This window comes from Gymnogyps californianus, chromosome 2, assembly GCF_018139145.2.
Source record: "Gymnogyps californianus isolate 813 chromosome 2, ASM1813914v2, whole genome shotgun sequence".
Classification (NCBI taxonomy): Eukaryota; Metazoa; Chordata; class Aves; order Accipitriformes; family Cathartidae; genus Gymnogyps; species Gymnogyps californianus.
Window position 1 is genome coordinate 89,639,384 of NC_059472.1, and position 60,948 is coordinate 89,700,331.

At 38.9% G+C, this 60,948-nt stretch overlaps 1 protein-coding gene across 3 annotated transcripts; it reads left to right on the forward strand.

Moving 5' to 3' along the window:
- Positions 1-12,534: 12,534 nt before the first annotated feature.
- On the forward strand, positions 12,535-60,402 carry LOC127012756 (cadherin-6). 3 transcript variants are annotated; one of them, XM_050891026.1, is made up of 11 exons: positions 12,535-12,765; positions 36,113-36,407; positions 38,480-38,599; positions 40,610-40,777; positions 42,309-42,496; positions 43,967-44,220; positions 50,040-50,176; positions 54,734-54,855; positions 55,657-55,774; positions 55,862-56,113; positions 59,752-60,402. In XM_050891026.1, exons 1-11 carry the CDS (start codon positions 12,535-12,537, stop codon positions 60,240-60,242), a joined length of 2,376 nt encoding a protein of 791 aa, XP_050746983.1. In that variant the 3' UTR covers positions 60,243-60,402. The 3 variants fall into 3 exon arrangements, with proteins under 3 accessions (XP_050746983.1, XP_050746984.1, XP_050746985.1); XM_050891027.1 differs by having other exon boundaries at positions 59,758-60,402; XM_050891028.1 differs by lacking the exon at positions 38,480-38,599.
- The last annotated feature ends 546 nt before the right edge of the window (positions 60,403-60,948 follow it).

The following is a 60,948-nucleotide window of genomic DNA, read 5'->3' on the forward strand; positions in this document are numbered from 1 at the left end:
GTTTGCCTTCAGGGCAATTTGACAATTTTCAGCTTACATCTATTTGCCCATAATTAGAGGTGAGAAGGAAACAGGAAAGCAGAGAGTGGGAGGACTTCAGGATCAAAGCTAAGTGACCCTGACAGGAAGGAGGCTTTTATCTCTCTAGAAGGAAGGAGCCTAAGCTGGCAATAGTCACAATACACTAGAAGTGCATGTAATATTTAAGATACTGGGGTGGAACATATTGTAAGTGCAAAGAAGTGCAATTTTTAGGAATGCTTGAGATTCATTTAAATGCATCCTTTGTTGCAAAAGCATGGATTTCTCTAGATACAGTCAGTAAATATTTGGTCACTTCATGTGGTATTTAAGCTCCAATGTCTTCAGCTGTCGTCATTAAAATCAGGCTAACAAAAATTTTGCCAATAAAAAGAATAGCAACAATTGAAAGAAACTATAGTAGAACTAAGAAACACTAAAAAAAAAAAAGTAGGAGTGGCATGCTGGCTCTAATGACACGAAATTCTCATCAGTTTCAACAAGACTGAGGCTGGTTGTTTCTGTTTACTCCTTTCTGTAAGAGCATCAGAGAAATTTAGTTTTGGCTCAAGAAAATACTTAAGACATACAGAGTAGTCTTTCCACTAATGGAAGAATAGCAGATTTACCCCTCTCTGATGTGAAGAGTAGTGTCAGAGATTGTACTGACACCTCAGCTGGTCAAGTTTCTTTTCTTACTGGAAATACTCTTCTTAAGCATTAACTGCTCAGGGGAATACTTTTTAGATGAAAAGGATTTTCTGAAATAAGAAGGAAGTCTCTCTTGTCCAGATTAGTATCTCTTGTTTTTTTTAAATAGAGACATCTGTTTACAGGCATGAAAGCACAAATTATGCAGAAATAGTTTCTTTTCATTCTGCTCCTCCCAAACCACTTATCCAGTGTTTTTGATCTTGGCTATAAATACTGGCAACTCCATGGAATTAATTCAGAATCAAAACCAAAACTCCACTGAGCAAAGAAGGCCAATTTTGCCATCTTCAGTGGCTTGCACAGAGCAATGTTTTGCTGAATCTTGGACTGAGAACAACCACTTGCATCACATGTTTTGTATTTTTAGGATTAGCTCTTTCAGTTGTCTAAAACATAATAGCAGAGCTGTCCTAGAAGCTTTTAATCCCCAATTTGCTGCATATGATGATCACATAGTTACTTAGCATTAACAATATAGTTAAGAGTTGCAGCATGACTCCTGCTCCCTTCAATGGAAAACAATAGCAAAAAGTCTGTCTGGAACAGATTTTAAAAATAAAGCACCATATTCAAGTCTCCGTTACACAAGGGGAAGATTTCAGTAATTCCATTAGAGACCCCACTTCCAAAAAATATAAACTATGTTTGTATCCCAAAGAGATTCCACATATAATTGCAAAGAATTCAACAATACTATGAACGCCAATTGTTTTAAGTTGGATCGGAATCTTTCCCTTTTTTTTTTTTTACTCCTAAGAAGCAATATGTTTACAGGGATCTGATCACATACCACTGAAAGGAACTTTCTTACTGGTTTCAATGCCCAGAGGAGTATGCTTTAATAATACAATCAAAGGGGTTAGTCACCTGTATAGTATTTGACGTTCACAGTGTATGTATGCAGAGCTGTGTGAACCAAGAAAGCAAAAAAAAAAAAAAAAAAAAAATCGTGTGATTCAAATTTCCTCAATATTCCTAATTAAAAAACTCATTAAGGTTTTTCAAAGAACTAGTGACATAAGTGGCATTATTAAATACTTGAGAAGCTATTCAGTCACAAGTAACATTATTATTTTATACATTTTCATATTCTGAGAAACATAAAATTACTAGCAAAAACATATTAAAAGGCCCTTTTCAAAGAAGAGAGCCACCTCTCAGATTAGTGATTTGAAAAGCAAGTATGTGTTTTTCCTATTCAAGAAATTTCGAGAGTTTCAGAAACATCACTCACTGTTCACAAAACCTCAGTTAAGTAATGAGTCATCGTGACTGGAAATACACACTGAAGTGGTATAGTTTATTGCCTCACCTGAAGTCACAGGCAGAGTGTAGGTGCTTCTGGCATGCAGCTGTACAACGAATAAATATCATCCTGCCTGGACAAGAATGTCCTACTAGTCAGACTGCTAGAACATCCCCACCACCATGGCGTGGTATTTATTCACCCTGGATGAACCACAAGCATGCCTTATTCCCATTTTAATAGTCATTATCCAGTCCTAGTAACTCTGAAGTCACTCAGAAATGGTCAGTCCCTCTCACTGCTGCAGCTTTTTATAATGCTATCCATGAGGATAGCCAGGAGGACTTGCCGCAGGTATTTCCATCCTCTGCCATCCAGTCTAGCCCTGCTTGAGAAGATCTCCTACATCCTTAATAGGATCAAAAGATCTGAGAAGGGAGGCCAGCAGATCTGCATTAGCTCTCCTGTCTTTTGCTACAGCTTCCTAAGCTGTGCAGTTAATAGGGGTAGCATTAAGAGGCTTTTAAAGAAGCTATAGCGTTTTAGTATAGCCAGTTACTATCGCGATCAAAGAAATAATGGACTCTTTCATCAAAAGAGAGACATGACCTACTAATCTACAGTTCTCTTAATAGCGCATTCGTAATGAAATGAGTCTTAATGGGCATCCCTCTATTTTCCAGTTGATTGCTCCTGTTGGAGTGTATTTGCACAAATGGAGTTCACTTGCCCACAGTAAGCCGAGCATTGTAGGCATTTCTGATTTGGTAGCACTCTCCATCCACTTCACAGTGGTAAATGACCATGAAAGTCTATGAGAAATAAGAAAGCCCTTGACAGTCAAATACAAAGCCAAAGTTTAGCTATTTCTATCCTCCCCAGGTCCAGTACCTTATGTCCCGCCTAGCAATTGTTTTCACCTAACTTCAGAGTGGGAAATTAGCATATGTTTCCGTCAAGAAATAGAGAAAAATATAGCAAGCACTGAGCCTCTAGCAGAGAGAAAGAAGCAAACAGCAGCTGGTGAATGGAAAACTGCTTAAGAAAGACAACTGCTTTGCTCTACCACAGGTGAAATGGGGCACGCTGGGAATGGAGGTAGTGAGAAGAGACCCTGTAAGGGGGAACTGCAAAAGGCAGGCAGAAGAGATTAGGGGCACTAAGGAAAAAAAAAAAAAAAAAGAAAAAAAAAGAAAAAAAAAGACAGTAGCAATCAGATGTAGGATTGTGGCTATCCTAGAAATGTGAAGTTATAGACAGTTGTAAATAAAAAATAGAAAAGAACAATCTCTTTTGTACATATGAAAGGTGCATAAGCTCTAATACACCTGAATTAGAATCAGGTGAACTCTGCTCGCCTGTTTGCCCTCAGTTGTACCACTTGCTATAACAATTCTGTTATCCCAGTCTGTGGATTTCTTCTGTAGGAAATAAATCAGGATTTTAGCAATTAATATCATGTTTGACAACAATATACACTGCCCAAAGCACAACCAAAACATTCTTGTCGAAGAATTTTCTTTCACTTGTGTCTGTTATTGAACTGCCTAATTACTACTGTCAAAAATAGTCGGTCTTTGACAAGGAGATATGCTGGTGCCTGTTGAAAAAGAAACCTTACCTCCTCCTTTCTTTTATTCCTGGCTATGCATGTGGCAGTATAGCCTCTGCCTTCATTATCACACTGTAATACTTGAGGGAGAACTGCAATGCCACTAAAGCAGCTGCAAGCCCAGGTTTTTCTCTTGTGTTCGGAGAGTATCGCTGACACCTTGGCTTTGAATAGAAAGAATCTGTTGTCTGTGGTTCTGTCTCATCTATGGGAGCTTGTGGATAATTTTCCTCTGATGGCCTGGAGGTAGGTGCCTAATAAATGATAGGTTGAGTGTGCATGGAAAAAGCAAAACAGGATATCTCACCTACATTAAGAAAAACAATTTTCAAGGAGAAGCTGATCACTTTTTTTTTTTAATGTGTCTAAAGATTTGGAATAGTTCCCTTACTAGAGATTTTTGGGTGGTGGCATCTCATACCTTTCTCAGAATGGAATCTTATTTAAAATAGCTCTATTTTTGCTTTACAATGAAAAGCCTAAGAAGTCACTGATCACTTCTAAGAGTCTGCCTAGGAGACTTTCAAGTACCAGAGTCTAAAAAGAAACAGAAGAGGTATTCAAACCATGTAGCTTTTTCAGTGGAGAGACAAAATGCTTTAACTTAGGCACTTCAAGTCACCCAAGAGCCTTCCTCTTTCTATTAACTGGGTAGGGAAGCTAGGCTCCTTTTCAGACATCAAATTTCAATGCATAAGGTAGACTGAATTTCTTTTTGATGACACTCCTGCTTTGAAGAACCTGCTAGTTCCCTATCCTAAAATAAATAAATAAACAGGGTTAGGGAAAACCCCAACTTTATAAAAGCAACTGCAAGTTTGATAGTAGCTTGTTGCATGTCTGAGAACAACAGTAACTTTCACAATAGGATGACAACACTGCAGACTTCTATCAAGTACTGCAACAAGGAATAAGGTTTTCCTATAGCATTTTCATGGCTTCAAGGATACTTTTGGTACTGCTGAAAACCCTTTGGCTATGATTCCGTGCACATCTGCTACTCTCTGCCATTAAGGTATTGATCAGGAATAAAAGACTCATGTACTGGATATGCACAGCAGTAGGAATGCTACCGATTTGTTCTCTGACTAAATGTAGTTGATTGCTTAACTGTTTTAGTCCTCTCTCCATCAAGGAACAACTTAATATAATTTACAGTATTATTCTGTATTACCTGCTCATACCCGTCCCCCATTTTAGATTATAGCACAGCATTAGCAGAATGCTTCCCTCCGCAGGGGGACAATGAAATACTGTGGAGGCCTGTCCCCACATCACCTGCAAAAGGCAGAAGAGGCTAGAAGCCTTTGGCAAGACCAGTTCCTGCTTCCTGTTAATGCCATGCAGAAGTAGCTCACAAAGAGGATAGGATCAGCTAAAGCTGGGTCTGTCCTTCCTCCCCTATATAGCTGCTTGCAGAGGTGACTAGCCTGTGACACCTACGTAAGGGTGCTGCTCTTGCAGCAGCTACTGCTCTTGCCTGCACACCCAGGGAATGCCAGACCTTTTTCCAGGTGCTCCAGCTACAAGCGTCCACACACCCTCCAGCATACGCCAACATCCAGCCAGTATGTGCAGCAAAGGTGCACGTGGTGGTTAAAACACAGATATTATGCCTTGGACTGGCACACCATCAGAAAGGAAGAAGAATAACCCTGCAATTAAAATGCTGCTGTACAACTCAGGAAATCTAAGTCCAGGTTCCAGCCTTGCCGCAGATATTCTTGAATGACCACAGAAAAGTCACTTAATGCAACCATACAATGGAAACAAGATTTTCTTTTCTGTGCCATTCCTCTATCTTGTATGTTGAGACTGTGTATGCACAGCAGATAAAAGATATGCTCCCAGTGTGGCTAAATACAGACTTAGAGCGGGCATCTCTGAAACAAGATGACACTAAGGCTCTTTTCAAATGTCAGGTGAAAAAAAATCAAAATATCTGAGGGCAGACAAACATCGTTGTCAATTCACTCACCAGCTACTGTATAAAGTCATACAGTCATCTTTTGCCACCGCCATTCATGAACTGAAGAAGGAGATATACTTCTCACTTTAGTTCTTTTGTCAGTGTGTGCTTTTGTAAAGGCTGGTGTTCGTGTGCATTCAGGTGCACTAGGGTTAAAGCAGTTGCATTGTTCAAAAGGGCCATGTTAATTGATCCCAATGCAGGATGGAGGTAGTAGTCATCTTAACATTTCTGCTGCATTTAGTTATTTTTATAGTTCTGGATCTTTTTTCCTGCTGAGAGAACTGAATAAAAAAAAAAAAGACTTTGAAAGACACTATAATCAGCCACTGCTGGCTGCAATTACATTGTGTACTTCATGTCTTCAGAAAGTACCTCTAGTTTAAAACCACAAATCTTTCGGTTTGAATTCTTTCTTGGCTCTGTTCTGTTTTGTTATTTTAGAGATGTATTTACAGGAATGATCGCTAGAGTATATGGGTTTATATAACAAAGATATCAAAAAAAGTGAACATCAGAAGATTAAAATTTCATCAGCTATCTTTACACTGAAAAATTGACTTTTTTTTTTTCTGTTTGTGACTGATATTTACAAAAGAATGCCTCATGGACAATGAAGGAAAAAAAAGCATTTGGATTTCAGAGCTATAAAAGCTAATTCACACTTGAGAAAATTAGATGGAGACTTCCAGATCTGACTGGTCATAAGACAGACATAATTGTAAAGTAAGCTCAAACTCAACAACTACTTTTTAAGTCCAAGTCAATTATGGACAAGACTGCAGTGTTACAGCTTCTGAGCACATGAAACTTAGCTATTACTGAAAATATCTCACAAGGAATTCTTTGCTATATATGAAAATGTATTAATATGATATATTAAAATATATGAATATGACACTGAAAAGAAGTGAATATGATAAATTTGGAAGCCTCTATTTTTTGAAGATAGCTGGAGTACTTTCTTTTCTTTATGCAAATGTTGCTACTTTAACCTTTCCCCCCCCATGATGAGAAAGTAATTTTTCTGCAGATTTTCCTTACAGCCTTAATCCCTTCCTTGCAGTCTTGCCTGCACAGTAGCAGAACCACATACTTCACATTTGTGAGGACAGCCCCAAGGACAGCCTAAGGTTCTGGCTCCTCTGGGTCATTCAAGTTCTCTTAGGGACTTGGACATTGCTTCTTTGGCATGGCTTTGCAACAAGGTAAAATCCAAGCAAATGATCACCAGATCCTTACCTAATATGCCTCATTCCATACCACAGACTGTCACAGCAAACACAGGACTCGCTATTTGGCCATTATCCTCCTCCCCCATTAATGCTTTCCTCACGTTTTGTTCCTCAGGCTTTGACAATGAAGCGTTGATGTCTTCCTCTCTCTCGGGTTTGATGGGTTAAACACTTGCACCTGATGTTTGAGCCAGGGGAAGGTCCTTCCAGCAGGACCGTGTGAGTACGGAGAATATCTCTCACTGCTTGGTCTCACCAAGGGACTAGCAACTGACTCTCCTGCACAGGGAAACTGTGAAGCTGAAGCCTGCGGTCCAGTTGGCTGTGGCCGGCAGTTTGCTCTGTAGAATTGTTTGGGATCTAAGCAGGGTCAGTTTGCTTGGCAAACTCAATTGGTGCTGGCTGGGTAAGCATCTAGAAGATAAGATATCAGAATATTTTTAGTGCATCCCGACATCTTCTACAAAATTAAATATAAATTAAAGCTTGCAGGGCAGAACCCTCCTTTTCTTCCAAAGGTAGTGGCAGACACTTCATATAATATGGCTGTTGATGAAGCCAGGGACTAGTCTGCATCTTTCCACCACCTGATTTTGGGGCAGTAAAGGCACATACACTGGTGCATTCATAGTGTAATCTGCTAGAATGAAACAGCAGGGTTTGTTCTCTGGTTTTGTGCATTTTTTCCCAAGAACCTAAGCAATCTGCATGAGGATGGATGCAGTTTATTGTGTCACAGAAATGAAAAAAAAAAAAAAACAAAACCAAAACCTAAACCTAACTATTCCTGTTAGCTGAATTTTCAGATCCATATTACACTCACTCAGGCTATATCAGTATCTTTTCCCATGCTCACTTTCCTAAATTACAATGCCACGTCATCTATTAACTTTCACCTCATCATTCAGTCTCAGTGTGAGAATAACAGTACCTTATCAATTCTTGAAAATACAATTAATATTCCTTCCAGTATACTAATGGACCTAAATCCTAATGTGTGAAGCTTTGCACCCAGCCCTCAAACAATGAAACTGTACCTAGATGACTAGAGAATAAAAGATCTGTTATACTGGCTCTTCTGTTTGAATAAAGGTTATGTCAGAAACTTTAGAGACACTGATGGTTGTTGGCATATTTAGAGGCTATTTAAAATCTAATAATCAGCAACCCATAACATCCAAGATGTATAAATACATACAGAAACGTAATTGAATGCATGGGATCTGAAAAGAAATTATGCTCAAGTCCAGAGTCTAGGACACTTCATAAAGCATATTCCTTTGAGAGTCTATTGAGGGGGGAGTACTATGGGGCTGAACAGAAAGGAATGAAGGAAAAATGTTTTCCCTGTCCTTGCTGATGCCTCTCATGGGAAGGGTCTGGTTTATTTAACCACCAACTGGGAAGAGCAGCATAGCCCACAGTACTGAGTGGGAGTGGAAGTGGAAACTTTTTGGGGTTCCTCATGTCAAGAACCCGCACCTGACGCCTGTCACTGTGCCAGAAAGGCATCTCCAGGGCAGAGTTCCCTGATTCATAGGAGTAACTCCAAAGGATGCATTTCCTCTTTGATTTATAGTTGAAATAATTAAGTATTTATCTGGAAAGGTGTAAATTTGCACTGAATTCTCACATTGGTGGCATTAAGACATTACCTACATTAACAAGATACTGGGGGAGAGGGTGAATAGAAAGGTTGACTATGAATATCATCGCCTAGGGGAAATAATTTTGAAGTAAGTTGATATTTATAGTGATTAAACAATTGTCTGAGGTTTTGATCCTTCAAAGAGGCATGAACATAAACTTTAAATCTGTGACTTGTCACACCAAAGACAGTTCTATGACTGCAAGTGACATTGCTTTTATGTTAACAATCATCAGACCTAAAGTTAGACTGGGAGTTTTTTGAAGCTTGGGTATGTAGATTCCTCCTTCTCCCGTAAAAAGCCCAGATTTACTATATATTTGAGCTGACAGAGCTAAGCCAGTTGTCTGAGGCTGTTGTACAGTAAAATTGTTTTTCACCCTTGACAGCTGATTAACACAGCGAGTTCCCCAACCAGCTGACCAGCTGATGGTTGAGAGAAATGCAATGTTTAAAGCACCCTTTTTGTCTTATTGCCTGTCTTTGTGTGATATGAAGAAAACAAAGGCATTTTAGCCCCCATTCCAAGGTCCTATCAGTTATATTTGCACATCTACTTTTAAAGAAAATAAAATATCCCTGGTGAATGACTTGTTTTCAGCATAAATAAAGGCGATTGCATGAGAAAAGCTGTTACATTGCAGAGACCTCTCTGGAGCATGAGACATTGGGACTGGAGCACAAAATGGCATTTAAGAGCCACAGGAGCTCACTCTTTACTAAAGGCTCAGCTCAGAGTGTAGTGCTCCTGTCCTTTTTATTCACTCAACTGAATTTATCACTATGACCCATAAAACAGTTATCAGCACCTATAGGGCAAAGACACCCTGGACTTCAGTGGGTACTTACCCCAATTGCATGCTTAAGCCGAGGTCTGTAAAAGTGTGTCTCCTCTCTTGCCACTCACAGGGAAGCTGCCAGGGCTTAGCTGCTCTGCTGCTTCATGAAGACTACCCAGTCAAGAAGGACATTACAGGATCATGTCCTTATTTTAGCATTTTGGACACATCTCTGCAGAGAAGAGTAAAAGGCTGTATTTCACAGCTATGATATCATTCTCATGAGTTATATTTCAGCATGAGCCACTATAAAACCTCTCCCATGACATCAGAGCTGTGAAATATAGCTGACTTCAAGTGCAGAAAATTCCCCTGCAGGAATAATTGTTTCCTGGCAATTGGCATTTGAAGGACTGATCCTTTAAGAGGCTGGCACAAATCCTACCTAGGTAATGCTGCTCCAGCAGCACTGCTCAGGAAACGTTATGTGCAGGAGCAGAGGTATGGAGCCCCACTGTGGGATTTGGCCATAGGGGTAATGAGATGAGCGCTGGGGGAGCCTGTCAAGTGATGATTTTCACTCCCTCGTGCCTCAGCAATCCATGCAGACTTCACTAATAGCAAAATAATAGGTTTGCTCATATGCTGCGTTCTCTAGCTCAGAGCCTGCCTCCCCTATAAGGCAAGCCACGTGCGCACAGCCAGAGCTACCGTCTCATCCATCTTTTCACATCTGCACTCCAAGCACAGATCACGACGGGCATGCTGTTACATGGCAGCTCGCCAGGGCTGCCGCTGCCTGGGGCACTAATTAACTCACCTGGGCAGGCCCCAACCTCCTCGCAAAGCAACGTGGCAAGAAAATGGAAGTCAAAAATATTGCATGAGACATAATCTCCTCTTTCATATCACATCAGGGAATATGCCCACCAGAACAGACTCCACTCAGAGCTGGGGGTTAGAGGAGTGGATGTTGGCAGAACCACAAAGGACAAGACCCTACGCAGGTCGGAAGGGTACAGGAGGAGGAGAAGAGAGACCATAAACTGGGAGAGAGTTAAAGCCACCTCAGCTCTCCCTAGCCCGGTGCCTGAATCTGCCCGTGTCCTCCTTTAGCAACCTGCACACTTATTTGCCGGTGCTCCGTGAATCGCACTGAAGGCCGTTGTTGAACACATTGTAAAGTTTAGTCACACTGGCTTTTTCTGTTCTGCCTCTGTGAAGGTCTTCTTGTGGTAGGCAGCGGATCTGTTCTTGCTGTTATATCTTTGTATGTGTGTGCGCGTGTTTACGTGTATGTGTGTATAGGCCTATGTGTCTGTGTCTATCACAACACTCAAAGCCTTACTGGACACAGCTCCCATGACCTACTGGACAGAGTTGTTTTTACCTACAGAAAGTTCATTGACATTAATGAGAGCTAACTAGAAACCTTCCCTCTTCTCCGGAGGAAACTACACTGCTTCAGAATTAATTGTACCTTTTCCATTCTTCCTCTTAATGCTAAAAGACTCATTCCTTCTCACCCAAAAGTTACCTTTTTACAGTATTTTACCTTGTGAAGCAGTAAAACAATATTGTCTGAACACCCCTGTTCCATTACCTACTATCCATCTAAAAGCTAAGTGGTATTTCTTTATAGAAAATTATTTACTAAGAGGAACTGTAAGAGACTTGAGGTTATTTTATACAATTTATTACTAAGAATGACAACAAGAAGAGTGGCTAACTCGAGGCATTGTAAATGCTTTAACTTCATCAGTGTAGCTCAAAGGCTAAATTCTGCCTAATTTACAACTTTAAAAAAACAAACACACATAATATAGGGAAAAAATTGTCCTTTGATACAGAATATGATCCAAGAAGTGTTGTGTGAAATGCTTACAAAATAAAACAAAAAAAAAATTTCTCTTTTCAATTTGGTATAGTCAGACTGTCATTCCACAATCTTTATTTACAAATATTGAGAGCTGCTGTTTTGAATTTTGAGCTGGTTCAGAATGATTTATTGGTTTTTGATCAGAATATTGAAAAAAATAACTTTTCCAAAGAGCATCTGTGTGAAACCAAATGAAAATTAATCAAATGATCCTTCTCTAAGAGTATGGACCTGTTTGGACTAAAAATTTAACAAAGTGTTTATGAAAAATATACGTTGTGGAATGTTTCTGTCAACTAATTCTGATTTCTTCACATTATATAAAGTTCCAAAACTGTTCAGTAGGCATTTTGCATGACTGGTTACCTGAGACACATAGTATCATTTCTTCTTCCTGAATAGAAACTTTCAACTTTTTTGAAAACAGAAGAACTGTCCGCACTACACTGTAGTACTGTATGTATAGCTTTTTTCATGATGAAAATCATACAATCTTTAGAGATAGGGATCATTTTCATAATCATTTTGTAGGTGCACAGATATTTAGTATTAATAATAGTAGGAAGCAGTAGCTAGTAAGAACACACAGGTAGCGATGAACTAGCTGAATTTTTTTATTTTTAGAAGTTATTAATGAAAGCATTTACATATAGAACTATGTATTTAAAGAACCAAAACTCCGTGCAAAACTCTGGCAGTAGGTAACTGAGAAAACCAAAATGTCTACTTAACTTCCTACACAGTATCAAACAGGTCTAGTATGTGGGAGATACTGACAAATATGCACATTTATTTCACTAACCTGTTTACCTGACCCTTCCTAAAGGAAGTCAAAGGCAAAACTCCTTAAATGTGAGGGAAAAATCCTGGAGTTATCCGAGTCCAGGCTCTTCAGCCCATAACTATAGCAACTGAATGCCTCCTGGGAAGACTGTGCACTCTTGCTAGCCCTTCTTCGATGTAATAAGGTAACCTCATCAAGATACCCAGTCAGAAACTAATCAGTTATATCCCAAAGTTCAGGCAATAAAAAGAGAAATGCCTGGTTTGCCTTAGTCGATGAATGGAAGTAAATGGAGTTAAAGGGGAGAAAAAACCCCATAAACCCAAACATCAGAACTCTTTCCTCCTACTCAATATAGATTCACTCAGATTATTTGGAGGACCACTTGCAACGTTTTCAACCAGAAACAGCCCAGCTTTTCAACAATCACTATTACTCTTCTACTTTTTGGACTTATTTGCTGTAGTGATGAATGTTAAGTACCTTTGAAAATGCTCAAAAAGTTGTTGTTTTTCTTTTCAGATATCCTCTGAGACTGCAAAGACTATTTAAAGAAGGAAGACGGCATGAGATTGGATTCAGTGCAGTAAAGTAGGTTAGTTTGAGGACAAGACAAAAAGTCATTATTTAGACTTTCTTGTGTTGCCATGATGAGAACTTACCATTGCTTCTGGCTGCTGTTTTGGGCTGGTCAGCCCCACCAAAGTTTCTTAACTCCATTACCCAAAAGGACTAGTGGCTTTCCAGAAAAGGAAAAGATTTTGGTATTGTCTGGAAACAGCAGGCGAGACGTCCATCGTTCCAAAAGGAGCTGGATGTGGAACCAGTTCTTTTTATTGGAGGAATACACAGGAACTGACTACCAATATGTTGGCAAGGTAAGATTCTTTCATATGCATCTATGTTTTGATTTCAGAAGCACTGGAAAGCCAGCAATAGCAAGTAGGTAAGAACAAAGCCTGCCACAACTTTTAGTTCTCCTTCCTGTCTGCCCAGCTTCTGCTGAGGAGTATTCGGCAGAAAGGTTAGCACACTTCACCTTCAAATTGTAACCAACAACAGGAAGTTCTTCAATTAACCAGTAAGTCCCATGGCCAATCGTGCACAATTATGTTAAAGATTTTCCTTTTTATTTTTGTCTGGAAATAATGCAGCTTAATTATAGGGTTGTCTAGGCCAGATTTTTAGCTTTAAAATGTAATATGCATTTTCCCTCATGCTCATTAATTTTTCTAGAGTCAAACTATATAAAGCAGAACAGGTTTTGGTCCAAGATATTTAAGATTCACAGTACCCATGTTTTGGTGAGATTTCTCTCTACCCAGCAAAAGGCAACTATTTCCCTTTTTATTCCCCACTGCACACAACAATGCTGCAGCCATTTTCTGATGAGGTTTTGTGGTGCCACTGAGGACTCTGTGACATGACCTTAATACCACAAGCCATGCTATTACAAAGAGTTGAAGCGCACTGTGCTTATACACTAAGAAGCCACAGGCAGCTGAAAATTTCTAAGCTCAAAGCACGCTGACAGTTAGGAAAAGGTCTGTAAAAAATAATAATTAAAAAAAAAAAAAATCACAACTTAACTCTGAGAATATCCATCTCCCTGAGCAGCAGACCCCCATGTAGGTAAGAACCTTTATGTGTGAACTGTAGAGCTAATGCACCTGTAGTAAGTCTAGAGAGAGTCTATACTGCCCAAGGTCCCATAGTCTATAGGAGTCTCTCTTGCAGAATGCAGAAATTGTGCTATTGATGATGACATTCAAAGCAGAAACAATACAGCTTAGTTTTCCAAACTAAAATGGGATTGTGTCTGATCTAGTTTGATATCTCAGGCCTCTTAGCAAAGGCTGCAGATCACAGTGGTTTGACATTTTATCTCCCTCTGCAAGCTTCTGAGCATTCCCATGAGAGATGGTGGCTGCTTTTCTTGCCTGCCAATCAGTTGTCAGTCAAAGTTGGATGTGACACTCCTTTCCTGCTAAATGGCTGCAAGGCATGATTCAAATGAAGAGCTACTCAGCTGGTGTAATACTCATAGAGCTCCAACCAGGATAATCAGCATTCATGAAGGGTACCATTGAGCCCAATCTACAGGAAAAGGCCAAAGGCAGAGAGTCCTCAGAGAGGAAATGTAGAGAAGGAAGATAAGAGGGTAAGAAAAAAAGCCAGAAGAGAGTAAGAGAGAAGAACTAGAAAAACAGAGGTGGAAGGAGAGGAAACTTTACAAAGAGGAATCAAGATAGAGGAGGGGAAAGGGACATCAAATGTGGGCAGAGGAAAGGAGTTGGGAGAAAAAGCTTACCTGAAGAGAGCACAAATAAAAAACAGAAGATGAGGCAGTGAAGGAAAAAAAACCCAACAGGTAAGCAATATGGAGTCAAGGAAAAAAAAAAGAAAACAAATTGAAAGACAGCAGTCCTCCACACACTCTCCTGTTTCACAGTCTACTGGGGGAGGGGGGGAGGGCAGTCAGGGTAACGGGGATCTCTTTCTCCAAAGATAAAGTATGTGGTCATGAGGCGAGTCCTACAGCCTGTCATTTTCACAGTGAATTTTGACATTAAACCTGCTCAGCCCCAAGACCCCCATTCTCTCCACTGTAGAATTAGAGTAGAAGCTCCTGGTTTCAGAGGGAGTGTTGGGGGAGAGAATATTCCTGCAGTATGAATTTGCTGACAGACAGTTAAAAAATGGTCTAGTTGGACCAGAAAACCAAGAAAGTTTGAACTGGAGTCATTGAGAGAGAAAAAATTGTGAATGTTATTTTTAAAAGTTGTTCTTCTACCTATTGGTACTTTAATACACTTACTATTACAAAGTATAGAAACACCACGTAATGTATAAATGTCACTGATTCTGTGTTCCTGGGCTGTTCACAAGTGGCCTTTCACACGTCTTTCAAATGCCAGAACTGCTCACACCCTTGTAATTGAACAATTAGCCAAGAGGCATAGAAGAGCAGCCATTTATTATTAGAGAAAGTTGAGTATTGGTGTGAGGATAAAAGATAGAAACAGCTGAATGTCTCCAAATTGAGGTAACCAGGCAATTTAACTGAGCAATTAAACTTGATTGGTGTGGGCAAATAAGGATAATGAACATGTTTATGAAGCATATTTTTTCTTAGAGGACTAAATGTTAACCTTAAATATGAACCAAAAATGGTAAGAATATTTGGTTATAGTCTTTTTATTCCCTTACATCATAAAGAAATGTGAACAAGAAAACCTTTTAAAACAATAGTAATATATGTATGTAAAGGGGAATTGTGCTTATATCTTACTGTATAAGCAGTGAGACCTGGATCTTGCGGGTTTTTTGTGTTTAGTGGTTACAGCTGGTGGTCATTAGCATCATAACTATAAAAAAAATGATTTCATATAAGCTACAAGAAAAAAAATCTTTTCCTTAAGCTGATTTTACTTTTGTCTTTTCATTTGTTAACTTCTGTTTAATTCAAACATTACCTCAAAATTTGAGACATAAGAAGTCTGTTGTGAAAGATTCTAACAACATTATTTCTACAAACTGCCCAAATTACGGTTGTAAAATCCTGTAACTGTTTATACTACAAAAACTACATTTATATCATAATAGTTTTAGAGGGAAGGGGAAGAAAAGTGAAGGGGAATGCATTCAGGTTTGAGATAATAAAAAAGAAAAGTAATCTCTCTGAAGACAGAGCTCAAGGCAGTACTGAAGACAATGCTGAAACGTCATCCAAGTCGTGGACCAGAGCACTACTGTGCTCCATACCCCATATACTCTATATCTAACGAACGCAAATGCTTTCCATCCTTTAGGAGATAATTGCCTAAGCACATACAAAGCAAAGTAGCCCTTTTTTAGTACCCATGGGTACTGTCAGCTATTAAAAGTGCTCCCCAGTTTTGTATGCTACACGCTTCACTGTCAGCCCAAATATGCTGCTGTATCACACTGGACAAGAATATGCGGCTGCCAACAAGAAGCTCCCAGTGTTATCAATACAAGTTGATTGTGTGCTGTGGCTCTGACACCAGATCCATCATTTTATTATCCAGTTCTTGTATTCCTGAATTTCATTCCTGTATATTCATGAAATAAAGCCTCTTAAAAAAAGTAGAAATTCACACCTCCAGTCTTGGTTAGTCTCAGACATAATAATATAAGGAACTTGCAGAAAAGTTCTAGGCTGGAATTATTCATTGCACTGCTGAATAACTTGTGAACTACAGCTATTCATTGAAGTGTGATTGATGGGCACAGTGACATTTTAACCTGAAGATATCTTTTCTTCTGGTTCAGAAATTATTGCACTTGGCAGGGACTCAATCTCAAAATAAAATAAAAGGATTACATGAGCATCAAAGTAGACAAGTGCCCACTACTACCTAGCCAAATCTGCAACATTTGAGTTGGGTTTTAAAAGAGATCTTGTTGTAGCTGTGGCTGCTTAGTACAATTTTAAAGGGCTGGGGTGAATGCATCTCTAAATCACAGGTAAACAATGAAGTGGTAGTGCAGCTGTATATAGAAATATATGCTACATTCCCTAGAGGTCTTCGGATATTCCTGGACAAAAGAGTGAAAAAAATCTGCTCTGTTCCAAGATTATACTCAAAGGTATAGTTACCATTTGTATGTACTTCATGTCTTTGGACGGCTGTCCCGTTGGCTACATAAAATCCAGGTACTGGCATCCATCACTGAGTGGTCTTGTTAGAGTACAAACCTACAAATCATTGTTACATAAAGGGATAGGATGCCACTTTCTTTTAGACTAAACAAAGATCTGAACAAGTCTTAAATCTTACTCATTAACCCAGAAACAGCTTCTGGCAGCCTGCAGTTGAAAGGAGCAACCTGCTTTTCTGATAACAACAGGCGCAACTGTGGAACAGTTTTGTCACACTCTGTCTGTCCGGCACTAATAGGAAACTTCCAGACATACTCTTCATTTTTGCTGTGTCTTATTGATGTTCATACAGTTCAAGCATTATACTCAACTGGAAGCTGTCTGATGTTACTACCTGTACAACCCGTCATAAACAATCATCCTCTGCTGACAACTCCATTTTTCAAGGAAGGTGAAGTCAAAGTCCTGCTGCTGTGTGGCTTGGCAAAGCAGAAAGGATACTGCATTACTGTAGGCACAACCAGAATCCTTTTGTTTGGTGTTGAAATAACCACTGGGAAAGACAAATTCCCCTCTGTCAGGAATGGTTTAAGGTACTGTTGATCCTGCTTTGGAGGAGGAGGGGATGAATTAAATGGTATCACAATATAGTTTCAGAACTGTTTTTCTCTCTTTTGCCTGATTTTACTTCCGGCTACAACTATTCTGAAGGCAAGCAGAACCGTTCCTTGCAGTGTATTTCACCAGAAGCAAATGAAACAAAAGGTAGAATCTCTCCAAACCATTGCAAGTCGTGGGACTAAGTCACAAACTGAGACAAAAATACCTGGCTGTGAGCACACACAAGGGGTTATTTAAACAAGGAAAAATATTGTCATGTAATACAGTCCATGAATTTTCAGCATTTGAGGTAGTAATGGGTCACATCATTACTCCAATGGTTAAAAGGTATCATATCTTAATTGGATGATGTGATAACTAGCAAGAGAAACTTTCACTTTCTCTCAGATCTTTAGTACACTAGCATTCTGTACTTATCATCAAAACTTTTGTTCCCCAAAGAAAGCAAGATGTCAAAATTCAAACTAAAATGACTCTTCCCATCTGCACTTTTAACATCCTTTATGCAGTTTTATTGGCAAACACTTGCTCAGTATTTTTCTTTACCTTGTAACTTGCACTATGATATACACCTAATGCCTTCAGTTTCCTATTCCAAACACAGTGACTATTTGTTATCTTTACGAGGCCTAAAATTAAAAGTTCCACTTGTGACTTCTATTTATTCAGGGAGTCTATTCAAAACAGTTTTCAATTTTTTTTCACACTCAGAATATCCTTTTTCTGGGTCTAGATTCTGCACTCTGCTTCCAGGAGAACTGGCAGCCCAAGAGCCAGGCTTTAAGTCCCTGAATGCCCTCTCAGTCCTGAGCAATTCCTGGGCTTGAAGTGGCTCATGGCAAAACTGAAGACAGCTATCAGTCATCCCTAGGTTGCATCAGTCAATCTGAGGTGCTCTGTGGGTTGCAGCACTGCTCACAGTGTACACAAGGCTCTGGGCTGGACCCCTGTCCCTGGCAAGTCCTCAACGGTCTTCTTCCATAGCTAAATGTGCACATGAAATTTGACTTTACGCTGTGCCTCTCAGATGACCTCCACACCCTTTACCATGCAGAAGGAGGAGGACTGAAGTTTTGCACCTTTCCAGATTTAGGCTCCCTCCAGCACACCATGTGTGTGAGGGTGCTGTGGTCCTCGGGGAGCACTAATGGTTGTCTGCACCACTCTGCAGAGGAACTTCTCTCTTAGCAGGGCATAGGGCTTTTGTGGGCCATTTATGGCACTCCTGCCCTTGCTCCTGACAAGAAAGTCACAGGGTCCTTTACATGTTCCAATATTAGTTAATTGCAATATGTTTAACTCTGTGGTGAAAGAAGCATTAAAACCAGTCTTTTACACATGAGGAAACTGATGTACAGGGAGGTTAAATGACCTTATGCACAGCTAAAAGTCAGAAATTTCTAAACAGAGATTTAAAAAAAAATAAAAATTAGAGTTCTTAGCCCCTTTCCCCCCCTGTTTAAATTATTATGTCACCTGCCTCCCACTTCAATAGACTGAATACTTGTCATTCTCTTAAAAGGTAGAACAAATGCCGTGGTGCATCTGCACTTCCTTTATTCCTCATCCATCATTCATATTTTATGTTACACCACTTGACTTTCCCAAGTGCCCTTCGTTCCTATATTGAATTGCACACACATACACACACTTATCTTATATTCCTCTTTGAAAGATTTACTGGCACTGATAGAAGTTCTCTGTACTGTCGGTCTCTGTGGAATAGAGATAACTCTGAAATGAGGGACAGTTGAGAGGTTAGAGGTCCAGGATGACAATCCAGAAACAGCTTGCAGATTTTAAACCGTCATATGGGGGCTAAGAAAGGAGATAATGAGAAATGGGTGGGATGGGCAAGAATGTTATTCAGAAAATGAAAAGGCAGGAAATACAACATGGTTAATGTTTACGATCATCATAATTGTGAATCTACTTGGCATCATCCTTGTATCCAAATATATTACACAATATAAGAGCCTTACAACCATCTGTTTCAAACATACCACATTTCCTACAGTATGGCACATGATGGTACTTACAGTGTAACGGGACATAACCTCCTCCCCTTCTTCCCATTCCACTTAGAGAAGCAAGCAAATCCTGGGACCCTCAAGCCAATATTTCTGTTAATTCTTATTTTTCATTTTTTGTGCCCTGAACTAAACAATTTCGTTTTCCATATGCTAATGACCTGCTCATACCAGTGCTTACATTTTGGGCCACATCTTTTCACAGATCATCCTGTCCTACTCTTGTTAGCAAGCTGCATGTCTTCCTGAATTGTGTGCCCCTAAACTTCTAGCTATAGAAAAACAGCTGAACACACTAATCTTCCTCCCCAAGGACAGACTGCAGGTGAAGTTCATGCTTTATTTTGGGTTACTTAGATCACTGGTCTTTGGAGTTGTGATTACCATTTTCTTATTTGCATAGCACAGTAAAGTCCTCACTGTAAAGCTGCAATGTCATGAATATAGAACTTGCAGGCTAGCGATGGCTAAAAAAAAGCCCTCTTTTAGGCTCAAGACAAAGAACCATTGTTACTCCACCATTTGTTGTTTACAGTTGGCTCACCAAAAATATTAAACCATAAAGCTTAGAGAAATCTCTTTATTAAATGAAACTCATGTTGCCTGTGACTCCCTTTTCTTTTGCTGCTGTTTCCCCCACTGGTGAACACAGGTTCACAGTGGGGCAGCAGCAGATCGAGAGCTGTGGCCAGTCAGTGTAACATTTCAAAACACAAACTGAAAATGTGTTGTGATGTGAATAGCTACTGTTGATCCTTTATGCACTAATGCAGACTGTGGCTTGCTTTCACCATTAATGGGGTGAAACAAACCTCAGCATGCACTTGCAAGTACTTCAGGATTCAGTGAAGCTTGTAGTTATCATGAAAGTCTGAGGTGGCAGATGAAGGAAAGGGAAGAATCGCCCTCTGGAAGGAAAGGAGAAAGGAAAAATATCAATCCTTTCTCTCTTCTCATTTCACAAAAAAACCCAGAACAACAAAGGTTGTAAAGAAATAAAACACTGAGTGAGCTGGGAGTTAAAAATGTACATTAAAGGAGAAGGGGAAAAACAGATCAGCAAATGTTTATGCTAGAACTATCATTCCCACTGTTTTCTTTTCATAGTTGTTTATTTTGGAGTCACATCATTCAATGAAGACTGCAGTCCTTCTATCCCCAACTTGCATATGCCATGTTGTACAGAGCAGGGCTCCAGAAGAGCTCAGCTGGAATGGTCTCTCTGTATAGGAATATCATCTGTCTGGCACTATTTCTTACTTTGTCTCTTGTGAAACATCAAGCAATATTTCACCATTAGATGTCTATTGGAAAAAAGAAGGCTTTACTGTCCCGCACAGGCTCACATAATGATCATTCAGTCATCTTTAGCATGTTCGTCAGCTTTGCCCGTACTATATCTTCATGTTGGAAGGCAACATTAAGTCAAGTCACTTGTATAACTTCTGTGTTTAGCATCATGTTATCATTAATGGAAGGTTAAGTTCTCCCTAAAAGACAGAACCAAACAGTATAACTGTACCTTTGGCTCTATGACATGCTTCCTCCTACCTAGCAGCCCTTGCAATCAAGCTGATCAGGGCACCGGCAGAGGATTTAAAGGGCATGCAAACAGACGTGTCAGAGCATTCATAGTTTCTTTCCACTCCATGCTCTTTCCGTGGTTTTACACATTTCAGGTCAGTTGCTTAAAGCAGAGTTAATGCTGCTTACAACTGCTAAAATTCCTCACAGAATGTCCTGTACACATAGGGAATAACAACTGCCAAGGGGGTTGCGGGCAAAGAGTTAATACCCTGTGGATGAAAACTCTTGCATGTATATTCATGGTAATTGTACACTGGTGTGAACTTGAGCCTCATGCTGCTTACAAGTAACAAAATCTGTCAAGACCTACACCATTCACCTGATAAACCCACCTCATGCAAATATCTATTATTACACCTACAGAAATTATTTTATGAGAAGTTCCTTTTAGATTATTTAGACTGATAGGATCACACCAATTATATGTGCTTCAGAGAGAATTCTTTTCTTTCATGAATACTAGATATGATATAATTGGGAGAGCATAGACACAAGTAGTCGCACCAAAAGAATTCCAGGCTCTCCAGTCAAAATGAACCCGCATTCCTAGACAGGCAATGTTGGATCTTGAACTATTACCTGAAGCCTGGGACTGAATATCACTCCTGCCAGATAGAATCACAGAATAATTAAGGCTGGAAGAAACCCCTAGAGGCCAGCTGGTCTAACCCCCTCCTCAAAGCAGGTCCAATTAAAGCAGGTTGCTCAGGGCAGTGTTTGGTCAAGTTTTGTGTATTTCCAAGGACAGAGATTCCACAACTTCTCTGGGCACTTCTCTTAGTGCTTAACCATCTCTCCTTTCTTTTTTTTTCCCTCCTAATATCTAATCAGAATTTCCATCATTGTAACTTGTGTCTATTGCCTCTCATCCTGCCACTGCCTTCTCTAGCTCTGCCTTCTCTACACCCTCCCGTTAGGTAACTGTAATAAACAATAAGCCTTCTCTTCTTAATTCTAAACAAAACCATTTCTCTCTCCTCTCCTCATACATCATATACTCCAGCCCCCCTAACCTTCTTGGTGACCCTTCTGTAAATTCACTGCAATATGTCAATGTCTTTCTTGTACAGAGGAGGGGCACAACTACATGCAGTACTCCAGTTGTATTCTCACAAACTCTGAATGGAGGAGAATGAACGATGCCCTCAATCAACAGGCTATACTTTTGCTAAAACAAACCAGTTGGCTTTCTTCTCAGCAAGGACACACTGCTGATTCATGTTCAATTTCTTGTCTACCGGAATGCCCAGATACTTCACTGCAAAACTGTTTTCTATCCAGCCTGTACTGCTGCAAGGGATTATTCCAGCATAGATGCAGGACTTTGCATTTGCCTGTGCTGAACTTCATGAGGTTTCCATCAGTCCATTTCTCCAGGCTGTTGAGGTCCCTCCAGATAGCAGCTCTATCTTCTCCATATTGAGAGCACTTCACCCAACCAACCTCAATTTTTTTATGATTTGCAAAACTGCTGAGGATGCATTCCATCATTTGAGTCATTAATAAAGACATTAAGCAGCATTGACACCCAGTATCAACCCCTGAGGAACATCACTAGAGATCAGCCACCAGTCAGACTTCATACCACAGATCACAACCCTTTGAACTTGGCTATCCAGCCAATTTTCCACCCACCTTATTGGACATTTTTCCAGTCCATATCTCACTGATTTGTCTGTCAGGGTACTATGGGAGACTCTGTCAAAGGCCTTGCAAAAGTCATGCAATATCCACTGCTCTCTACTTGTCCACAGTGCCATCCATGCCATCATGGAATGCGATCAGGTTAGTTAAGCATGATTTTCCACTACTAAATCTATGTTGGTTGTTCCAAATCACCTTCTTTTTCTTCATGTACCTGGATTTAGCTTCCAAGTGGATTTGCTTTATAACCTTCCTTGGAACTAAGGTATAGCTGGCCAGTCTCTAGTTCTTCTAGATCCTTCTTCTTGCCCTTCTTTAGAATGGATGTGACTTTCCCTGTTTTCAGAATTTAAGAACCTTCCCCAATGACTATGACTTTTCAGACATTATAGAAAGAAAACATTTCATAATCATCCTTAGAGGCATCCAATGTTGTCCTATGGAACTGAATTTGTCCAATTTAGTTAAAAGGCTCCTAATTTATTGCTTTTTGTCTGCTGTGGATAATACTTCACTCCACCAGAATTTTCTGCTAGGCCTAAGGATCTTTGGGGCCTGTGGGCAAATTGCACTTTCACATCTCTGAGCAGTTCTTCTTTATTCATGAGTAACGGGTCCAACATAATGCATCCTCTGGTCAACTCATCAATCACCTGTGTCAAGAAATTGTCTTATGACATTCTGAAGAAACCTGGGTTGCTTGCACACAGACATATTGCCCTTCCAGCAAACATCAGAATGATTAAAGCCCCCCATGGGTACTATGGCCTGCAATCATAGGGTTTCCTCCATCTGTCTAAAGAAGGCTTCATCTACTTCATCTCTTTGAGCAGGCAGTCTGTAGCAGATGCCTACCATGATGTCTTGTGTTGGTCTGTCCTCTTATCCACAAGCTCTTGACTGATTTGTCACCTGTTCCAAAGCAAAGCTCCATCTACCTGAGCTGATCTTTTGCTAATCCACTTCTTTGCCTTCCTGGCCTGGCCTTTCTATAGGGCCTACGTCCTTCTGTTGCAGCATTCAAGTCACGTGAGCTATCCCTTCACATCCTGACTAATGCACTTTGAGGAATACTCATTTGAAAGAAGAATCTACTCAATGGCAGCCTTGGCTAAGGTTTCCCATAAACATATTCCTAGTTGAGCAGCCTTCCTCAAGAGGGTCCTGTTGAGATTTAAATGTGTAGCCTTTTAGATTGTACCTGCTGTCTCATACACATCCTTAATAATCTGTTTACACCACACAACATTTTGTTTAGAAACAAAGCTGGGGAACAGGACAGCATGGAGATATATTTCCTTTCCCCAGCTTCTGTACTATAGAACTAGATGATCCAGGCATGCAAATAGATTAAAGACTCAACAAAACCTGTGGATATGAATTAATTTCCTTCTTGTTAAGTCTTCATTTAAATCTGAATATGGGTTCTCATTTGTTTTAGTGTTTGTCTATGTCCTCCCTTCTCTATCCCCCTACTTTCCTCCCTGCCACACACAGTTTTATATAGCATATAAAATTCATACACATATTTCAGGATTTGATTGTCAGCATCAAGTGCTCAGAATATCAAAGGGTCACCTTTGTCAGTAAGCAAAGGATGAGCATTTGCTTTCAAGCGCATCCATCAGGGAGTAGTCAGAAGCTGTTACTTGCTGAAGAAGCCTGATGTTTTATTCAACTATATCCCAGTAAAAACATTTCTGTATATTAGGCCAAGGGGTTTTTTTGTTTTGTTTTATTTTTTTTCTAGTTCATCTTTAAGATATATTCTTCCCTACCCCCACAGGAGAATAGAGGTTTTCACTGACTTAGAAATGTACTTGTTCATATACCTTAATTAAGGTGCTGTATTTGCCTACCATATAATTTTGAGGCATTTTTGAAAGTTCATGAGTCCAAAGAAAACATTTTCTCAGTGATGAAATGGATAATTCTGACCACTGATAAAGAGTAAGCAAATGTCCCTCGGTAAATTCCCTGAGAAATCAAAGGCAATCAAAGTTGGGCATATAATACAGACTGATTTCACTAATTATACACATCACATAATTTAGAGATTAAGGGAAATATGCTAAAACAAAATATTAATTATAGAAGTGCATGTTTGTTGAATGTACTCTTTTCTGAAAAAAATATTTTCTCTTAATCTCAGTAGAATACCTGCTGTCATCTACTACTATGTGAGTTCCTTTTTTGACTAATGCAGTACAGGACAGAAATCCCATTATAGTCAGTTGAAGACCTTCAGATTAACTGAAAAATATTTAGATCAAACCCATGAAAGTATTCTGCCATAAAATGGCTGGGTACACAAAAAAACTCATATGATTTTTTTTTTTCCCCCTGTGTAATTTTCAAAAGATGAAATATATATCTGGGCCTTTCGGCTCAGTGAGTATCTTTTCTTGCAAAAAAGGAAAATGGGACATAGTTCATATATTAATTAGTAAGCTTAAACAGTGGAGGTACATTAACTATGCTGTAGGTACCTTTTTCCGGTGCACATACTTGTCTTTTAGATATACAAGGATATCAGGATATTTGAACTATTTTGCTCTGACTTGGAAAAAAGCTATAACAAAAGTTGGTGCTCTTGAATTGTATGCACAATTCTTATTGAAAAATGGGGGTTTAGGGGAGAGATTTCCCAGGGAGGCATGCATCCCTTTAGGGACTCGTTGTATTCCCATTGAAAGTCATTACAAGTTAGGCACTAAATTTTCCTTAACCCCACAACTCACCTGGTAGAAATGAAAGCACATATATTCCTTTTCACTTTACCACAAAGTCTTAAGATACCTCGAAACGTTATTTGAGCTAATATAGCCAGCCCCAGAGCGTGGAAACTCCCCTATCTACCCCCATCCCTTAGCTAACCTGTGGTGACAGCAACCTTCAGCTGGAGGATAATAACAAATACCAGAGAGCAAACAGATTTTCTAGCATTGCAGCTGGATTAGGAATAGGCCATCCCCCCACCCTCTAAATGCAGCACGCTGTGGCAAAGCCACAGTATTGCTAATCTTTACTCCAGTTAAACAATCCTCAGTCTTTCCACAAACTAACACAGAAAAAATTACACCCAAGGCCTTCAAATCATGTTATAATCATTACATACAGAACTGGACATTGTTAACAACTGACATTTTACTGCAGGGAGAATGTAGAAGCATCAAATAGCGATCTGTCTAAGTTCAGACAGGAAGACTGTGACAGAGACCATACATTTTTTTTTAAACTGCCTTGGCCTTCCTTAAGAGAACAACGAGATCTCCATGCTTTTGTGAGGGTAATTGCTGAAGTCTGTACAATGCTCTTTTGTTACCATCACTACTGTTCAGCTGGGGAGGGCTTTTTAATCTTTCAGACAAAGGCATAATGAAACCCAACTGCTGTAAGTAAAGCTGGGAAAATTCAGTTTACAACCAAGGATTTTTATTTTTTTTTAAGTGAGAGCAGAGTTATTACTCAGAGGCAGAATTGTTTTGAGTTCCTGAGAGTCTAAAAGGAAGACTGGCTATCTTTCTTACTGTTATACAGTAGTTCAAAGAAAAGCAAGAAGTTTGATAAAAGAACTTGAAATTCAAGGGTCCGTATGTATAGAGATCAGACTTGACACCACAGTCTCTTGTGCCTTATAAATTAAAGACCTGTTCGTCTTTGTAAAGGCAAACTTTGTAAATTCCTGCTATAATTGTGCTTAGAGATAATAAGAAGAGGAACAAATAAAACTGCATTACCACAGAAGAGCTGAGCAGCACTCAGCTCAGGAGAACATGGAGACACCTTTACCTAGTTTGCAGCTTTGCTAACTATTCATTAAGATCTGATAACGAGTTTCCCCTAGAGAGAAGGGACAACAGAATAAGGGACCTTTCTAGTTTGAGGTACTGCAGCGCAGGACAAAAGCTCTTGTGCCATTGTCCCTGTTTAATCACAATGAAGAGCAGCAGCAGATGGGGAACCCAAGAGGGAAAAGAGTTGATAGGCCCTAGGCAATGCTGAAAGGATTGACACTTCCCAATTGATTTTTTGCAAAGCTGATTAGCTGTGGCTGCATGTTTGCACTTCAGGTTAGAAAACACATTTGTGATTTTTGAAGGGTGTGTAATAAAGGTGTGAGTCACTAGAGTATGGATGTTTATTCTTAGCTTCATATGTTTAAAATAGAACAATAGGTTCCCGACTACTTCTTGGGCAGCCTATTCCATAAATCAAGGATCACAACATCAGCCAAACTGTTGTCCCTATCTATCTCAGGCCGTGCAGCCTCACATATAGCCCTCACAAAAAGACAATGAAAGGAGCCTTCCAGCCTGCCTGGAGGGTCCAAAGTGAGAGCGCTTTGCCTCTTGTCTCTGGTCAAATGACAAATTCCTATTCCAGGGCTCTTTATTTCTTACTCCTTTTTTTTCACTCCAGCACCCTTTACTTTTATTATAGTGCCTTTTCTATGTTTTGTTTGTTTGTTTGTTTTGAAATCAGATGCCACCATCTTTTATTCTCAGTTTGCCTTTGGAGTACCTGGTTGCTTCTGAATTTTGAAATGGTCTTAGTGCTTTTTGGTCCATTCATTTCCTGAAGTTGTTCAGCAGCACAAAACTGGTTTTTAGCTTCTCTTAGTGTCATTTGTTTACAGGGAATAGATTGGCACTCCTACTTTTGAGAGTGAAGGAGAAAGATCACCGACATTTTGATACTCTCAAGAAACAGAAAGATAGCATCACCCTGGTGGGTTTTTTCCTAGGTGTTTTTTTATTCCTCCTATAGTTCTTGATATCAGGACAATCTTTTTTGCAGATGATACTGCTGTTACTGAACACTTCTATCTGACATCTAGCTTTTTTCCCCATTTGCAGTGGGTGCAATTTTAGCATTTTTTTCATTTTTTTTGAATCTCATGGAATTTTTTTGGCAAAATCCTCAGGGTTAGAGCTAAGAACCAGTATTTAGGTTAAAGGGGGCCCTTAGGGGGCATTATTTTTATTTTACCCTTTCCCTGGTATACTCTGAGGTGGTTCTCTTAATAAAATTTAATTTGCATTTTAATAGTCAAAGTATTGGATCCCTGTATCCTTTACAATTTTTTTAAAATTTTTTTTACTGAGTTTTTCTTCTAATATACCTGATTCCATACAATGAGGGCTGATATGGTTTCCTTAAAAAAAGTAGCTTGCCAACATGAACTTTATATAAAAAAATAGTCTGTTATGTATTATTACATTAATAGGATCCCACAGCTGAATGAGCCAGGGTTTAAAGTATTTCTGGTTCTGCTATACAACCTCTTATAAACAAAATCCAAAAAAGTAAGCACAATGCAAATAGAACGTAGTATATTTTCCGATAGCTTCAAAGAAACCAACACCCCAAAATGCAGAAATCTTGTATAACCTCAGTAATTCTTCAGTGCTCTATTTCATTAATTTACTACAGATTTAATGTTTGCATGCCTGATTGCAGTACTGAATCTTATTCTTTATTGCAGTACTGAATCTTATTCTTTATCGCTGACCAGAATATCATACAGGAAGAAAAGGATGCTCTTCAAAATGGAAGGAATAGAAACAGGACAAAAACACAATGTTCTTGAAATAGGAGTAATTAAGAAAAAATCCAATACACAATGAATGGTCATAAATTAGAAACAGCAAAAGAAGGAGAAAAACTTGAGTGTTTTAGTCAGTCATGGGATGACAGGAAGAATCTAGTTTGATATGGCAATGAAAATGGCAAATGTTTGTACTCATTTCTAATAGAGATAGGAAAATATTAACATCAGTGTTCAAAGACCTGTGTCCATTCATACAGAAGGAAGGCCAATTAAATGCAGCAATTACAGAAAAATGACTAGGATCATCAGCCCTTCATATCTGGCCTTTTCTTCACTGGCTCTTTTTGGAATCCACTTGACTTGAAAACGAGAGACTGGGGTTGTAAACAGGATTCCAGCTGAGGACTCAGAAGTGCCTATTTTGCAAGCAAAGACTGTATATAGGCTGGTAGCCTAGCAAAGAAAAATAATGAGAGCATATGGGATTATTATCTATAAATGATGGATGAGGAAGAGTGTATGTATATGGGAGGAGGTTCTTAGAAAAACAATGCTGGCACAAGAACAGCACATCTAATCTGGAAAACAAGATTCTTTCTAATCACCAGAGTGGCAATTTCTTCAAACAGGAACTATGCACCTGTTGCACCTTTTTCTTCACTAGGCATAGTGGGAAGCAAGCAAGATTAAAACTGCATTAACAAACTGAAACACTCAGGAATCAGTCACACTGAGCCATATTCAGGTTTACTCTATTAACTATAGTATAGTAACTATACTTACTATAGTAAACTAGTCACTTTCTATAGTTAACTAATTTAAGTATTCTATAAACTGTATCTATCTACAAAAAAATGACATCTGGAAGTTCAAGAAAGTGATGAACAATGAAGACTGCTGATTGCTCAGGACAGCAGATCTTGAGTTAGTGAGGAGATAAAAAAAGTGAGAATCTACTTTAAGCGCCTGTTGTAGCAGTCTAACAGCCCCTGTGTGGAAGTGCTTTTTCTGACAACTGTACGTCTGGAATCATGGTGCTGTGGTCTGGTAAGGCTGGGTCCGTTTACATGTCTCTTTTAATCCTGTCAAAAATTTTTTTGTTGTTTTATTTTCTTTGAAAATGACAGTGCTTGAATCTTACTTCAAACTCTGGCTCTCCAGCTCTTTTGAGGATGCAGAGTATAAATCTTCATATAATCTTCAAAATACTTTATATGAGAATGGAAAGGAATCACCTCTTCTAGTTTCTCTAAACACCAAGACAATTTGGAAGCACTGTAGCATCTTTCTCCCATTGTCTTCCAAAATTTTTTTAGCATCTATCCTCCCATTTTTAACAGAAATTTAAGCTACATTTTTGAAATAGTGGTCCCTAAGAGTAGGTACCTAAGTCTTGACATAACCTTCCAGATATCTGACCTGAGCAGATAACTAGCTTCAGCTCTAGTAGATAACTAGTTCTAGCCTCTATCTCTCTCCATTGGCCACCTCTAAAAAATTTTTAAATCCATTAACTGCTTTCAATTAAATTTTATAGAGGAATAAAGGTGTCAAAACCATTAATTTCATATACAGTTTGGAAGAACAGTAGCTGCAAAAGGCAAATAAACCTACATTGTGCCTTGACTGTTTGGTCAGTTGGTTGGTCCATAAATATACATATAAGCCACCACCAACCACAGCCCATGCTGTCTCTTCTCCAGCCAGTATTTAGGGAACACAAGAAGTAGCAGCATTTTGCAGTCAAGAGGTTTTGAGGACACAGGCTGGAGCAGGAAGTATAAAATACCATGCAGTGGGCTAAGTGGTGTGAGGAAGAGCAGGATGCTTTGCCTTAGGGGTCAGTCAGATAGAGAGGTTATGTGGACCATGAAAGGAACCAGAGCTTAGCATACTTGAGACCATAAGAACATGGCACACATGTCCACAGGTAATCTGTCATTTCTGGTGATGCTGGATCTTGCGGAATATCTTTTTAGAAGAAAGGATCTTTTATGGCTTGAAATAAATTATTTGTGTAGGTATTTGCCCTGACGATACATGATATAATGTGTGTATATGTAGGTATACGGAACACACATGTAATGTTTTGGGGGTATTTTTTGTGTATTGGGAAGAAGTCTATACTTAAACTTCAGCAAAATACACATAAATACTTACTACCTAATGTGCAAAAACAATGCCATTTTCCTTTTAACACGGAGTCACCAAGTGGAGCAAAAACTTTGGTGCTGATTATTTGATGATACTAATGGTGTTGATTATGATATTAACTGAAGAGGTTGGTTGATGCTATAGGGATACAGAGCACCAGAAGAGACAGGGATGAGTGCAAGGTTGTTATTATTCTGAAATAGAAACTGTGTGCAATATTATAGTATGAGCAGTTTCATTTTAAGTGCTTTAGTTTTTCTGAATGCTGTAGCATTGCACTGTGTAACCTCAGGCAATACATGTGGTTGAATTTGTTCGTTACTAGACAGGACTCTGCTGTTTGAATCTATTCAATTTGGAGTGAAATCATGTGCTATGAATACTGCCAAGAGTAAACCTGTAATTCTCTTTGTTAGCTACCTACCAACTGCCTACTTACTATTTTAATAATTGGTCTCTATTTCATCATTGTGTTAGGAGACAAAAATGTGACCACAGCAACCCCAGAATAGCAAGTTCCTCTTATAAATACAAACAAATAACAAGATGCAACAGGCAGCTTATTTCTGGATAATTGTAGGTTGATGGTTCAGTGTGTACATCCCAAGGTCTATTGACTCTGATCTTTGCAGAGGTTCAGTAACCACTCTGAAATTCAGCAAGTAGGGTTTTATATTCACAACAGGAAACAGAACTTGGTCTGCAGGGTGGATGGAAAACCATCTTACCCACCGAATTGCCAGATATCATAACCAGCAATACGACATTAGTGGGAGGTAAACTGCAATTTAAAGCCATCTTGCATAACCTAAAGCCACTTCATAAAGGAGATTAACTATGATGTTTAAATCAGTGTTATAGAGTGAGATAGAGGAGTGATGTTATTTCATTCGGGAGAATATTCAGGGCCTGCAATTTCAATTTTTTGGAATTTAATTACCACAGCTATAAAAGTACATTTTCAGTACAACCCTGTTACAAATATGCATGCTAGAAAGCCGCTTCTCTCTAATGTATTCCATTTAAACACAAAAAAAAGTCAGTGCTTAGCCTTAACCTATTAAAATATACAGGATCTCACTTTCATTATACGGTTTTGGTACTGCTGTTTCATACAGTTTCATATCAAGATGAATGTAGCATGGTTAGAAAAGAGCCCTGAGGCACCGCCAGCCCTGACTGTCCCTGCCCAGGCCCAGGGCTCCCCCCACCTGCCCACAGCCCAGGACCCCATGTCAGCCCCCGGGGCCATCAGCCCTTGCCCCAGTGATGCCGCAGCAGGGCCGGTCTCCAGCTCCCCACAGCCCTGCCCTGCCCTGCCCGGCCATGGGCCCTGCTGAGCCAGGCCCACCCACGGGCCCACATCCTGTCCTGGCCTTGGCCCATCCCTGTCCTCAGGGAGATGCCCGATGCCCGGGGCTGCCCCAGTGCCCCGGGCTGCCCTGCTCCTGGCTGGGGGTGGGATGGGCACCGGCTGCCAGGTCCTGCCCTGACCCACCCGGGGAGCTGCCATCCCTCACCTCTGTTCAAACACACTAACACTGCTTCTTTTCTAAGTGCTGCCGACATTTTGGAGCATAGCTCATGACTTTATAATACCAGAGGTGGGCAATAATGAATTGTACAACTTAATGCCAATTGGATCTGCTGTTTTCATGCCATTTCAGTTTATAGTCTTATTGCAAAAGCACATGAAAGATGCCCTTAAATTCTTCCCACATACTTTGCTGAAGTAATTCCTATTTGTGTAGCATGGGTCCAACTCCATTTTTAAAACCCTGTTAAAAATTTCCTGGAGTGTTGTTTTAAAGTGAAGCAATACCATCTATTGGAGATGAACACAAATGCTGTAAATATATTCACTCAGGGGGAAAAAAAAAAAAGCTCACGGTACAAATACTTTGAGCACAGCTTTCACTTGCCTTTTCCTTTTCGTCGTGCTGAGGACACCCCATTGCCACTGCCCTTGGCGCTTTCAGAGGACTCTGCCAGCAGCGCTGCAGGGAAGGATATGACTCCAGATTGTGGCTACTTTGAAAAAAAACCTATCCTTTTAAAGTAATTATGAATGTGACAACAGGCAGAATGTCAAATACAGGCAGCTAATGCTGCAGTCCCGCATGCACTTTAAACGCCTCTTCCTGGAGACATGAAGCCTTCCTTGTTTTCAAGGCAGCCGTATTTGAATGATTTGGGCCAGGACATTTGGGGTGGGGCGGGGGGCAAAGAAGAAAGACAAGGGCTAGACAGTTTTTATCTGACTGTAAGTCATTAAAAGCGAACCAGATGGTTCCCTTAACAGTGGTATTAAAGTAAAATGAGTAAAAGTATGCCTAGGGCATAGTAAAATCTTTAATTTGTCATTCATGCTCAGCCTTAGCCGGTGATCGATGGACGATTTCACAAAAGTGTCCTGATTAGATTCTGAATGAATCAATTTACTATAATATTAATACAGTGCAATTGCTGATGCATTTACTTTTTATTGCATAGACTTACTTCTCCACAATTTTGCTTACCTTTGAGGTATTGTTCAGTTCAATCACCAATTGAAATGAATGCTGTTGAGTAACACTGAGCTCCTAAGGAAATAAAAAAATCTACCTTTAAGTGGAGCCCTAAAAACCTGTGGCTGAAGTAACTTTGTATTGAGGAACAGTAATATGATACAGCCCAGCTGACACGAGCACTATGTCCTAAGACATTTTATTCTATCCCATGACTATCTGCCATGGTCCATTTATCCGCCCCATGATCAACTTTATGCAGAGGATAATGGACACTTTTGCAACACAGGTTAGCACACAGAGTGAAGCTATAATATCTTGTATTGGCTAGGATCTGTCCTGCTAAAAGCATCTGCAGTTTAATTTATACACGTATCTCACCACAGCAAACTGCCTTTGCAATGAGATGTCTAGGTAGTGAAAAATAACTTCAACTTAAAAGGAAAGGAGGGGGTTGTTATTACTACTCATTTCATCCTCATAACCTAACAATGGTGTTAAGTTTTATATACAAAACCATCAACTGTATTTTTAAGTGCATTTCACCTCCAAGCCCTTCTTTTGGCCTCAACTTGCACCATTTATTTCTCCTTTAATTTTATTCCCAATTTATTTTTTTTAACCTGGTTACAGTAGCAATTTCCCCCTTTGTATAGGTCACACAGACAAAATATTGCTTCCAAGATAAGCTGACACTTAAGAAAAAATAAAACAGATGATAGTCTTTGCCTGACTAAAACTTTTCTACCAAGCAAACGGTCAAGGACAGATAAAGTAATCTAAAATAATAAATCATTTTTTCAGATATTTTCCTCACAAGTGAATGTTACAAATTTATCATCTATGAGAAACTTTTCTAGAGATCTGCTTGTTTTGTCTAATATATAAAACCAAATTTTTTTCTGAAAAGAAGGGAACAAAATCCAAACTATTCTGGCCCAGCTATTAAGCAGTTGATGCTGATGTTGTGATATAGGCCTAGGGAATGTTTATTTTCAAAAGTTAGTGCTTTTGCTGAAGGGCTAGAGATTGAACCTTTGATGATCACCTCATTCTCAATACTGATGAGTCATTACACTGAGATATACTTTGTTTTGATATCCAAAGTCACAGTTGACCTTACACAGGTGGATTAATTGTGGAGGAAATTTCATAAACTATGGACTTGAAAAAATCACACAAGTTTCCATTTTTAGCTCTTTAGGTGGTCTGGGCTAGGTAAAGAGTATTATGGAAGACAATTCCCAGTGGTTCCAACACCTTTTCTAGCTTGACCTTTTTTGCTACCTTGTTCATTGAAACCAGGTTTAATTAAAATGATGATAAAAATGAGTTTGGGAGTTCAGCCTATAACAAGTCTCACAACAGCACTATTCCATGATTCATATGAATTAATGATAGATTGTTACTGAGGGCTGTTTTTGTCCCCATATGATACAGACAAAGTTAAAGAGGCTTTCAAGGCAAACAAAAATTGAATTTTTGATGTGAAACAATCATAAAAAATACACAGTTTTAAAGACAAAATTCTTTTCATGCCTTTTCTGTTGCAGGTTGCCTTTGAGGAAAATGATACTCAAATATCCTATTGAAATTACTTCCCGCAGTAGACTTCTAGTCTGACTTTTTAACAAGCAGGTCTAACATATTCGTCAGAGGCTGAGGTTCTATCTAGTAAATCATATAATTCGTCTAGGCCCTATGGCTGAATGTATTGGCCAACTGAATGGGACTCAGGAGACCTGAACTCTATTCCAGGTTCCAAGACTAGTCCTCCGAGAAACTTCAAGTTTCTATGCTTTGTTATCCAAAAAACAGAGCAAATGGTATTGACTGCTTATGTGCAGGGTTTTGAAATCTGCTTATGAAAAATGCTGCATACAAGCTACTTATTGGTATTCTTATTATCAAGAGAAAGGGCTCTGTGCAAAATTACATAGAATGCCCATTTTCTCCCTGAAGGAGAAAATTAAGACGAATGCCTCAGCATATCTGGTAACGACTAACCATGCTACAGTTCTGATATTTTGTATTATTGGACACTTTTGGTATGTGTGGTGAGAAAGAGTTTTGCCCTTAAATGCAGACTTGTAGCATGGAACATACTTTCTGTAGGGACCATAGGCATAAGCACACGTTGTGGAGCACTGTGCCACCAAGTAGGTTGTCAGTAGGCTGCCGGCATAGCACTGATCTGGGCAGAAAGTTGGAGGAAGCCCAAAATATTGACCATATGGTCATGCTGGAGGCTGCCCTTCCAGCATGGTAGGGGCATAGCCAGGCATTGGTAAAGTCTATGCAAAGATTTTTTATATTCTTTCAACCTACAAATCTTTCTCTTCTACAAAGCATGCCATCCAGCAATGCTAAGTACTTTGCCACATAGTCAACTAGGTATTTTTTTTCTAACTTGTATGCAGGAAAAGAGAAGCAAAGAGCTGGCTGAGAAAGTCCAGCTGTCCTGACTCATAAACATGTATTTTCTATGAAATCAACAGTTTCCAGGAATCTGCTACCTAATAGATTCATTTTTTTCCCATGAATTTCATCACCTATGCCCTGACTTTGGAAGCTATTTTAATGTTTTATTTTTAAAATTTTTATTTTCTCTAATGTAACAACAAAATAAATTGTAGTTGATTAGCCTTGATTTTAAGGCCGGGGGGATAAATAAGCCTTTGTCAAAGGAACAGCCATGAGAATATGATTTAATTGGTCATACCTTGTGTGTGTGCTAAGCAGCATTTCAAGAGACATGGAAATTTCCTGGGAAAAAAAGATGATGGTTTGGGCAGCTCATGCGTTGTGTGCTAGTTACCATCATTCCCTTATTTCCCCCTGCCCCCACCATGTTTCAGCTTGGTCCATGTCCCTTTGGATAAGGCAACTGATCTCTTCGTTGCCAGTGCTGTAATGGTGTAGTATGCCTGCCTGCCTCTGCTCTTAGTTTGCCGTATCTGTGAATGAATGTATTTATCTGCTATTCATGTATGTATTTAGTATGCTGTTATGTTGTGTATTGTGTAGTATATTACATAATGTCCACAGGGCGTAAGAGCAGAGCACCCAGAATTTAAACTCAAGAAGTGGCTGGCCTGGTCACTTTTTAATTCTTTGCTTACTGCAATTCCTGAATCCAATGTTTTTCCACTGTAGGATCTCACTGTCCTACATATTCCTAGGATTCCACCTAAGCCACGAGCATTTAGATCTGATTGATGTATGCTTAGCTTGGGAAAGTGATCTGCAGCTTCAGTTCATGGTTTTCCTCAGGCAATTTCTTATAATACTGCAGACGATTTCAATTCCGACATCAAGACACAACTCTATCAAGTCACTGCTTCTACTGTGGTATCATCTCATTTCCCAAAAGCAGTGTACAGCCTTTTTGCTCGGTGTTAATAATAGTAAAGCATGTATCATGGTATTAGTTAAAGTATCTAGAATTGTGTCCCAATTATTTATTTTCCTCTCTTTTTTTTATTCCCATTTCACCACCAGCTGCATTCAGACCAGGATAAAGGAGATGGATCACTTAAGTACATCCTTTCTGGAGATGGAGCAGGAGACCTCTTCATTATCAATGAAAACACTGGTGACATCCAGGCCACAAAGAGACTAGACAGAGAAGAAAAGCCTGTATACATACTCCGTGCCCAGGCTATAAACAGAAGGACTGGAAGACCAGTGGAACCAGAATCTGAGTTCATCATTAAGATCCATGATATCAATGACAATGAGCCAATGTTTACAAAGGACGTTTACAATGCCAGCATTCCTGAAATGTCAGATGTTGGTAGGTGTTAACTAATAATTGATTTCAGTGTCTAGTCTGGGTTCTTTCTGTGGAGTTAATGAAGGGCCCAAAGTTTACAGGCACTGAATACAGACATCCGCTCTTTGAATCTGGAGTAAAAGCACCTCGGCCATTAAAAAAAAAATCTGAATCCAGAAAAATAGTGACAACAGTTTGCTGGAATCAGAGGTGTCAGCTGAGTGAAATCCACTCCCTCTGTTGTACCACAAAAAATGCAAGTGAATACAATTTAGTTTAGCTCACAGTGAAAGTGAGCAGAGCTAAGCTGTGTTACATGACACCTGTAAAGAGTTTAATATGCTTTGTTAACATGATTTAGTAGCAGTGTAATAATATGGTAATCCATGGTCACCTAAGTGTGACCATACCACCCCTAGATCTGTTCAGCAACCCTTCTTTAGTTCAGGAAGGTAAAAAAAATGGAAAAGGGCAGGTGCAGAAGTGGTTGTACACACTTCAGGAGAGAAAACTGTCACCTGAGTCAACTCATCACTGATTCTGAGATATGCCATTAACTTCCTATGACCTTTGTTGCTCTTTTCATGCAAAAGAAGAGAGCTCCAAAGTCCACTGAAGTCCATTGAAATCTTTCTATTGATTTAAAACGTATCAAGCTGTAAGAATCAATCAATAAAAGAAAACAAAATAACTTCCTTGAAATATGATTTTAAGATTGGATCTTTTCCAGAGAAGTTGACAGGTTTTGATTCTTTGTCTCTGATTCTTAGGAAGGTCGTTTTGATTTCTTTGTCAGAGAGCGATGGATGGTTGAACTGCAAGAAGCACATTTCTAATCTGAAATAGTATACAGGGAGAGAAGCATTAATTAATCATAATCAAGAACGAGATTAAAATAAAGCTCAAGCAATATGAAAATAAAGACTTTGGGGCATACTTTCTCCTCTCATTCATGGGACTTGTCACATGGATGAAACCTCATCTGGTGAAGAGAGAACCTAATATTCACATTTTAATATGTGAAGTGAATACTTTATTCACAAATCTGTTTTAAATGCCAAAACTTAAGCTCATTTTTTATGTTTGTTAACACTTTGCCTAGGATTCAACACCATTTCTTTCTCTAGAAGACACGAGAAAAAACAGATTTACATTCCTGTGTCAAACACTTTACAAGCATGAGTAAATTTGCAAAAGTATATTCTTGACCTAGATACAAATTCTGAATGCCTTCTCTATCTGGGGAAGGGTGCGTTTCTGGTTTCTTCATAAGACATATGATGAAGGATCTACATATCCAATCAACAGCTGTGTACTATAATTTGGTTTTGTATCTATGCCCTTTATGAACAGAGAAACTTCTACAAAGTAAGAATATCTCTAACTTTTTGCCGTAAGTTTGACGTGAACATTAACTATGCTTTTTCTACATCATAAACTGTCTTGGTGTCCTGGTTTCGGCTGGGATAGAGTTAATTTTCTTCTTAGTAGCTGGTACAGTGCTGTGTTTTGGATTTAGTGGGAGAATAATGTTGACAACATGCTGATGTTTTAGTTGTTGCTACGTAGCGCTTATCTTAGGATTTTTCAGTTTCCCATGCTCTGCCAGCAAGCAGGTGTGCAAGAAGCTGGGAGGGAGCATGGCCAGGGCAGCTGACCCGAACTAGCCAAAGGGGTATTCCATACCATAGAATGTCATGCCCAGTATATGAACAGGGGGCAGTTGGCCGGGAGGGGCAGATCACGGCTCTGGCATCAGTCAGCGGCTGGTGAGCAATTGCATTGTGCATCACTTGTCTTTTCTTGGGTGTTATTCCTTTTTTTTTTTGTTATATTCCTTTTCATTACAATTATTATTATTATATTGTTATTATTATTCTTAGTTAGTATTATATTTTATTTTACTTTAGTTATTAAACTGTTCTTATCTCAACCCATGAGTTTTACCTTTTTTTTTTCCTCCTCCCCACCCCACTGGGAGAGGAGAGGGGGAAGTGGCTGCGTGGTGCTTAGTTGCTGACTGGGGTTAAACCATGACACTAGGCCATGAAAAAAACCTGTGGATTTTTATTTTCTTTAATTTATCATTGCAGGTACCTTTGTCGTGCAAGTCACCGCAACTGATGCCGATGATCCTACATATGGGAACAGTGCTAAAGTTGTCTACAGCATTCTCCAGGGACAACCATATTTCTCCGTTGAATCTGAGACAGGTCAGGGGACCTTATCTGTCATTCTATGACAGGGTCTGTAATTCAAATGACGTGCTAAGCCAAGCTAGGACATATTAGACAAAAACTTCAAAGAGATTACATCTTAGTGCAAAATCTGACAAACTTAATAGAGCGATACATCTGTAAACATGACACCTACATGATTTTAATCTTACCAGCAAAGTCTAATAAATACAATTAATACTGGATGTGAACCAGTTTTCAATCGTTTTTAACAAGCAGTGGGTACAGAGACTGCCGTGGATGCTTAAATTAAACCAAATAGGTTGGCTTTTAGACAAAAATGAGAAACAGGTGGGTGGAAAAAAGTGCTTAATCCTCATAGATCTTCATAATGGCTAAATTAAGACTGAGGGTTTGTTCAGGTGGGTTTTTTTTCTCCTTCTGCTTCTTCAAAACTTGTTTAAAGTAATTATAATTTCTGTACATCTGCAACATATCACTTTAATGCTAATTTTATGAAAGAAATCTTAATTAAGAATAATGATAGAAGAGGTAAAATTGGCTGTTGCGCTACACTAGAAGATCACAAATAGAATCCCAAACTTCTGAGTTCTGTTTTTGGAAGATGTTTAAATTATACGCAGTGACTGGAATTTTTTATGGTCTGAATAACAGACAGCTTTGGAACCTGTGCATGTAAAACATAGAATCTTCTGTACCATTGACTATCTGACTACATAGATAGTCTCTTCCCAAGATTTATAATAAAATTCTCCAACAAGAAACAAAGGATCTCAAGAAACTCCTTAAATGGGAACATTCACTGTGATAGGTTGCTGGAAGCTAGAGAAATCGGTTCTTCTCAACATCCTTACAGGAAAGGAATGGATTATCCCAGACAATTAGTCAGGTTTTAGCATTGTTTCTTAAGTAAATCTTAGAGACTCAGGCAGGGAAAAGGAGGGAGAGATTAGATGTCTCAAAGAAAAACCTGAGGTGAAAAATATACATAATTCTGAAAAGAGGGAGAGCCAAGATCAAGGGGAGCTTCCCTTCAAGCATAAGGTATTAGATCATACAAACAAGGATTTTTGCACTAATGCACTCATTCTGACTTGGACAGTACACTATGTGCTCTTCTATTGAGAGTTATAATGTAGCTGGGAGTTCACCAGTAATAATCTTTTAGCAGAGGGTTGTATGGGGCACAGAGGGGAAGCAAGGTAAACCACAGGCTTGATCTTCCTGCCATGGAAATCAATTGCAAAACTCCTAGACTGAAATAAGTCTCTGTCAAAGCTGCTGTGAATTTTGCCATGGATTTCAGTACTTGAATTTCACCCCTTTTGCCTACAAAGGAGTCAGTTCTTAGCGTTAAAAGACCCAGTGAGAATGCAAACATTTTACTTCATGGCAAATCTGAATGACTGAATTTCAATAGGAGTTGGCCTCATAACTGATATTTGTGCCTTTGAAGAAGGAAGTGACTGGCAAAATCATTTCAATCAATGTATAAATAAAAATACATATACTTGGGCATGCTTGGATGCTCATAATTTTCTTAATTAATTTCTCTTCTCCCATTTAATGTTGTTGTACTGCCTCTTTAATGATGTCTTGGTGAAGGTAGCTTTTTTTTTTTTTACCATATTTGTCAAAATAAAAATATTGACAGAACAGGAGAGAAAAGATGGAGCACATTACAATGAACAAAGAGCCTTTTTCCAGTTTAGTGAGAGATTTTAGCATGGAACTGAAAGGGGGTAAATAGTTATGTAAAATAACACTGCTCACAAATAGGTAGAACATCTTTCTAGGGATGCCACTAATATTGTGTCTGTCACATAGGCAGCAGCCTGAGATATGATATGACAAGGGTGTAATTTAATATGCCATCTCATAACAGTAAATATTTGTACTGGGCAAAGTTTACTTATTACACAGAGATTGTTTTGTTCTTTAGGCTGAGGGGGGGTGTAATAAGAATTTCCATCAAAGTCAGTACCTTACTTGTGAATTCCCCCTCTTTAATTTTCGTGTTTTCAGGCATCATTAAAACTGCCTTGCTAAACATGGACCGTGAAAACAGGGAGCAGTACCAAGTGGTCATCCAGGCTAAGGACATGGGAGGCCAGATGGGCGGATTATCAGGAACCACCACCGTGAACATCACACTGACTGACGTAAACGACAATCCGCCTCGCTTCCCCCAGAGTATGGAACATTTACGTTCTATGTCTTAACATTAAAGCAGACAAAAATTGGTTTGGTTTTTTTTCACCTCAGATATTGTTTCTGCTGTCATGAACTTACTGAGTATCAGATTTCCTTTAAGAAAGAAAAAGAGAACACACAAGCAAGCAATAGCATCATGCTAAGGTTAATTGCAATAACTGGGAAACACATCTTTAATATTTTTACTTCAGTTGCACTAGATAGTCTGAGAGGTGAATTAATGTACAGAAACATTGTTTTTCCTGCCCATTAAATAGCTTTGATATAATCTATATTTCTTGATCAATATTATTTCTATTAGACCGTGTGGTTGGCTACATTTTAAGATATCTGTTCTGATCTAACATATTTAAGTTTTGAAACATATTTAAGTACGTAAAATGATCCCAAGAGCAATTCTATCAAAATGAATACTTAAGCCCAGGAAACATTTGCCTCAATGGATTTTCCTATATTCTTTGCATACAGAAACAAAAGCACATACATAAATATACCAGATATTTCTGCCTATTTTCCTTCCCCTGTCTCAGATCATTTGGTAGATATCTGTGTGATATTTAAGGGAATCAGTTGAGCCAGATCTCTTAGAAAGTAATTTCTATTAATGACCATTCATGGCCATAAATGATTCAAAGTGATTCAGCTTTTATCCACTTCTCTTTCCCTCTCCTTCCTTCCTTCTCTCTTTCTTTCTTTTCTTCCTTCTTTCTCTCTCTTTTTCTTCTTTTTTGCTTTGTCTAACCACTGCTCTGTGTGTGATGTGTGTGTATCACAGTGTCAGCGTGTGTCAAAGTCAAGAGCAGCTGTTAGAGAAAATAATTGCAGATACTATCAGACAAATCAGCAAGCTTTGGCGGTTAAGTCACTGGGAAAGTTATTGGAAGCAACTTGTCATTTAAGTTCAAAGTCTGTTCTTAGCTGTGGGCAAAGCGTTTCCATTTAAATTAGAGCAACTTAAGAGAAAATATAGCATTCTGCCTCCAATGAGTTAATTATACATCTCTGGACATAAGTGTCTTCAATATAAAAGCCATAGATACAGCTTCATAATGCCAACATTCCCCAAGTAGAGTTTTTTCAGAGGAAAATTCAATGTAGCACATTATTAATAGGCATTTGAGCTGGATTTAGTTTTAGTGTTACTAAGCTGCATTGGCCTTTGGCAGTTCTTAATATTTGTCTTTTGGCCTCAAGACATTTTTCATATACAATTTTGATATGGCCAACAGAGACCCTGATAATGTCTAGAAAGGGACATATGTTGCTAAAGATACATGTATGTAGGAAAACAAAATGCCCATCCTTCATACTAGAAAATGGATAGAAACATAAGTTACTTTTATCCACATGAAAGTAAGGCAGAAGCTGAAGGCTGTTGCCCCAGGAAGGCCCGAAGACACAGCGACTCACTAACTCATCTGTGCATGCCCAGCATGAACCGTGGGCTGAAAGATGGTGTCCGAAATACCATGAGACTGACTGACAAAATTTCCTTCTCTGTCTGCTGTAGGCACATACCAATTCAGAGCTCCTGAGTCTATGCCACCTGAGTCACCAGTTGGCAGGATAAAAGCTAACGATGCTGACGTGGATGAAAATGCAGAGATTGAATACAGCATCACTGAGGGGGATGGATATGACATGTTTGGAATTACCACAGACAAGGACACACAGGAAGGGATTATAACTGTCAAAAAGGTACACATCCTAACACACTTAATCCCAGTCTCTGAAATACCAGCCAAAACTTTATCTAGCACATATTTGTTTTCCATTTTTGGTGCAATGTGTGTTGTTTATTAATTTGAATGCTATCTATTAGGAATCTCTACATTACGTATGTAAAGTTTCTTTTATACAAGCAATTGGGGTCCTTCCTCTTATACCCTCCTTTACTAAACCAATGCACGTACTTTGAAGGACCTGAGAGAGTAAATAACCTAGGGAGTGGGATAAGACTGAGAAAAAATTCTACAGTCTGAACATATCCACAGAATAACTCAAGGAGGCACCACCATCCAACTGTGATTTTGTCCCTGTGATGCTTACAGGACTTGCTCACTTACTAGAAGGTGCTGTGTTAAGACCACAGAAATAATCAGTATTACATTGCCTATTTTGCACTGTCAGAAGGTGTTGAATTGTATAGCTATAATGTATTAAAGTACATAGACACATTTCTTTTGACTCACATTTTGTAAAAATGTAATTAATAAATCCATCAGCATGATTTTGCTTTAGAAAAAAAATCACAGCGCCTTGCTGGATCACAATGGACATCATCTACTAGGCTGCACACTGGACATCATCTACTAGGCTGCACACTGGCTGTCAGAAAAGGTTTGAGAAATATTGTTTACAGTGGGTTATCAGGCAAGCTTGATAAGGTTACAGATATCACCCTCCATCAGTTCAAGTTCAGTCATCACTAGATAGACATTGTGTAGATTTTCCGAACATGCACTTGCTTGTTGATATCAGTACGACACCTGTCATTACTTGTTTTTTAGGAGATGCCTTCCAGGGGCTGATTATGATATCAGTCTAACTCTGTTTGCATTTCTGTCTGTTGCTGACAGAAGCTGTGAATCTTCTACAACATAATGGAAAAACGGGGTGACTACTCTCTCCCCACATTTCTCTAAGTACTGTAACAAAGAGTCGCTAAATGCTGCTTCTTCATACTTTATTTAATAGAGTGTGATATAGTCATAGCCTATCATAAAATCATGTTTTCCTTGATGGGTTTTCCTGGATGTCCAGACACTAGGTGTCATGGTGTTTCATTTCAGTGATGGAATGCCAATATTTAAAGAAGCAGCTCCTGGAAAATCTTCCCCCCTTTAGTGTGTGGTGCTTAGGGGCAAGGAATCAACAAGAAAACATCAAAATGCCAAAAATGACAGAATAAAAGGCATGAAGAGTTAAGACTATTTGAGAAGAAAAGATGAATTGATGTTTAGGAGCTCCAGGCATAGAATTCCCTGAAAAAGTGGGTTTTTTTCTATGCCGTATCATCAGTGGCATAGAGCCCTGTCTTTCTCCTTTCTGCTGGCATTTTAATTCTGGTTCAGCCTCCTGTTATCTAGCACAGGCCTCTCCACAACATCCCCCCATTCATTTGGCAATCCCCACAGACCTCTCAAACTTTTTTTTTTCTCTTTCCAGGCATTGGATTTTGAAAATAAAAACCTGTATATTCTGAAAGTGGAAGCTACCAATACTCACGTGGACCCTCGATTCCTCTACCTGGGGCCATTCAAGGACTCAGCTACAGTCAGAATTCAGGTGGAGGATGTAGATGAACCTCCCGTGTTCAGCAGACCAGCATACATAATGGAAGTGAAAGAAGATGTTCCAATAAACAGTGTAATAGGAACCGTAACTGCTCAGGATCCAGATGCTGCCAAGAACCCTGTCAAGTAAGCATAGACATTTCAGCTTGTGCATAAATTTTGACAGCTTTAATTTTGCTTTTTTATGTCAGCACACAATAAAATCACTTTTAACAATGAAATTGTTCAGGTATGCTTAAATATGGAATATTGTAGATGGTAAATGACCTCTCACACTTGAGCATATCTAGGTATGTGTGATTGCGTTTGCATCGCCCTTGCATCTTGAATTACATCCTATCCTCTTCAGTAACTAATGTTTGTGGGTATTTCTACCATGGAAGAATTTACTGCAAAAAGAGCACTAAGAAGATGTTAGCGTTCTCCTTCCACCTTTAACATTTTCCAGTGCGGTGCGGTGCATCCTCTTGGCTATATGACAGGGGGGTGATTCAGCAGCCCTTTCTTCTCCCATCTGTCCAGACCTGTTTAACAGAGGTCACATTTACCTTCTCTAAACTGCAAGCAGAAATGCCTTAAAAGCAGCTCATGTGCACACACAGACTCTGATCTCACTTGTATCGGTGTAAGATTAGTAAGATAAGAATCAGTCTCATGGTCTTCATAAATTACACTTGCCATGAATCAATAAACTAGTCTTAGAGGAAGTGGAGGAAATGTTAAGGCTGGAGTAGCTAAACCTAAGCCTTCATTTTTTGTAAATTAACAGGTACATTGTTTCAGTACATTTGAAAACGTACTGGAGTACTTAAGTCATATTGGATAGAGTATAAAAGAACTTCTAAATAGTCATGTGCTTTAATTAAAGTTCATTGCTACTTACAAGGCAGTAAGAGGAGGAAACGAAAAATACAGCAATATTAAATCCAGGTCAGTTTTCAGCATGTCTCTGGGTTGGGCACCTTGGAAATGCAATAGTAGTCTTAAGATCAAAACAGAACAATGCAGGTTTAATAAAAATCCAATCCATCAAAACTTTGCACTTCTGCAAACAACTATCTTTCGTCAAAATATCTTACAATGTTTATGAGGCATGGGTAAGTTTTAAGCTCTCAGCTCACCTTGTGAGAGGGGTAAATATCGTCTTAATTTCCTCGATGAAGAAACTAAATCTAAAACATTTCTGGCAGAAACCCTCTTTGTCTTCAGTTTACATGCAATGCCCTGCACAGGAATTCTTGTTCAAGACTAAGCCTTCTAATTTTAATTAAGGTTTGCTTTCATTTATATCAAGACATGCAACAATTATACGGAGTTCTGGACTAGCAGAGTATAGTAACTTACAGAGCAACATAAAGTTTTGCTGACTTTGGTGAAGCCCAGGGACAGAACAAACATCTTCTATGGCAGGTCTTCATCGCATGCTAACATGAAGATGAAAAATTGGTTCGGGTGACACCCAGGCCCCTTGCAGTCTTCATATGAACCTGCTTTTTTATATCTAATGGCACTGGAGAGTGAGGGGAGTGCTTCCCTGCTTCCCTCTGCTTCCCTGTGGTGATAACTACAACCATTTGCATTTCGCACCAGCACCAGCTCCTAATTATAAGTGATTTACAGTGGACAGGGATTATGCTGTTCATTGTTGAGTACTGCCTCCTGGCTCTTCTCTATTAATTGAATGTGTGTGCTAAAACTTACCTGTCTTTCAAAGGGCAGTTCTTTAATACAGTATAGGTACTTTGCATTTTAAAGTATCAGATAATTATTGAGCAAAATTTAGCAGAGGTGTCAAAATTGATGCAATGCAGCAGAAAACTTGCCTCCTGTACACTCTAACAGCATGCAGCAATCAAGGTGAAAGGAGAAGAAAAAGAAAAATGAGGAAGAGGTTAGAGTAATAGAAATAAACACAACAAGAAGAAACATGAAAACCAGTAAGAGGGGAAGGAAATCAGCAGAGAGCAGTAGCCTGAGAGATGTTAGCTTGCAATAAATGTCATTTTATGGTGCTAATATCTTGGATATCTCCTAGAATTTAGGGGCATGGGTTGAGTCTGGATCTTTTTGACAGGGTGATTTTTTTTTTCCATCATGCAATAGAGATGCTAAATCTGATTTTCACTCTGAGCTTCGGGGAAGATGCAATTAGACTGTATATATATGACTTGTCACTTGCTTGTCAATTTTTCTTGATGGTTAAAAATAAAATCTTTAGACACTTGATATTACAATGAAAACCTTCCATTTTCTCCTCTACTCGAGTGAAGATTTCTCTTTTTAAACAAACTGAGCCCTAACTCTGTTAGATGAAAGTCCCTTTGATCTTCCATTAAAGGAAACCTTCACAATATCATTATGAAAATACATTATGAAAAATTCACACACGCATCCCTTCCTGACCCACAAATCTTCCTGACTTGCGGTTACATTAGACAGCAAGCTGCTGAACATCAGAAGACAATGAAGCAATAGCAAAATATGAAGCGGATATCTGCCCTGGTTGTAAGACTGCATAATCGTTCATGACCTGTATATTGCTAGAGCTACATTTCATCAGTCCAGCCCTTATAAATAAGCTTTGCTGTGACATGACATTAAGAAAATACAGCAATACACCAATAGATAGTTTGGCTATATTTGAATATGTATCCACGCGTAGCAACATTATTACCCTCCTGAGTAACAATCCGCTGTCCAGCTGTGTTACAAAAAAAAAGTTTTGCATTCTGCTTGTGTTTGATCTAAACAGAAAGATTATGAACCGTTGCATACTGAAAAAAATAATGCTGCAACTGGCACTGCTGTATTGTACATCAGATCTTTTTAAATTGCTAGCTGAGTTTTTTTGCTATAGTAACTCCTCAGAGGCATAATGAAGTTCATCAGTCACTGGAACTGTCTCCCTGCTGTGATTTGATTTACTAAAGTATCCCAGATGAAAATGATCTGCAAACAAATGTAAGGCTTAATTTTGTTTGTGTATTTTACTGACAACATATTTGCATGTGTTAGATTCTCTCTTTCACCCTCCCCTTCTTCCTGTTATGTACAGGGAGAGACTGGAATCTACGTAGATACCTTTTAACTTCTTAACTTGTCAGTTCCTCAAGGTCTGAAAGGGGTGAAGTCCTGAAATCTGACAAATACACACCAGTAATTTCATTAAATAAATGTAAAAATGAGTTTGATGTTGTCTGCTTAATTCTTACTAGGTTATGATCCATAAGTCAGAATCACCACCAATTCAACATAACTAACAGTCCTTGATCAAAGGAGACTGGATTATACAAACTGAGAAACAGAAGTGACAGTCTAGCTTATTAAAATCATCCTTCTAGACCAGGGTTAATGGTATAATTAGAATATACTTTAACTGCATTGACCTTGTATGTATTTTCTTTTGGATATGAAGAAATAAAATTAACATTTCATTAAGAAGCTGTTCTCTGGTTGGGGTTTTTTTTTGTGAGTTTAACTTTCCACTGTACGAATGACTGAATATATATACAGTTTTACAAGGACTTACATTTTAAAATTCTTAATATCTTGAAGAATTAGTCCTCAATGTAACGGCTCTGGTAACCTTAGAAAAAGTCCAGAACAATATTTTTTTTTTTTTTCCCCCATTTCTTCCAGATACTGTACCACAGATTGAATTTGGGAAATCTTACAAAGTAAAGATAGTGATTACAATATGCCAAGGCATTAAAGTGTGCTAAGGCAGTAAGATATTTTAAGTTCATTCATAATATGAAGCATGAGTGAAAGCATAATTGAAGAAAAAAAACCCACGAACGGACAACTCGTGCCTAAAGCTAGTTGTTTACTTAAATATCTTGCTGGATAAGAGCCTGAAACATAGTATTACAGTTGGCTGGAACAGCTAATCTATGGAAAATCCTGATATTTCATTTCAAATAGGAATGCAAAATCTAGATTTACTGCAAAATGGAAATACCAAAGTATTTTAGCTGAAAGATATGGAAATGAGCTACAGAATATCTGAAAAATAATTGAATTCACAAAATACCAACATAATATCCTATAAAAGCCTGAATGAATGAAAGTTAAAATGAAATGTTTACCATATCAAATACTTACTTTGTCAAAATATAAGAGAGTCAGAGGGGTTTGTATAAACTTGTTTCCATCAAACATTTCAGCTAAGTCAACAAATTCACATGTACTATTTAGAGGTGGACAAAACGACACAGCTTGCTGGAGCTGTCCCATCAGTCAGCACTGCCTATTACACACCTTCTCACATACTCCTTTGAAGCTGATGGTAAGATTACTATGCTGCATACAGGAACTAGGTTAGTGACACCACAGCTGACTTCGTGTAGCTGAAATTGTGGTACTGTTAGTCAAGTGACAGCAATGAAAAAAAACTAAATCAGCTCCTGAAAAACTAGCAAGGTGTGCCTATGCAAGTCCTACCAAAAAAAGTTAGCTTTTTGTGCGAGTACCTTTGAATCTCATTTGGTTGTTTCCATAGGAATTTAATGTGGAAAAAGAAAAACAATTTAGTGCAAATAATTAATACTTGCTATAGTTTTGTTTAGGAAGGTAGGCTACACTAATATTCTTATTTTAGAATAAGACCAGTCTAATTCGCTGTGGAAATTATATCCCTTTTTTTACTTGCAAAGAAGAAAAAAAAAATGCAGTTACAAGATAATTAGTAAGTTAGTTCATTTTAAACCTGTGTCAGAATCACATGTCTCAACTGGACTCTTCTATTCTCTCCTTCTTCCATGCAAGATCTTTCTCAGAAGTTAAGAGACACTGCACAGGCACTGGGAAATCTGTGCAGAATAAGGGACATGTCACGCAGCTGCTCCAAGGGCAGAGCAGGGAAAGGATTCCCCTCAATTCCGTAGTGGCAGTAAACTCTGCCAGTTATTCTCCTGGCCTAGTTTTCATCTGACTGCACACCAGCTCAGTCATATCTTTATCCTTATCCTTGTCTGGACACAAGGGACAGCAGTAGCTGCCTTGTCTCCATCGACATGGCCTGCAAGGAGACCAAGGGAACACACTGGGCTGCCTAAGGCTCTGTCCTGGATTGTACATCAGCACACATTTGGGCTTGAAACAAGAGCAGAATAATGCAATTGCATTCTTGCTTTAGCAACATCAGAGACATAATTCTGTCAAAACCTCCGTAATTTATGCAAGAATTTTCTCTTCATGAGAGATGAAACCAAGTCACAGCATTTGGATCAGGGTGGTAGCACCCTCTCCTGTGAACTGGAGAGTTCTGCTTTTAAAGTTGGATTCAGTTCAGCAGAAAAAGCAAAAGATCAGGTCGAAAATTTGAATCCGTATTTAGACTCTGAGCTCTTCCAGAGCTTGTTACCATTCATTTTGACATCTAGATACCATCAAGCAGGGCTGAGCATGTTAGTTTTAATGAATTACAGCAAACCTTTATGTGATATGTACCATGGAATAATGAATCTCTCTTCCATGCTGACTTGTTTTTGGGGGGCAGTCTTTTTAAATGCTGGGAAGTGAAAGGCAGAAATGCACCCCAGCTGTCAAATTTTATACCAGAAATAATTTGGAACAGTTGAGATATCAAACCACAAAAAGAGGGTTTTATAAAGGGAAAGCCAACTCAGCCTTAAAATAAACTTCATAACTTTCAGTACACAGACTTCCAGTTTTCCACTAAAAGCAAAGCTTTGATAATTCTCAGAAGTATGTAAATTCTGCAGTAATTCATTTAGTCAGTGGCAATGCTCCACCTCCTAAATCAAACCTCTGATGTGTCATTATCCAGTAGCTCTTTGTGTGAATAAAGACTCTGAAGCCTGCGCTGAAAACAAAAGGCAACTCCATTTACTAGCTGTTCGATGTCTAGTCTTAGAAAATGGTTTAAGAACATAGAAATTAAAAGGAAAGCATTCTCCTAACCCCTCTCTCTGTATTTGCAGGTACTCTGTAGATCGACACACTGATATGGACAGAGTATTCAACATCAATTCAGGAAACGGTTCGATATTTACTTCAAAACCCCTTGACCGGGAAACACTGCTATGGCACAACATTACAGTAATAGCAGCAGAGATCAGTAAGTCAAACCTAAATACCACTGCTATCCCTGTTGTAATGAATTTAGCCTTCTAGCTCCGCGTGTGGAAAGCACGGCTGGACAGATGTCAGGTTATATGGATAGTCCACTCAATACTAATGAAGAAGCGGAAACTCTGCAAGAGGTGTGTTTACTGGGGACACAGTTCGTCAAGAGGTAACTTAGCTGAGTGGGGAGGAAAGGTAACAATTCTGTGTTTTCTAATCAGTAATAGCCATTTTTAATTTTGAACGTGATTGTTGAATTCTGAAATTGGCACGCAGCAAGCAAGATGGTTTAAAGACAAACTGCATTCCATGACTGAATTCAGTCTGATCCAGACTGACTATAGTATGTCAGTTTTTGAGTAAGACTAAGGTGGCTGGGCTGAGCTAGGTGCCCAGAGCTTAATCAGTTTTAAGGATTTCCATTTTTAACTTCTTTCACATCCTTTGAAATTATGACCTATAGTTACAAATCAGTCTGTCACTTAGTTTAGGATTGCTTAGAAGAAGTAATCTTGTTATAATACTAGTCATGTTGATTTTACGAGCTGAAATGCCAGGGATCTAGATAAGGACGTGTATGCTAGGTGGCCTTAATAAACAATCCTCTTTATTTTAATACATTAACTATAAGCATGTGACATGCTCAAATATTAGGGAATGCAATTGTTTGCTTTTGCAGAGTCATAGTGCCTATGATTGTGAAGCATGGTGGAATGGTAGATAGATCCCATATAAGCACCAGTTCTATGACCGTCACAAAGTCTTTGTGCAACTCAGAGGTTAAATGGCTTTTTTTTTTTTTAAACATATTCTGAGACAATATAAGCTCAACTTTCGTATGTTGTGTGTATATGTATATGGCTCAATCAGCTGCTGAATGGTGAGAAGAGTGTAACTAAGGAGTACTTGACTCCAGCTTTCTTTATTCTGCAGGTCATTTTACAACTGAAAACTAATGTGAAACAATACTATTGAGGCAAGCAGATGGGTTTGTGTAAAAGAGTAGTGGGCTAGAGCCTACAGGAATGATGGTTCTTAATAGTTTTTGCCCTCTCTTGAAAGTTTGCACCTTTTAATGCTAGGTATGTGGTTCAGTGCACCAAACACTGACTTCTGGCTGACTGTTAGTCAGATGTTTGTGTTTCTATTAAGTCTTTGAAAGAGTGATCTAGGGTCAAGAGTCATACACTACAGACTGAGATCCTGGATAGAGGAGGAGGGGAAAAATAAACACCTAAAAAGGAAAGAACAGCAAGAACATTTAGGAAGCATGCTTGCATTGATCCCAGCAGAGCTGAAATAATAAACAGTATAGAAAATTGTATACTGTCTGAAAACCAACTTAGCATCTACATGAAATACTCATTTAGTTCCTTGTTTCCTCCCCTAAGGACAGACCTTCGACTGGGCCAAACTCTCTCAACTAAACCTCTTGTGTCTGACACAGGTTTCTGTCTTAATTACCATTCCTCTTTAGTCTGAATCCTTCCAGGCTGCAACAAGCTACTTCCCAGGCTGTGCTTCACTGAGCCTAGACCAAATTTGGCATAACTGGGGTAGAAGCCTTCCAAAGCCAATTTTCTTGGTTGAAATGCAGCTACTGTTTAAACAAGCCTTGGTCTGATCCTGGTTACCTCATTAATTTTAGTCTCAAGAGACTAGGCTGGAAAGCACCACTGCTTAATGTTCCTAGCTAAAACTAGTAATTTCTAGCAAGGCTAGCTGAACTCCTGTTCCACTAAATTCCAGCTAATCACTGATTGCTCTCAGTGACATATCATCATATCAAACTCCAGGTATATTTCACTGAAGTAATCTAAAAGAAATATCCAGCCAAGTTACAGGCAGGATGCACGTTCAGATGGATGGGTGCTCCCTTTGATATTAAAAAAGTAAAAAAAAAAAAAGATAAAGTCATAAAGAGAAACACCTTTCAGTGATGACTGTTCTTCATTTCATTTTACAGTAGAAAAAAATGAAAATACAGACGTTGGTTTGCCTTTAATTGACTAGAAATGTCAGTAAGTGTAGATAGCTCCATTTTTTAATGTTCTTTTTCACCGGTATGAGCTGCAGCTGCTCAGCAAGCCCAGAGAATCATGCTGTGAATGTTGCAAACAAATGGTGAAACACTGGGTCAGTACATCTGCCATAATCAGAAGGCAAACTGGCAATAAAACTCAATACACAGGGCTACTGATTCACAGCTGCAGAATTACAGCTGATTTACCGGAGAGAATTCCCAGAGTATTTTTAAATATTCTTTACTCAACACTTAAGGGTAAATCAAACATTGGCAGGACTTTGAGGCTGTATTCAGAAAAAAAAACTTTAACAGTTTGGTTGCTGGGTCAACAGAAAACATACCACCATAGAGATTAATAGATTTAAGCAGTTTGTTGAGTCTGTGGAGCTTTTTTTGGAGATGGAGCCCAGCAGTAATGAAAGGATAATTCAAACAAATTAACCTACATCAATTAATTTGCAAAAATAATTTGAAAGATAACAAAAAAAGGCTTAAAGATGTACACATATATTTCAACTTACATTTCCATTAAATCAGAAAAAAGTCCCATGTCCATAGAGCATAGAGTTTTTATGAAGCTTCTATTTATTACAGTATAATTTTAAATAGTGAGAACCTTAAGCACCTAGAAGTAAAATGAAAATATGTAGTTCATGGTTCAAAAAGCAGGAAAGAAAACAATTGTAGTTCTTGAGAGGAGAAGAAACACATTTGCCAATATATTCGAATGTATTTGTTAGAAAGGTATGCCCTTATAAAATAGTCTTGCCAATAGTCCTGCGACTTCAAATAACTACCTTTGATTTCTGCCTATTATAAAAATTCAACATTTGTATTGATGTATTTTAGCATAGAATTCAGCCTAGTCTATATTATACATAAACTGTTATTTTATACATTGAATGAATTTAGCCCAGTGATTCATATTAGAATGTGGTTTATGCCTAATGGAATCATATTAACTTCAATGGGACTGTGGAGCTTTAAAGGACAATATTTTGTCCAAATGACTGAGCTCTGTAATACAAATATACAGTGCCAATTTTAGAGAAGGCATTTTCAGATTTATAAAAGTATGACAAACACAGTAATAGGACTTTTATTAAAGCCTAACTCAACAAGCTACTATAATGAATGCTTGTAGAAGCATACAGAGTCTTAGATCTGCTATATTTTATTGCACTTTTTTCACTTGAATCATAGGTTAAAATGCATTAATAAACTATATTAACACGGGTAGGAAATTAACGTAGCAAAACTCAATGTGAGCCCTCATGAAAGGGAGGGGGAAGGTATTTATTTTAAATGAAACTAATCTCAATCATCACACTCATTCCCTCAGAGATTTCACTCTTTCACATTCCCACACCCACATACTCGCAGGTACTGAGGTGGGTATGTCTGGGTGACCTGTCCTAGATCATTTTTTGTGCGATATGGAGGACAGAGGACACAGATCAAGTCCTGGCAATGTCTCTTGGTTTCCTTTTGATTGGTGATGACAAATTGGTTTGGGGGGCAGATCTTGTACCTTTTAGGAGTCGATAGTGGTTATGATGTAACTTTTTGCCTCAGAATCTTGCCTATTTCACCATTCACGGCTCCTAGGCAAGGTTGCTGCCTGTTGCCTTTCTTCTTTATTTTGTATATCTTCATGACTAAAGCCTGTCTCCCTCCAACAGGAAAAGGAATGGTCTATACAATGATGTGGTGCATTTCCAAATGTTTTCAATTTTATCTAGAAAGTTTGCAATATTTTCATTAGTATTTTATGCTCAGGAATATCCTTGTCAAATTCAATCTCTTGGCACTATACAGTCCTTATAGGGAAAAAAAACACGTTTACATATGGGGATCTGCAGATTCTATATAGTGCTTATGTTCTTCAGCTGATACATTTTAGTGTTAACTCTAGAATATCAGCCAAATCAATTCACAACAGATTAGAAAATATCTGTGATCACAGCCGCAGTTACTATTTATATAACATAATGGTAATCACGGTAGCTTAAGGAACTGTGTCACGAGATTTCTAGGGGACAGGATATTATATATAACAGGTGGAGAGGAAAAAAAAAACACTCAATCCCATCTTCATGACTCTTCAGTCTTCCTGTTTCAGAGTTAAGGAAGGGAATATATTCTAGAAACTTTGTTGCCACCAAACTGTATCAGTTAGGCTAATAAATAGATTTCAATTAATTCCAGTATTATACTTTATATATATATATCACACATACATTCATAATCATACTTGGACTGTTCAAAGGAACTTGTAAATCCTGGACTCCTACCCAATCTTAACTGGATAGCTTATACAGAATCAGAGTAATGATAACACAGCATGATTTTGTGGAATTCACCCTATAAGGCCTTCCCCAGAAATCAACAGAATATAAGTGGAGTATTGTGAGTGAGAAGACTTAAGGCAATGAGCCCCTAAGTCTGTCCTTTTCTTCTCCTGCACTGAGTCAGTAGCTGGGCTAAATAAAATCTCTATTCTTTCTGGTTTTATTGTTTCAGACAACCCAAAACAAAGCAGCCGTGTCCCAGTGTTCATTAAGGTTTTGGATGTAAATGACAATGCTCCAGAGTTTGCCATGTTTTATGAGACCTTCGTCTGTGAAAATGCAAAGGCAGAACAGGTGTGTTGTCTGCTTGTACTATGAAAATATTCCAAATTAATTGAGTTTTGCTGCTACTCTTGCATCATCTCATCAAGAGGTATACTTCGCATTACATCAAACTGTCCGTTTTGCAAAATTAAACTAAACAGTGGCTGCACAGTGTGTGATTACACTTAGTATTCTTGCAGCTAATGTGACAGTATGTTTTAAACTGTTGTTTTCTGTACTGCACCTGGTTATCCCTGATTCATTTCCATTCTGTGATTCTCTGCTTTATTCAGGCACTGCCACTGCCTCCTTCAAAAACAGTTTCAGGTCCATAACTGTTACAGGCCCTGTCTGTGATACAACTATTTCCTGCCAGATAACTCTCACTCTACCAGTCCTATTACTAAATGGTTCAAAGTAGCAGACAATTTGGAAGATTCAGCCAAACAATTCCTGTGACATGAGATTTGGGTAGATAAATATACAGTCAGCTTGGACTGTCTCACCTTTCATCTCTATTGCTTGTCACATGCAAAGGTTTCCTACCCGTCTGGAGTGGTATCAACCCAAGCTTGCTCTTAAATTCAACATGATTTTCCTGCCAGCTTTCAAATTCATTATGTTACTGGCTGATGGTACAGGATACAATAGCACGGTGATCCTAAACAGCATCAGCACCACATGGATCGCTTTTCTTAAGCTCGCCATAGCGACATCAGCTGCCTTAAAGTAGAAGAAATGAATACAATAAGATCGCTTTACAATCCTAGAGTACATAAATGAGCATAAGGTCCACCGACTTTGGAGATAATTTTGTTCTTATTGTTTCAGCTGATACAAACATTAAGTGCTGTTGATAAAGATGACTCTTACAGTGGACATCAGTTTTCATTCTCCTTAGCTCCAGAGGCAGCCAGCAGCTCAAACTTTACACTACAGGACAACAGAGGTGAATTTCTAGGAAGACTTTTCTTTATTATCTCATCCTTGCTTTCAGTCTTCAGATGAAGATTTAATGTGTGCTTTGTGTTTCCAGACAACACAGCAGGGATTTTCACCCGAAAAACCAGATATAACCGGCATGAAATGAGTACCTACTTCTTGCCAGTGGTAATATCAGACAATGACTATCCTATCCAGAGCAGCACTGAAACGGTGACTATTCGAGTATGTGCTTGTGACCATCGAGGAAAGATGCTGTCCTGTAATGCAGAAGCCTTGATTCATCCTACTGGTCTTAGCACTGGGGCTCTTATTGCCATTCTTCTCTGTATCATTATATTACTCGGTAAGTAGCTCAGAGGCATTTTGTTCCTTTCATGGTTATTTTGCATTGCTACAAGTGATTATACCAAGGCTAGGACAAAAGCAAAGCCAAGACATCCTTGTCTTATCCTGCATTTATATTATTGTATTTCCTCCCCTGAGGGCTGCTACAGATATGGTATATAGAACACATCCTATCTAATCTTAGTTATCTAAAAGTTAGCAATGTCCAGGCAAGAGGAGACAGCTGGGCTCCACCCTCTGGTCAATGGAAAGAGACAGGCACCTGTAGAGAGACATTCATCCCTTCCCCTTTTTGGTATCTGAGGTGGACCAGACTAAGCACCCTCTGCAGGTGTCCATCTCTTTCTGTTCATCATAGAAGGAGACCAGATAACTTAGTTTTAAACAATTAACTTCCCGTGTCTAAACCGTGGAGAAACAAGTCTCAGTGCTTCTGTTCTGCTGGAAAAGGATGCTGAAATGGGGTGGCTACTAAAGCACTCTCTCAAAAGCTGCAGGGTTCTCCCTTTCAGGCACCTGTGAATATGAAGAAGTTGGGTCCTGAATGTGGAGGATGTACAGATGTCTGGCTACAGCACTTACAAGCAGTCAACATTTATTTTTTTTATAAAAATAGGGACAGTTTGCAACATTTCCCACATTCCTCTCACTCAGGTTCCACCCCTCTTGTACAGCAGAGATAATCGGTTCCTCGGCCATTAGCCATAGTCTATTCATCTGGGGAGAACTGTACAATACAACACAGGCATTTCTCAGGGAGATGATATTAGTCACCTTTAGTATCTGGCCAGGAAAGAAGGGAGTCAGACCAATTTTATAGCAGTAGGGTAGAAAATGTTTCCTCAGTGATTCCACTTCTTTCTACCATACTTGTATCTTCCTTGGACATGCTTATCACCACTGCAGAATCATCTTGATCTTTACTATTAAAAAAATTTCCCTCTCTGGTGATGAGTCAAAGACCATGTTGTGATTCTCAGACTTTACCAATATAGTCATGCCTTGCCCAAATAAGCACTATCCCATTTTCAGAAAAGATTCCCACAATAACAATCTTACCCTTAATTCAGCATTTAATTCATTTTTCAAGACATGGTATCATTGCCTCTAAGGGCTGAGCTTACTTTGTATCAAGTTCCTTACCAGAAAAAGAAATCTAATGCTGCAGGTAGTCTTGCACTCGTTAGTACAACTATGCTCATTAATATCAATCTGACATTAAACGATTTCCTGTTTTATGTCAATCGAAAATAATTGATTCTGTGTGCTAAGCAGCACTTTATGTCAATTACTGCTCACACCACCATGCACCATAAGCAGATTTTCAATTAACTCAGCTATATAATTTTCTATTTTCAGGCTGGTTGCAGGGTTTGCATGTGCAACCACTACTGAGTGAAAAACAATACTCTGGGCAGACCTGAACCACAACTTAAAGTTTAGCAGCAACAAAAAGTGCCTGTAAATTGCTAGGTTTATCTGCAGTCTGAGTAAGTCTAGCGGCTTATCAGGAGGCCTCAGATACTGCTAAACACTGATGTGCAAATAAAGGTGATGTACTTTAACATATAACTTCTAATGGGTTTTTTTGCCTGCAAGTTCAGCACAAAATAAGAAAATCCAAGTATCAGAGATGTGACATAATTATCAAAGTCTCATCCTTGCATATGCTGTGTAACACCCTTTTTGTTAATGAGATACTTCAGCAACCCTTCAATGTAAAAACTATCATTCCTACGCTTTCTCAGATCGTTCTACCCGTCGCTATTCCGGAAGCCCATTCAAAATTGATGCTGTGTTTTTCCAGTTCTCCAAAATTTTCTCCAGCTATCTCTGTTCTTTCACATAGACCTTTGCCTAATCCTCCCACTTAGTGTCACAGCTTTGTGCTCTTAAGGAAGAGGATTCTCTCTTACTGCATTTTTGCACAGCAGCACAAAGAAGCATCACTCAGATTAGGACCCTTACATGACACCATAAGTAAATCCTCATCAGTAGTGTGAGAGCCTGAATCTTTCACAGTCTGAACCAGCCCTCCTAATTCCTTCAGTTTCACCACCTCACTTATTTCCTTTCAATTCATATTAACAGATGTTCTCCCTTACTCACATTATTCCTATGGTAAAGACACAGCAGGAATTAGAGCATTTTCCTACTTAATCCTGTCTTCTTGGGATCCATCTATAATGAATGGAGAGAAAGAGTACGAGACTCTTCCACAACATTCTTGAGCACACCTACAGATAGCATCTTGCTCTAAGCAATCCTGCAGGGGAGCCTTTCATTTAAAAAAAAAAAAAATTAAAAAAATCATCTTTTTGTCTGTCAACGGAAGCTAAGAAAGACAAGTTTCAATGGGCTAAAATTTTGTTTTGGGGATGTCCTTAGTCCTTGGCATTGCCCTTAAAAGTGTTATGAATGATGAAGGGACTGACAAAAAAAAAGTCTTTAACCATTACTGTGCTTTGACTCGCACACCATTTTAGAAACACAGCTGACATGAAAGATAATTTTGATCCACCTTATCATCTTGTATCAATGAGTTTAGGCATTTTCTGCTTTGCTTTGCTATGAAAGAACTATAAAGACAGCAAGATGTGTCTTTTCTTGGATTTTGCACAGCAGAGCTGAGATACTGGGCACTGTGGACCTCAGATTACCAAAGCAACAGTGATAGTAGTAATACATCCCTGCTCCTTGCTGCTGTTCATTTGTAAATATTCAGCCATTTACCATCTTAAGGCAGAATCCAGCTAAGAAATCTGAAATTAGCTTCTAAAGGAAATAGTGTTGAACATATTCCCTTCCACCCTCTGTGTGTACTTCTCCAACAGTACTGAGGATCATTATTGAGTAAAAATATTTAAATTTGGATCAGGGCCTTGGAAAGAGTTCCTGCCCTTCAAATAAATGAAAAATATACTTACATACACACACAAACTTTAGAATGAAAGGCATAAAATAACTGTTTGAGAAATCTCATGCCTTTGGCAGATTAAAAAATACCATTACCATACCTTATCAGTCTAAGATTTAAGCCATGTATTTTTTTAAGGTGATGTACATTGTACATCAAGGAAGTTAATAAAACTTGAACTTTGTGCTGGCTGAAAAATCCACTCCATGTTCCAAGCTTTTTTCCAGAGCAGGTTGGATTTATTTATCTTGAAATGCAGCTTTACTAACCTTTTATCAAACCCCAGTAGATAATAGCCTTGTCCATAGCACAAGTTGCATCTCATCCCGGGGGTTCAAGGTAAATAACATCTGATGTTACTTATTTTGGAGAAAGTGTTCCTTCCTTCCCAGCTCTCATGAAACTAGTTCTGTTCTCAAGGCAACAAAATCGCTATATGACTCCAGGTAAAAATGTGCCTACTGACAAAAAGACACTCCACTTGGCCTCTTACAAGCTTGACGTCTCCTTTCTTCTAGTGCATATCCATGCCATTTCATCTCCCAAGGTACTCACAGGCAGAGCCAGCACAGTCTGAAAACCTGACGTGCACATTTGTGGTTTTGCAAAACATCTTTTAAAACTTTGAATTCGAGCAGAGGCGCAGCATTTCTTCTGGGTTTTAATGGAGTTAGGGATTAACCTTTCCCTTTCTCTTCCCCTATTATTTTTGTTTCCAGTTACAGTGGTGCTGTTTGCAGCACTGAGACGGCAGCGGAAAAAAGAGCCTTTGATTATTTCCAAAGAAGACATCAGAGACAACATTGTCAGTTATAATGATGAAGGTGGTGGAGAGGAAGACACCCAGGCATTTGATATCGGCACGCTGAGGAATCCCGAAGCCATAGACGATAATAAATTACGCAGAGACATTGTGCCGGAAACACTTTTTATGCCACGGCGGACTGCAACAGCACGAGATAACACAGATGTCAGAGATTTCATTAACCAAAGGTTAAAGGAAAATGATACAGATCCAACGGCACCCCCATATGACTCGTTAGCAACCTATGCGTACGAAGGTAACGGTTCTGTGGCCGAGTCCCTCAGCTCCTTGGAGTCGGTGACTACAGACGGAGATCAGGACTACGATTACCTCAGTGACTGGGGGCCTCGGTTTAAAAAGCTGGCAGATATGTATGGCACAATGGACAGTGACAAAGACTCTTAATATGTTGCCTTTTTCTTTTCTTTTTTGTTTCCCTTCCTCATTTTCAGAAACAGCATTGAGATATGTGAAGTGGCTATTTCTTTCTATTTCTCCACAGCTGTGTGAAAGGGTTCTCTGTTCTACCCGTTCGAATTGTCTAATGACTGCAGTCTGTGTGGATCAGCCATCAGAAAACTTTTTCTAGTATCATTTTATGAGCTTCCAAGAGGCAAAATTCTTATTTTTTAGTGCATCCAGTTTACCAAGCCAATCTTACAGGCACGGCAGTAGTAGAAGGGAAAAAAAGGATCAGATGGGGAGCAATATTTTTACTTGTTTTGCTTATATTGTAAATTGGAGTATATTACTGTTTAAGCTCACTTGCTCTTTTTACTTGTATTCAGACTATTCAGCTCAGACGACTGCTCTGTCAATTGTGTATTGCACATCCCAATGTAATGAGGTACCCTAGTTTACCCTATGTATTATAGTTAAAAGTAGCGGTGATGGAATGAAGGCTTATTATACAAGTAGAGTAAGCTGAGAAAAAACATCAAACATATATTTTACTCATGAGAAGGGTAGAAAGGCCTAATGGTCATTTAAACCTAAGTGTTTTTCCTAGAACTCGCCATTGCCCCCAATGCACTGAATCATACTAAACACACACATATATATAGTTCATTGACTGCTATGTATATATTCTTCTGACCTAGCATTGCTGGAG

Coding starts and splice junctions, on each gene's coding strand:
- LOC127012756 (XM_050891026.1), top strand. CDS start 12,535: ATGATGAGAACTTACCATTGCTTCTGGCTGCTGTTTTGGGCTGGTCAG. Junction 36,408..38,479: donor TCCTGAAATGTCAGATGTTG/GTAGGTGTTAAC, acceptor TTATCATTGCAG/GTACCTTTGTCGTGCAAGTC. Junction 40,778..42,308: donor TCCGCCTCGCTTCCCCCAGA/GTATGGAACATT, acceptor TGTCTGCTGTAG/GCACATACCAATTCAGAGCT.